The 72089-nt window shown below is 42.6% G+C and overlaps 3 protein-coding genes and 1 pseudogene across 3 annotated transcripts; all 4 read left to right on the top strand.

Moving 5' to 3' along the window:
- The first annotated feature begins 8564 nt into the window (after nucleotides 1-8564).
- LOC117495325 (trace amine-associated receptor 3-like) lies at nucleotides 8565-9835 on the top strand. Its single transcript, XM_034146521.1, has 2 exons — nucleotides 8565-8737; nucleotides 9016-9835. The coding sequence occupies exons 1-2, from the start codon at nucleotides 8565-8567 to the stop codon at nucleotides 9833-9835; spliced, it is 993 nt and encodes a 330-aa protein (XP_034002412.1).
- Nucleotides 9836-24144: 14309 nt separating this feature from the next.
- On the top strand, nucleotides 24145-25412 carry LOC117495332 (trace amine-associated receptor 8a-like). The gene is made up of 2 exons (XM_034146529.1): nucleotides 24145-24317; nucleotides 24593-25412. Exons 1-2 carry the CDS (start codon nucleotides 24145-24147, stop codon nucleotides 25410-25412), a joined length of 993 nt encoding a protein of 330 aa, XP_034002420.1.
- Nucleotides 25413-31303: 5891 nt separating this feature from the next.
- LOC117495519 lies at nucleotides 31304-32267 on the top strand (annotated as a pseudogene).
- Nucleotides 32268-46897: 14630 nt separating this feature from the next.
- On the top strand, nucleotides 46898-48166 carry LOC117495326 (trace amine-associated receptor 8b-like). The gene is made up of 2 exons (XM_034146523.1): nucleotides 46898-47070; nucleotides 47347-48166. The coding sequence occupies exons 1-2, from the start codon at nucleotides 46898-46900 to the stop codon at nucleotides 48164-48166; spliced, it is 993 nt and encodes a 330-aa protein (XP_034002414.1).
- Nucleotides 48167-72089: the final 23923 nt, after the last annotated feature.

Raw genomic sequence — 72089 nt, 5'->3', positions numbered from 1 at the left:
GTAAGTTGAAAACATAGCCAAACACAGATATATATATATATATATACACCTGAACATCAGCAGGAGAGGACTCTTTAAAGTAGAGACACTACATACTGATATACACCTGAACATCAGCAGGAGAGGACTCTTTAAAGTAGAGACACTACATACTGATATTCACCTGAACATCAGCAGGAGAGAACTCTTTAAAGTAGAGACACTACATACTGATATACACCTGAACATCAGCAGGAGAGGACTCTTTAAAGTAGAGACACTACATACTGATATACACCTGAACATCAGCAGGAGAGAACTCTTTAAAGTAGAGACACTACATACTGATATACACCTGAACATCAGCAGGAGAGGACTCTTTAAAGTAGAGACACTACATACTGATATACACCTGAACATCAGCAGGAGAGGACTCTTTAAAGTAGAGACACTACATACTGATATACACCTGAACATCAGCAGGAGAGGACTCTTTAAAGTAGAGACACTACATACTGATATACACCTGAACATCAGCAGGAGAGGACTCTTTAAAGTAGAGACACTACATACTGATATACACCTGAACATTTGCATAATATGTCCTCTTTAAATTAAAAGCAAAAATAACTACTTAAATAATTGAATTTGTTTTTTATTCAAAGTATTTGCTGCTACTTTGGTTATATTGTTCATGTACATTTACAACTACATGTATTTATTTACAATGGATCCAATAAAAGGATTTGCTCATTTGTTTCATATTATAAAATGATGTGTGTCAGGGCTAGTTCTCATACTGATAATCATGAATACTATGTTCTAATCCCACTTTAGGATGTTGAACTTGCAACAACACAAATGGAGCCAATGGTATTGGGACTCTATCTCGTGAAACACGAAGGAGCAGAGCCCGGGGAACCACTTGCGGATGTTGGCGTCATCATCGAGGGTGTTGGAGTGCTGCGAGAGCTGAAATACTTGGCAAATGGATGGGCAGTACTGCTTGGACTGATTTACAGCCTCAATCTGAGCTACCCCAAGGACCTGAAACATACATTTGAATTCATTCAAAAAGTATTGATGGGGTTGGATGGCAACAGACTGTCAACCAAGGTGCAGGTTCTGAAAAACAGACTACAAGAGTAATCCCAAGGACAAAATACTGTGACAGAGATAACGTCCAGTTCATTTCCATCTCGGTACATTCTCTCACACACACACCACACAACCCACACACACACACACACACACACACAGAGACACCACAAACACAGAGACACACCACACACACACACACAGACACACAAACACCACACACACACACAGAGACACACACAATTGTATTTCTGCTTTTGAAAGTTCAAGACATATGTTCATGTGTATAACCGAGGCAAAGATCTACTGTAACACATTATGTGCTTGAGCAATATTATGTGATGCGTTTCATCTAAGTGTTTGGAAAGACATAAAAACACCATATTTCATAGTAAAGTTGCATTTTATAAAATGTTCAGATAATAAGTCATTATTGTAGCTTTTCAGCCCACATGTTAACTTCTTGAGTCACTCGTGTTTCTCATCACTGTCAAATTCAGCAGCTGTCATGGGTTTTTTACGCAAAGAGCTTTAAAATTCTAATATCTGCACCTACCACAAATGGGCTGTTGGAGTTAAGTGTTTTTTTGTTGTTGAATTGTTGTGGCAATTCAGATGGTTGTTTGCAAAATGCAATGTTATAAGTGTAAAATGAACATTTAAAATAAAGTGAGGGGAATACAAATTACTGAGTTGTAGTCATTTGAATTACTTATATTGATAGAGCAATTTGGATTAAATTATGTTAAGTGCAAATAACACAATCCTACAACATAAATGGAACTAATTTGTGTTAAGTAATTACAACCTAACTGTGTTAGGTAAATCAGTGCAAACTTTAAGTAAATACAACATAATTGTGTTAAGCAAATACAACATAACTGTATGATGTAGCATTTAATTAAGATGCTTTGGTAAGATTTACTTAAATGCAAGAAGTAAATATTAGTTTACTAGTCCGTTTCCTATTTACTTAGCCTTGTTACGTGCAGCCGGTTGACATAACTAGATTAAGTAAATCTAACATATCATTTCTTTGAGTGTGGTAATGAGTTTTTCACTCACTGTCTGCAGCAGGAATGAGTCTCATTGAACAGAAACACAGATCACTCTTCTCACGCTCACAGTGAATATGAGACACAAGTAGCCTGACACAAAAAAAAAAGCAGCCGGTGTCTGACGGTCTGTGAACTGCAGGCATTGCAAACATGTCAGTGAGGGTGTGGGAATGCCTGAAAAGAAACAAAAGCATCTCAAGTCATTTGTTTGAACTTTCCATCTGTCAAACTTAAAGTGGACCTATCATGCTATATTTGAATAATATAGTATAGGACCATACCTATATAAGGCATATTTATACTTTTTTTTTTCAAAATACCAAACATCATGCATTTTAGCCATGCCTCATTTTGCTTAATTTGACATTTTTTAGCTCTGTTTTTGCAAGGGCAGATTCTGTGAGAACAGCACCATCTACAGGCCTGGCATATCATACCTGGCGTCTCCAGCGCTTTCGAACGGCAATGGCCTGATTGGTGGAGTTGGCCCAATAGCCGTAGCGCCACTGTCCTGACGTCAGGACAGTGTTCAAATCTGGATCAGTTTTGATCAGATCCGTTGCAGCCCCTTTTTTAGAGATTTGGGTATGGAGGAAAATAGAGAGGGTTGTGTTTTCTGACACTTGGTGAGTTCCCTGGACCACCGGGGACACATATTCATGTATAAAAGACGTACAAAAGTGCATTTTGCATGATTGGTCCCCTTTAAATATACTGATGTAAATATAGCAGGTTCACGAGCATGGCCACTGTTCCTTAGTCTACTTGTGCTCAGTTTTTCTCCGTCTTTTCTTAAGTACTCTATCATCTGAATCTGAAGCACTTTGACATTAACAACTCAAGGTCATACCTACATCCAGAACATACATCTTGATTATCATTTGCATCACTAAAAATGTCATTTTTGTACATGCATGCTAGCTGTGATGCTATAGTGACTCTTGTTTACTTGTAAACTTGTACTTGAAGTTGTAATGAATACTTTAAAAAATAAATGTATACTGTATGTATGCAGTGGCGTTTTTATATGTACAAAAGTGGTGGGGCACAAAAAACTTAGATGTCTATATATAAGCTTCTGCAGTGACGTGCAGTGAGGTTCATGGCTGGTGAGGCACTGGCACTGACTCTTCAGGTTTACAAATATTATATTTTGACCTAAACCAAAATATAATATTATTTTCAAAAGCTTTTTTTGTCTGATGCTTCGATTAATTTTAAACAGACAGTTCAACAAAAGGATACCCAAAAAATGTAATTTGATCATTTAAATATTGAATTGTTCTCTCTAAGTAAGATCCCATTTTCAAAAAATTGCGGTCTTACCTTGACTTGAAGATGAAGTCCATTTGCCTATCCTTCTGGACAAAAAATTCTATAACTTTTTTGTAAAAGTCCTCCTTATCATCTTGTAGTTTCAAAAGTCTATCATAAATCTAATCGATAGATTTATGATTCGAAAATGATAAAAGTAGGGTAGACATGTGGATATTATCCGGCTGAACAAAACGTGCATTTATCTAACAGGTACGTTTCCCACAGATCTTATTTCAAGCTATTTTCTAAAATCCTATAGAGAAACCTCATTGCTTTTTTGCAGCTTACTTCCTGGTTTTAGGACGCGTCACTGCAGCTCTCGTCTCCTCTTATTATACACCCATGCTCTTCACACACCACACTTTTCGCGGCACACGTACTTACAGCCAATCAGCTCTGAATGATGTGAGATGACGTATGGTGGGGATGGCAGCTCTGTGCCCCTATGGTGTTTGTTTTTTTGCCACACACATTACATTGAAAAATACTCTGAGCATGCGCAGTGTAGTTTTTACAGTCACCGTTCACTTTGACAGTGAAAGGGTGGGGCATGATCAGGTTTTGTCCCACATGGCTCAAAACGGCACTGTTGACACTAATTAGAAGAACACAGACTAAAACAGCAATGCACAGACGAATCAGATGATTAAACATGACCTTAAAATATATTTTATATATTTTTTTATTTCTTTTTTTGCATCTCTTTCCATTTTTTGTAATCATTATGTGTAATACTTTCTGCTGACACTAGGTGGGGCTGTGACATATGCATTGGTTTTCAGCATTTGCATTTGTAAGGTAATCCATCATCAGAAGGCCTCTTCTGAGCATCTGCATCTCATAAGGGTTACAGTGTTAAAACACATAATGCATTTATTTTAATTTCTCTGTACAGAATTCAAAACATTGTGATTGGCTCCATGCAGATCTCAACATGGTAAGGGCTAAGCTAATTGTGCTAACAGCCAGAACAGTTAAAAAAAACCAACACATAAAAGTTATAAAGTTGGCTTTTTTCACTATTTAAAAGCAGTACCTTCAAACTGTTGTTAAAAGGAAGCTACTGTTCATTGTATTAAGGTTTATTGAGCAGTCGCTGTAATGTAATGTAATGTAATGATTTGGTACAGCAAATGTTGCTCCCTAGCTAGCTATCTAGCATGAATCCTGTGTAGGGCACAGTGCAATCTTGGCGTGTTGGGTGTCTCACTGATCACCCCTCAGCAGGACATCCCCGCCTCCTCCCTGTATGATGCTACTGTTGTGACACGATCATCTTTTTAAAATAAAAATTATTGCATGTATCCCAGTCTAAGTGTAATTTCTCTCCACAAATCCACACTTCCACATAATGTTAACCGCACCGATTCCCCACTCGCTGCCCCAGTTGTAACTCCAGTAAAGGAAGCAGCTAGTGGGCATGCGCATGTGAGAGTGATAAACCGCGCTGTGCGGGTACAAGGATATTATGGCCGGCGTAGCAGGTTTAGGAGACACACAACGCCGAGAAAAAAATCTCCGCTTGATGCATTTCACTGTTTGGGTGAATGCATCATGGCGGAGCACGCACTTCAAAGACCTCAGTAGAGAATCGGCCCTTTCTGTGTCGACCCTCCATGGGCAGAACTTCCCTTCACGGGCAGTTTTGCGGCGGAACGGGTCACCAGAGAGTACATACAGCTTTATAGCTGGGGCCCCGCAGCTGATTGCACATCCCCTAACGCAATGTTATGGGGAATGGAAGCACAGCTGTGTATTAACAGTGGCGTGAATCAACAGGAAGGGCGGAGTCCGCTCCGCCGCCTTGTTTACCACAGCAGAGAACCTGTGGTTGTGGGCTTCAGAGATTGTGTTATCTCTGAGGGCCCTCCACATCCCGGGACTGGAGAACAGGGGGACCGACCTCATGTCAAGAGGCGGGCCCCTGCCAGGCGAGTGGGTGCTTCACCTGGAGGTGGTGAAGCAAATCTGGGCCCAGTTCGGGAGAGCGGAGGTGGACCTGTTCGCCATCCGGCGCAACAGCCACTGTACCCTGTTGTTTTCCATGGCTCGGCAGGACAATCCGCCCTTGGGGGTGGACGTGTTCGCACAGGAGCCATGGACAAGAAAGCTGCTCTACGCCTTTCCACCGGTACACCACATTCTCCCCCTCCTGGAGAGGGTGAGACGAGAGCGTCTGTCAGTCATCCTAGTAGCCCCAGATCGCCGCTTGGCGCCGTGGTTCGCAGAGGTGACACAGATGATGGTGGGCCAGCCCTGGGCAATTCCTCAGGTCTGGGGGGCAATGTCTCAGGATGCAGGTGCAATAGGGGCGTTACCCACTCTGGGCCAACCTCTCCAGGCTTGGCTCCTGAGAGGGACAGGCTGAGACAGGGGGGACTGTCTGACAAGGTTATTCAGACTATCCAGGCAGCTAGAGCGGGATCCACCACAGCCTGTTACAGGCCAAAGTGGCTGGGATTCCAGCGATGGTGTGAGGAGCAGAGAATAGAGCCCCTATCTTGTACGTTGGGCTCTATTCTGTCCTACTTACAGTTACTGGTGGACAGGGGGCTTGCTCATTCCACAATTGAAGTTTAAGCAGCAGCCATCTCGTCCTGCCATGAGGGATTTGGCGGCAGGTCAGCCTTCAGTCAGCCGCTTATGTTGCAGTTTTTGCAGGGGGTCAGGAGGCAGCGCCCAGAAGTGCACGCCTCCGCCCCGCAGTGGGACCTGCCGTTGGTGCTCGAGGCTCTGGTCACAGAACCATTTGAGCCTCTGGAGCTCTCCTCCCTGAAAGCGCTGTCATGGAAGACAGCGTTGCTACTTGCCTTAACTTCGGCCAAGAGAGTGTCAGAGCTGACCGCTCTGTCGGTGCACCCAAGTTGCTTATTGATCCGGGGTGACCGTAGCGGGGCGACACTCAGGCCGACACTCAGGCCGAACCCCTCCTTTGTTCCCAAGAGTCTAAGGAGCTTGTTCAGGTCAAGGGCTACTCAGTTAGGGGGCTTTATAATCCACCCCATAGTGGGGCCAGGGAGGCTAAATTGCACCTCCTCTGCCCGGTGCGTGCGCTAGCATGTTATGTGGAGCACACGGCCGCCACTAGGCACACTGAACAACTGTTTGTGTGCTTTGGGGGCGGCGTGGCCGATAAAGCTCTGTCCAAGAAACGCCTGGCAGGATGGCTCTGCGAGTGCATCTCACATGCCTACAGACAGGCGGGGAGAGCCTTCCCCACGGGGGTCCGTGCACACTCTACATGGGGTATGGCTGTGTCAACAGCCTTATTTAACGGAGTGAGTGTGAAGGACATATGTACGGCGGCGTCTTGGTCCACGCCAGGCCCCTTCATAAGGTTTTATCTCTTGGACATGTCTGGCTCCTTCTCATCCTCTGTGCTTGCTGAGGCAACACAGGACTGGTGAGGGGGGGAGGGGCTGTGGGTAAGCAGGTATCTGACCCCCCCCCCCCGGACATAGTGCACTTATGTGTTCCCATGCTCCTTAGGGACCCGGGAAACATGGTGCACAGTGAGCCCCATACCGGCTGGGGGACAGGGAGAGCCCTCCTCACTGTTTTCCAGGCACACTATTCACGAGGTAAGCGTGTCTGAGTGTGCTACCAGCCAGGTAAACTGCGGCACCCACTTCTCCCCGGTCACAACCGGAGGAGAGGAGGTTGCGGTGCAGTGGCTCTTAACCAAAAGCCGGTCAAGGGCAGTGTGGTGACTCGATGTTGTTGGACGACAGGGCGTTTACGCATCAGGGCTCCACCCACTGTACCCATAGAGTCCAGTAGAGGGCGGAGCCTGTGTGGGATATAACGGTGGGTTACGTATTGTAACCCTAGTTATATAAGCACAGGTGGAGCCCTCTACTCGGGGCCCTGTCTGTCCTATGCTGCTCGCTGTGTGTGTGTGTGTGTGTGTGTGTGTGTGTGTGTGTGTGTGTGTGTGTGTGTGTGTGTGTGTGTGTGTGTGTGTGTGTGTGTGTGTGTGTGTGTGTGTTTGTGTGTGTGTGTGTGTGTGTTAATGTAAAAGTTATAGGAATGGAGAAAAAACATATTGTAAGATGCACATATTTACCATAATTTGTGAATTCCATGTGAAAAATTAGGAATTCCTTGTCTCACCACACCGAGGCCTCTGACACCCTTTCATTAATCCTTTCAGAAGTAAATGGTTTTACTATGTACAGGAAGTATAAGGATGCTTCTAACAAAGGGGGACAGCTAAGCACGACAGCAAGATGTTCAATACAATTGGTCAGATCTTCCTTTGAGTACCTTGGCATAAGCTTTTCCTGGGTGGTTGAGCAACATGATACCTTGATATGAAGAGGAGTTAGCCCTTGACCATCACTCAAGATTGAAGAGACATGTCTGCCAGAAACCTGAACAATGTCTAGAGCCTTTAATATTGCTGGCCAAATCTCATCCATACCTGGCGCTGTGATATTGGGATATGGGTAAAGCTTCCCTATAATCTTCCAACTTTTCATTATCCTTCGACAACATTTTGGATTGTGTTTGGGAGTCCTTCAAAGCAGCTCTCCTCCTGAGCTGAACACTCTGAAACCCTGTGTCCCTTTCCTGAGTCATCTGGGGGCTGCCAGACCGTTCTTGAGACGAACCAACAGTCAATCTCATTGGCCTTCCCAATCTCTTGCCTTTATGTCGTTTTTGTTTCAAAATAACCCTGGAACAACCAGGCCCAAAAGGCTAAATGACCTAATCCATTGAATCAAGTTGGCTTCATTGACCCTTTGACCATAACTCTGAGGAGCCACTCCCACAATGTAACTTATCAGCATGGCCCACTTGGTTTCAATACTTCACGAAATGTTTTAATCTTTTAAGATTATTTACACTGTAAAACCACTCTTGATGAGAAGGAAAAAGTGGCATCCATAATCAAATAAGATGATGTCAATGCCGGGAATTACGAAGTTGCATGGAAGTGATGAAGACTGAGATGAAGATGACTGCAGAAAACAAAGTAGAGCTTAGGGATTTCAGTCTTAGCTGGAGAGAAAGTAATAGTAGGGGCAAGACAGAAGAGAAGAGATATATCAGCTGTAGAACAGAGAGCTTTGCCAGAACACAGCAGCTTCTCAACACGTCTCTCTGCAGATGGAGACTTCCCAAAGGGATGAACTCTGCTTTCCACAACTCTTCAACAAATCCTGCAGGAAGCCTATGCTAGCTCAGTCAGATGTCCTGCTCGCTTACATCCTGCTGTCCTTCATCGCTCTGATCACTGCAGCTCTCAACCTGCTGGTCATCATCTCTATCTCCCACTTCAGGCACAGACACACTTTCAGATTAAGCTTGTATATGTTCATGATTGAAAAGTAACAGGATTTAGCAACGCATATATTCCTTTTAATGAATGTTTCAGATAATAGTTGTTCTGTTTTAAATGATAACATATTCAAACATGACGTTGTGTGAGAAAATATTTAAAGCAGACACTCAACAACAAATGCATGTCCATAAAAATGCTTTTTTTGTGTTTTAGTGCTGTTGTTTGTTAAGAGATATCATTGATAATCGTATTTATGATGATATTCTTCCTTTCCAGGCAGCTCCACACCCCCACTAACCTCCTCATCCTCTCCCTGGCTGTCTCAGACTTCCTTGTGGGCCTCATTTTTATGCCTGTTGAAATCCTTCTAACAGAGGCTTGCTGGTACTTGGGTGACCTGATGTGTGCTCTGTATTATATTGTTAATTTTATCATTACCTCTTCTACGGTTGGAAACATGGTGCTCATATCCATTGATCGTTATTTTGCTATTTGTGACCCTCTACATTACACCATCAGAGTAACTCTCAACAGAACAAAAATCTGCATCTGTCTGTGTTGGATTTGCTCTGTTATCTATAATTGTCTAATTTTAAAGGACTTTCTGAGACAACCTGATTCACAGAAATCTTGCCATGGAGAGTGTGTAGTTGTCACTGATAATATCACAGGAGCTGTTGACTTAGTTGTTAACTGTATTGCCCCCATTACTGTTATCATAGTTCTGTATATCAGAGTGTTTGTGGTGGCTGTGTCTCAGGCTCGAGCCATGCGATCTCATGTTATCGCTGTCACTATGCAACGTGCAGTTGGTGCAACTGCTAAGAAATCTGAGATGAAAGCAGCCAGGACTCTTGGTGTTGTTGTCCTTGTATTTCTAATATGTTTTTTTCCATATTACACTCCCTCCATTATAGGTGAGGATATTGAAAATAGTAGTTCAACCTCACCCATTGTAGTCTGGTTGCTGTATTTTAACTCCTGTCTGAACCCATTGATTTATGCCTTGTTATACCCCTGGTTTAGAAAATCTATCAAGCTCATTGTTACCCTTAAGATATTTAAGTCTTGCTCCTGTGATTCTAAAATACTGTAATGACGGACTGGGGTTGAGATATATTCTAAAAAACCTCTGTTCAGATGGACATATTTTTGCAATTGTTGCTGAGTCAGAATGCAATGTGTAATGGCTGAAGAAAGAATAGACATTATTTAATGTAGTAAAACATATGTAACTAAAAGATATTAAATAATTGAATACAAAATAAAACTGGAAAATATTACATTGTGTGGAAGAAGTAGTAGTTTTTGACCTGTGTTGACTTCAGTTTGACCAGTATTCTGCTAATGATATGTTCAATTGTTAATTTAGTAGACAATATGCAATACAGACTGATTGAGTATGTCGTTGTATGTCAGTGTGCAACTTCAAACAAAAAGACAGAGCTCTCTCGCGCGTGTGTGTGTGTGTGTATGTGTGTGTGTGTTTGTGTGTGTATGTGTGTGAGAGAGCGAGAGAGAGAAAAAGGAGAAAAGGTTTTACTGACACATAACAGATTTGGTACTCCAACACACTGACGATACAATATAACAAGAACAAAAATAAATCTTGTTGAGTGCTAACACATGTTTATTTTGCCATTGCCCTTAATTATTTACATGTACTGTCTCTTGCAATAATGAGGGATTAAAATGTAGAAAAACATTCATCATATTGAGGCTGACAATAAGAAATAAAGCTTCAATCAGCGATGATCGGGACCTCGCTAGAGCTGCTCGATTAAGGCAAAAATCATAATCACGGTTATTTTGGTCAATATTGATATCACGATTATTAAATATGATTATTCATTGACTTTGAAAACATCAATTTATTGAACTTTTAAAAAAAAAATAATAGTAATTTGAACAGTATCTTTTTAACAGTTGATTACCCTGAACCTTAAGTATAATTCAACATAAAAAACAATATAAAAATAAATAAAATAAATAATAAATGTATATCTACATTTAAATAAATAATATAAAATTAATAAATACCAATAAAGAAGATCAACACATATTTTGGGGCGCACTTCCACATCCTACTGAACATAATAATTATAATAAATGCAAATAAATTAGATTATTGGCAAAGTATTCAGCTGAAGCCACATCTTTTTCAACTTCCCCACGGCCTTTGTCATAAAGGGTAGGCCAGAGTTCAAGTTATGTGGGAGCCAATGGGAGCTGAGCTCCCACAAGGAGGGTCTGAGCTCCCATGAATGCAGTGAAATCATACATCTGTGGGGGTCGCTAATACATTACCAACAACCATTATTTTAATCACAAATAATGCATGTGTCAATGTAACGAGTATTATTTACGTTAACAAGGTAAATAGGCTAAAAGAAAAACATGTTTTCCAAAAGAACTAGGCATCGTATTCTCTCTTGAATGACAATATGCCTGCACTTCACCTCCAAGGTGCGCAATCTATGCCGAGATGATGTGTTATGTGGTGTGCGTAGTTGAACCTTTTCATATTTAAGTTTGTAGCAAGTAGAGGACTGCTGCTGCTGTGTGTGTTTGTGTGTGTGTGTGTGTGTGTGTGTGTGTGTGTTAGTTTTAAAGAGCCCCATGAAGCTCAGATTATAACTCGAACCCTGGGGCAAGCAGTGCAAATCTGGTGAAATGATGCCGAGATGGCATCGCGTAACACTTGTCCATAGTGTTTTTTTTTTTTAACATTTATATTTTATTAGACATTTTCAAAAACAAAAACATACGGACAAGGACTTGGCTCACACACATCACAAACAGAACAGGACAATAACATGAAGGGTGGGGGGTGGGGGGATTACAGTGTCAGTTACATTTTATATATGCATATGGCTTTGTATTTATTAGGGCTGTCAGTCGATTAAAATATTTAATCGCGATTAATCGCATGATTGTCCATAGTTAATCGCGATTAATCGCAAATTAATCGCACATTTTTTATCTGTTCTAAATGTACCTTAGAGGGATATCTTTCAAGTTTTTAATACTCTTATCAACATATGAGTGGACAAATATGCTTTATATGTTTGTTTATTATCATTTGAACAATGACAAATATTCTCATGAATATTAAACACAACAACCTGAACATTACAAATATTCGCTTCAAATCAACCTGGAACCTCTCTCATACAATAATAGTGTGTGTGTGTGTGTGTGTGTGTGTGTGTGTGTGTGTGTGTGTGTGTGTGTGTGTGTGTGTGTGTGTGTGTGTGTGTGTGTGTGTGTGTGTGTGTGTGTGTGTGTGTGTGTGTGTGTGTGTGTGTGTGTGTGTGTGTTGGAGCTATGTGCAGCTCAAGGCATATATGCTCCAACGGGAGCTGCCTGGATGCTGCAATCATGTTGCGTGTGCTGACTTTTCGTACAATGTCCCACTGGCTGGCTACCTGCATAAAGTCAAGTGCTCGGCGCAGTTGTCGGCGAAATGTCATTGAAACAGCTCCTTATATCTGTTAGCGCAGCTAGCTAGCACCAGATGCTAACAACAACACGTAAGGTGTGCCTCGCTCGCGCGAGTCGCGCCACACATACACACTCCCTCCCGGTCCTCCCGATGGCCAGTCCGGGCCTGCCAGTGAGCGTGGAAGTGTGGTCTGCCACAAGCGGGCGGCAGGAGCGAGGCTGTCAGCATCAGCTTGTCGATGGTATTTTAAACTCGATGCGCTCTGAAACTACGGCGGCCGAGGACAAAAAATACACATGCGTTAATCGCGTTAAAATAATTAGTGGCGTTAATTTTTTTTTGCGTTAACGCGTTATTAACGCGTTAACTTGACAGCCCTAGTATTTATACATGATTTGCTTCATAATATAGATATACTTCATTGTTTCCTCATTATTATTATAAAACAAATGGATAAATAGTCAAATAAATAAATATGCACACACATATATATATATATATATATATATACACACACACATACACATCTCTTCCTTTTCTGATTAATTCACCTATTCATTCATTTCCCATTTAATTTCACTTCCTTCATTATTATTACCATTGTTTTTCTGTTTCTTCATAGCTTATTTCTCTTTATTTATATTTATTTATTAACATTATTATAATTATTATATTTATTATTGGCAGCCGAGATGGTTTGAGTCCAGAGGCCTGTACTACGAAGCTGGTTCAACCTAACCTGGATATGTTTGAGTTAGCCGGTTGGCCCAATCCAAAACATACGCACTCTGGCTAAACTGTACTACGACGCTGGTTATCAAGTGGATCGCTCAAGCCAGCCGTGTCCTATCTAGTTAGGTGCTCGTTCACATGAAAGGGGTGGTATTTGGAGCATTCGACCAATCTCAAACACGGACAAGCGTACTGACAGCGCAGCGTCATACTTCCTGAATAAAAAGTGAACTTTAATATTAATCAAATATGAAGAAGTTAAACTTTAAACATCCATGACTTAAACACTTTATCCAGGATAAAAGCCACATAGCTGCACCTGCAAGGTGAATACAGCTGGTAAAAGAAAAAGTGTTTGAATGCGTACATTAACAGGTTTATGAAATCACTGCCCCGTCCAAGACACGAGTGGATCTGACTTTAATTAGGAGAATTTGACTCGAGTGTTTCGTCAACTTAATCTGTTGCTTAAAATAATACTTCTGCATACAGTATGTGACACTGTGAGTGTTGCACGGCCAGATACGGCTCAAGAAGCTGACTCAAATAAGGAAATATATGATACATTATGATGTGATATGATATGAATGATAATGGGACACATCGACGTCTGCACTCACAGTGCCGCGGACTGTACTTAATGTTACTCTGATCCGGTTACTTGTCGTGGCAGATATTTAAGTAAGCTTTCTTAACGCTAATATTATAATAGTCAGATTGCTCTGAAGATGGGAGGGGATATTCTATTAATTTTCACGTTCACACAGTCAGTTGATTTTGGCCGGCCGTCTTTCCTGCAACGGCAGTTTTTCTGTATTTCCTCTATCCTGTAATATGAATTGATCGCTTTAAACTCCGCACACGGAGCTCTGATTGGTCAGCAGGCGGTGCTTTCACTGAGTTGATCTCTTAGCCTGCCACCTAACCTGCTCCGGAGCAGGTTTGCCGCTCAGCATAAGTTACCATGGAAATCTAGCCTGCGAGAGAACCAGCGTCGTAGGACCGGAAAGCCCGAGATTTCCCTGAAGTTAGCCGGCTAAGCGAAAATCCAGCTTCGTAGTACAGGCCTCAGGAAAGCCCTTATCTTATCCCAGAGCCTGTTGTCTGGCTTAACCAAATATAACAGGGAGAAAGCAGCTTCTTCCGTACTTAAAGGGGACCTATCATGCAAAATGCACTTTTGTACGTCTTTTCTACATGAATATGTGTCCCCGGTGTTCCAGGGAACTCACCAAGTGTCAGAAAACACAACCCTCTCTATTTTCCTCCATACCCAAATCTCTAAAAAAGGGGCTGCAACGGATCTGATAAAAACTGATCCAGATTTGAACACTTCTATGTCGTCACAGAAGTGGCGCTACGGCTATTGGGCCAACTCTCCACCTATCAGGGGAATGTGGGGTTGGGCCACGGCCGGCCATTGCCTCTCGAAAGCGCTGGAGACGCTGTAGTACATATGCCAGGCCTGTAAGTGGCGCTGTAGTCTGCCACAAAAGCAGCGAAGAAGACTTCCCGCCGATAGTTACCATGGTTACCCTTCTGTTTATTCTCTGCTGTGGCTTTTTTTCTCCCCCCCCGGGGCAAGCGTTTGCAGTCGAGGCAAGCACTGTAATTCTCTCCGGTTAGTCCACCAGCAGATGACAAACACCCACCTCTCCGCCTCTTCCAAGGAACGAGGGGACCGTGCGGCAGAGTTTCAGTTTCAGTTTGTTTCGCCGGTCAAGATGTCCGTTAAAGTTTAAATCTTCCGGACAAAATGAGAAAAGTGCCGGTCAAAGGTCTTCTTTGTTATTTATTGAGCTTTAAAACAAATGAATAACGACTCTATATAATAAAACACGGAGGACAGAGATCTCTTTTTCTCCCCCTCTTCTGACAGCCCAGCAGCTGATCAGAGCACGTCTCCCCTCTCCTGCAGGGGGGCGTGGTCAGCAGAATCAGACCCGTAGACAGCAAACAGCACATAGAGCGAAATGAGGCATGGCTAAAATGCATGATCTGTTTGGTATTTTGAAAACAGAAACGTATAAATATACCTTATATAGGTATGGCCCTACAATATATCATTTAAATATAGTATGATAGGTCCACTTTAAGATGTTTAGGAAGTCCTCCAGCCATCTATTGAAATTGAAGCAGTTGGGCTTTCTGACTTTCCAGTTGATAAGAACGAGGCGTTAAGTTGAAAGGCATGCTAGGGCTATAAGTTTACTTACAAATGTAGATGTTATGCCATTGAGCGGGGATCCCAGCAAGCATGTAGTTGGAGTTAAGAGCATCTCTATGTTCAGGATCTCAGCGAGTGTATCTCCAACTACGTCCCAAAGAGATTTTACAGCCGGACAGGACCAAAGACAATGTAAAAGGTACCCACTTCCGTACAACCATGCATGCTAGCATAGGCGTGTTTGATCCATCTTTTTTAGTCTACAGGGTGTGATGTATGCTCTGTGAAGGATTTTTAACTGTATTACTCTAAACCGGACACACTTGGAGATTGATGTTGAGTTCGACCAGATTCTGTCCCACTCAACTGGGGTAAGGGTGATGCCTAAATCCTGCTCCCATCTTTTCTGTGTCTGCAGATTAGTATTGGCGGTGGAGGTGAGGAGAAGCTTATATATACCTGAAATCATTCCTTTCTCGTTTGCAAGTCTTTTTAGGTTCATATCAAGGTGTTCATGACAACCTATCTTTATACCTTTTGATGTTAAGTTTTTAATATTTGATTGTAATTGCATAAAGGAGAGGAAGAGGGATTGATTCAGATTAAAATTGTCCAACAACACTGTGAATGGAATTATGATATTGTTTTTTACTATTTGCCAGAGGTGGGACCAAGTCATTGTTTTGCAAGTCCGAGTCAAGTCTCAAGTCTTTGCGCTCAAGTCCGAGTCAAGTCTCAAGTCTTTGTGCTCAAGTCCAAGTCAAGTCTCAAGTCAGGATGGGCAAGTTCAAGTCAAGTCCAAGTCCTAAACTTTGACAAAACGAGTCTTAAACAAGTCATTATGTGCTTTTCACCAAATGTAATGACACCCATCAACAGAATAATACTTAATAATCAAACTGCTCTTTATTAGTCACATTAATACTGTAATAATCCATTTTCTCTCTGCTGGTAAAGTAACGTGTTTTTCTTCTATTGTAAGAGGGATCAGTAAGGTAATGCTACCGTGACGGTTTGATTCAGAAGGAGTTTAATTGATAAGATCCCTGATGTTGAGGTAACCAGAATGTTTATTTCCACTGTGTACAACATGTTATAAGGGACCCACAACCTATCTTTATGCAAGGGATAATGTGCAGCGAGGCGGTCTTTATGGGGAAAAGAACACCTGAATCTAGATCCCTCTGCAGGTGGTACTTTAACTATATTTTGATGCTAATACTTTTGTACTTTTACTTGAGTAACATTTTGAATGCAGGAGTTTTTATTGTAACCGAGTATTCCTACACTCTGGTACTTTTACTCAAGTACAAGATCTGAACTTCTCCCACCTCTGACAATAAATCCTGAGTGGTTACCAAAAAAAAAACCCTGCTCTGAAGGTTATTTTCATTTTACAAATCCTGCACTCAGCTTTGCTTTCTCCAATATCATTGAAATGCAGCCAGAAGCTGCTTCTTTTTTCGGTTTTCGCTAATTTCTTGACTTTTTCCGACGCGCTTGCATTTAAATCTGTCTCCCCGTCGCTCTGTGTAGCTGGCCTGTACCACTACACCTGCTGTCTTTGGAGCGTCTGCCCCCCACCCTTCTTTCACATAATGGTATGATCCTAGTGTGTCCTCACATATGATTGGCCGCATGGTGGCCCAGCTAAATAAAGACCCGCCCCTGCCTGCAAGGATTCTCAGCAAGAGTAGAAGCAGCTGGAGATTCTGCTCTCCCCGACGGGAGTCTGCTCGCGGCATCTCGCGATCGGCATGTTGGAGACCTCTGAATTAAATTATCAAGTCACCTCAAGTCAGAAGGCTCAAGTCCAAGTCAAGTCCCGAGTCATTGGTGTTCAAGTCCAAGTCGAGTCGCAAGTGTTTTGTGATTTTGTCAAGTCGAGTCCAAAGTCATCAAATTGGTGACTCGAGTCTGAATCGAGTCCAAGTCATGTGACTCGAGTCCACACCTCTGCTATTTGCCCAATGAGTTGTATGTCATGTGCTTGCATATGTATATTATTCAATGGGTTACCTTCCCCTGTGAATAGTGGGTTTTTCCATAATGGGCATGAAGGGAGGGAAACACCAGTGATGCCTAGCCTCCTTTGTACAGATTTAACCACACTGATAGAAAATTGAATTAATGGATTATTCAGACTGGATTTGGGGGAGTACCATAATGAATTTAAAGATATTGATTTATTGTTTTCTGTAATTATTTGTCCTTCCAGCCAATCCCAGTTAGCTTTTTTCGGTGTCGCTCCATAACCCCATAGGGAATCTGGCATTATATGAGAGATAATATAAGTATACATTGGGTACCCCAGTCCACCTGTTCTCCTCGGCATAGACAACTTTTTATGGTTGATTCGTGGTTTTTTATCTTTCCATATGAATTGAGAGAATATAGTGTTTATTTCTTTAAACCAATATTGTGGGATTTGTAGGGGAATTGAGGATATTATATAGGTCAATCTTGGTAGGACATTCATTTTTAACACATCCACCCTTCCCCACAGCGATAGGGGTAAAGAAGTCCATCTTCTCAAGTCATCTTTAATAGTTCTAAGTAAGCCTGAACCATTCATTTCGAAATTCTTGTTAATTGGTGATCTGATGTTTATGCCCAAGTATCTCAATGCATCAGCTTTCCAAACATATTAGGTATAGAGTTTAGTGGGTCAACTAATGTTAAAAGGATATTATCAGCGTATACGTTTATTTTGAACTGATGTCCGGATGGCACAAGCCAAGGGCTCAATAGCTAAAATGAATATTAGAAGGGATATTGGACATCCCTGCCGTGTTCCCCGATGCAGGGGGAAAGGATCAGAAAGCATATTGTTGCTTCTCAATGCAGGAGACTGGCTTATTGTAAAGTGATTTAAACCATCTCATACAGACAGGGCCAAATCCAAATTATGATAGAACATTAAATAAATATGGCCATTCTATTCTGTCAAAGGCTTTCTCTGCATCCAGTGATATTGCCATTGCTGGGAGATGGAGGGAGTTAGCGCTAAATATCACCTGGAGCATTCTTCTCATGTTATTAGCTGACTGGCATCCAGCTACAAATCCTACCTGGTCTAGATTCACTCGGGATGGAATAACTTCCTCCAAACGAAGGGCTAGGATTTTTGCAAACACCTTGTAATCATTTTTAAGAAGACTTAGGGGTCGGTAGTTGCTCATGTATTGATGATCTTTCCCAGGTTTTGGAAGTAGACATAATGTGGCGGTACGCATTGTTAGGGGCATTGATTGATTTTCTATCATGTCGTTATACAACATAACCAACAATGGCGACAACACTTCAAGAAAGCATTTATAAAATTCAATACTGAAGCCATGGCACCCAGGGGTCTTACCCGATGTAAGAGATTTTATGGCAGACACTATTTCGTTTGGTGTGACAGAAGATTCCAACTCGTGTTTCTGAGTAAGGCAAGGCAAGGCAAGGCAAGTTTATTTATATAGCACCTTTCAACACAAGGTAATTCAAAGTGCTTTACAAAAATGGAAGACATTTTAAAAATGGCATTTAAAATCAGTCATTAAAAAGGAAAGATAATAAAATAAACATTAAAAGAAAAAATACATGGATAAAAGTTAAAAGTTACAGTGCAGTTTAAGATGTGAATAGTTCAATTAAAAGCAGCGGCAAAAAGAAAAGTCTTCAGCCTGGATTTAAAAGTAGTAAGAGTAGGATTTAGTACAGGAAGTGTAACATTCTTAAAAAAATGATCCAAGCTATGGTCTTGTGCTGTGCACTCAGTTTGATATAAATTGGAGTAAAATGTTTGGAATTCACGGTTTATTAGCTTGGGATAATTTATAATAATACCTCCAGATTCTCTGAATTGATAGTTTACCCTCTAACTCAGTGATTCTCAAATGGGGGTACGCGGACCCCTATGGGTACGTTGGGGTACTGCAGGGGGTACTTGAGATAAAACAAAAAAAAGGATAATTAAAAAAACGCCATGCATGATTACAAAAATAATCATAATACAATAAGTTAAAGTGGACCTATCATGCTATATTTGAATAATATAGTGTAGGACCATATAAGGCATATTTATACTTTTTTTTTTTCAAAATACCAAACAGATCATGCATTTTAGCCATGCCTCATTTTGCTCAATTTGACATTTTTTTGCTCTGGATTTGCAAGGGCAGATTCAGTGAAAACAGCACCATCTACTGGCCTGGCATATGTACTACAGCGTCTCCAGCGCTTTCGAACGGCAATGGCCGTGGCTGTCTCCTCCTGATTGGTGGAGTTGGCCCAATAGCCGTAGCGCCACCGTCCTGACGTCAGGACAGTGTTCAAATCTGGATCAGTTTTTATCAGATCCGTTGCAGCCCCTTTTTTAGAGATTTGGGTATGGAGGAAAATAGAGAGGGTTGTGTTTTCTGACACTTGTTGAGTTCCCTGGAACACCGGGGACACATATTCATGTATAAAAGACGTACAAAAGTGCATTTTGCAAGATAGGTCCCCTTTAAATAGAAAACACAATTGTATATAAAATATTCCTGGAACCACCAAGGGTTCAAGATCCGTTCTTGTGCTTTTCTGGTGGTTAACTGGTTTTTCTGTTTTTACAAGTGTGTGGTTGCGTTCACTTTGCTCTGCGCTACTGCTTGTTACAATTTGCCGTACTCGCCATTAACTGTTATTGCTCAGGTTAATCTTGCCCCCCTCCGATGTAAGCGTGAAGTATTGGTACTTCCCGGGCAGCCGAGAGGGGCCAGCTAAGAACCGGGTTTCGGTACTGAGAGCCGGCTCCGCTGTGGTGGAAACAGGAAGAACCAGAGCTAAATCAGGCTCTAGCCCGGAACCACGCTGAGCGGGAAGCCAGTTGCAATATGAGATTATAACAAATAGACATTGAAATGGAATCGTAGTTAGAACGTAGCAGCACTACAGCAGGGCACGTGGACAACGGAGACATTTTTTTAGCCGTCAATATCAGGAGGGGTATGCTTTGATGGGATTCAAGTCAACAAACGGCAACCCCAGGCATTGTGTTTTTTTCTGTGGGGAGAAACTAGCCAACAGCTCGATGAAACCAGCGCACCTCCAGAGACATCTCAGCACCTGAGACATCTCAGCACCTGCCAGCACCCAGCCAACCTCCCTGCTCCTCCACCTGTTACATCACTGCCCCTCCACCTGCCATACAGTATAGGTTACTAATATACACTAACAAGATTACTTATATAATACAGTGATAGAATACATGTTTAGTATGCTTACTTATATACAACAGTAGTATTACATTTACCTTGTGTTTTCACTCTCATTTTTCCGAAATGGGATTTTCATAGGTGGCGCTAGCGAGCAGGTTGAATAATTTGAACCCATTGACTCTAGAATATTGAATTTTTCACCGGTCCTGTTGGTGGGGGGAAAAAACGCTGACGGGATGCTGAATGTGATTGGACCAATGCGTTGACAGACACACACAGACGGACATGCAGAGCGCTGTTTGCAGTGGACATAGTGGAGAATTTTGACTCGTTGCGTTGTGGCGATGTCTCGCAGATAACACAGATAATACAGATAATACAGATAATACATATGAAAAGCATAATTTCAGTCCAGAGACAGTTGTGGTTCGGTCCGGATCCGGACCAGAGTCCGGACTTTGAGGATGCCTGAACTATATGAATACTTGGCACTGTAACGGAGGGGGAGGGGGAGACATACAACGACACAACGTAAACGATAAACACAACAAACATTACTACGCCAAGTGGCATAGACAAGAGAGAGAGCTGTGGTCTGTGGGGCTCGGCCTCCGCCTCCTGTTCTCACAACTTTTATTAATCCCGGTTAATTGTTATTTGTTCTTACTCGGAACCAGTGGCGGCTGGTGCATTTTTCTCCAGGGGGGGCTCTACTAAAATGTAAGCAAACTTATACACAAACAAAACATATGTCATATTACAACGCAGGGCGTATTTTATCGTAGATTATACATATAACTGACACCAACTATATAATATGTACCTTGAAAAAAAATGTATAAAAAATATATGAATATAATAAAATAATTTTTTGAGAATCTAGAATGTGGGAAGAGGTGGGGCGGCGCCCCTAGCGCCCCTATGGGCCGGCCGCCACTGCTCGGAACCGAGTTTTGCTTCCCAGCCCTGCCACTGCCCGTCTAACGGTACAGAAAGCGGCCTCATTGTGAAAGGGAATGCAGCAAAATAATCATTTTATTTTGATTAAGTTGTTTTCGTAATCGTTGCAAGACAAAATCGTAATCAAAGATTAAAATACGATGAATTGCACAACCCAAGCCCTCGCACATCCATTCAAGTTTGGGTAGTGCCATGACTGCTAGAGACAGGCTCCAAGGATAAACATTACGTTCTGCATGGAGGGTGATGTGCTGAAAATGCTGTGTTGCAAATAATAATAAGAATGCATTTTATTTGTATAATTGCCTTTCAACGCTTTCAAGGTCGCTGTACAAGATGCAAAAACACAAAAACAAAACAACAGCAGAAAAACAAGACAATGCAGTATATAATCAATCACAACAGAGGACGTGTGATGAGTAGTGATCAGGGTGGATATACCAGTGTGAAGAGACATGTTTGGTGACGTAATTTGAGTGTGGTGGCGAGGTTGAGGAAAAAAGTCCCAGACTGTGCAGAGTTTTAACCGTCGGTTGTCCAAGACAGGATCCTGGTCAAACGTGCATCCTGTTCGTTACGTCAACATTTGTGGAAATTCTTGAAATTAATAGTCAAAGATGTCTTTCTGAGTATTTTTTATCTTTTGCAAACGAGGCACACAACATGAAGAGCAATGTCTCCACAGCCGAGTGCAACCACTCAAACTGAAGAGAGAGCTTTTATACAGTTACAATGAATACATGCTTAGTCATGAGATAACTGACCTATGACCCTATCAGAGTACAAATAGACCCATGATCAGATCACTGGTCACCCACTTTGTGGTCACATGGCGCCTTGTGACTGATCACCTTCTTGAGTGCTAAGATCTACTGTCTATTGACATGTAAGGCTTACATAATATTATGTGTATCTGTTAAATGACATCATAGCATTCCTTTCTCTGATAATCATAATTTCCATTGCAGGATAGAGAGTCAATCATTTGGATGTCCAGTGGGAGGGAGTTCAAGAAGCGGGGTGCAGAGCAGCTGAAGGCTCTTGACCCCATGGTGTTTCAGTGGAAGGGTGGTGCAGGGAGATGGAGGGAAGCAGAAGAACTAGGAGTGATGGTGGGTGTGTTGATGTGCAGGAGGTCGGAGAGGTATAGAGGAGTGACGTCGTGGATAGCCTTAAAGGTGTCAGGAATGGGGGGAAATCAGGACACAAATGCAGAAGAGGAGAATATTCTCATCGCTCTAATCGCTCGAGTTTCACCGCGGCTGTCAGCGCGTCATTCAAACAGGACGCGCTGGCAAGGGGGCGGGGCTTATCTCCATGTAAATACTATGGTAGATACCAACTACTAAATGAACATATTTTACCGTGATGTAATTGTAATACACGTTTCAAAATGATGCCTGAATGACTACATACTGATACTGGTTAGTAAAAACCATGAATTAATGCTTTGACAATTGTGCAGACAAGACAGCAGGCGAAAAACCTTTTAAAATGCTTGTTTCTCACCAGCTGATTGGCTACCGTGCGAACTTGTCATGCGAATTTGACGCTCGAGTTGAAAAAAATTGAACTCGAGCGGCCCCCTTCAATCGACTCAAACGCACCACGTCATGCGCGTCAACCGCGTCAACCGCACCGTCGGAGCGAATTCGCGTCTGTCCGCGTCTCTGCATTGACTTTACATGTAATCGCGCCGCTCCCAAAAATCGCATCGCGTCCGTTGTGAACGCAGCTTTAGAAACCCCCCTGCCATTTATTACACAATGAATCCAGAGTAAATTGCTTTAGTATGGTTAAACATGAATGTAATAACTAACACCAGGGTGATTTTTGTGAGATGCATGGAAGCAAGACCTTTTGGATTTTTTTCTAAATGAAATCTAGGGACATTTTTGGTTTTGCGGTCCATATCTCATTAAAATATCTAATGTTACTAACTATTAAAGAAAAAATTGGGACAATTCTGTTTTAATGTAGGCCAGTTTGACCATTGTAACTTCTGTGCAGACATACAGATCAAATTGGGCTTTTAAGTAAGAAGCCATGCAGGCATTTGGTATGATCACCATAGCCATATGAGGCCGGAGGGCTGTCCTTTGCTTTCAGCTGTCAGATTGTAAACAAAGTCACGTGACTGGGGGCAGATAACAGCACTGACAAATTGTGGGCTTATCATGTTTATTCGGCCACAACAGAAAAAAAAGAAACCTCTTGCTCTCTCCAGAGGGGCAGGTCAGCCAAAAAGGGCAAAAGGGCCGTTGCCCGGGCAACATTAGCCCGTACCTGTGCACGTCCCTGCCTGACAGTATCAGGATATCAGCAGCTCTCCTCCTGAGCTGAACACTCTGAAACCATGTGTCCCTTTCCTGAGTCATCTGGGGGCTGCCAGAACTTTCTTGGGGCGGACAAACAGTCAATCCAATTGGTCTTCCCAATCTCTTGGCTTTATGTAGTTTTTGTTCAAAAAATAACCCTGGAACAACCAGGCCCATGAGGCTAAATGGCCTAAACCATTGAATCAATTGGCTTCATTGACCCTTTGACCATAACTCTGAGGAGCCACTCCCATAATGTAAGTTATCAGCATGGCCCACTTGGTTTCAATACTTCACGAAAAATGTTAATCTTTTAAGATTCTTTACACTGTAAAACCACTCTTGATGACTAGGAAAAAGTGGCCACCATAATCAAATAAGATGATCTCAATGTCGGGAATTATGAAAAAAATAAGTTGCATGGAAGTGATGAAGACTGAGATGAAGATGACTGCAGAAAACAAAGTAGAGCTTAGGGATTTCAGTCTTAGCTAGAGAGAAAGTAATAGTAGGGGCAAGACAGAAGAGAAGAGATATATCAGCTGCATAACAGAGAGCTTTGCCAGAACACAGCAGCTTCTCAACACGTCTCTCTGGATGGAGACTTCCCAAATGGATGAACTCTGCTTTCCACAACTCTTCAACAAATCCTGCAGAAAGCCTACACCAGCTCAGTCAGATGTCCTGCTCGCTTACATCCTGCAGTCCTTCATCGCTCTCATCACTGCAGCTCTCAACCTGCTGGTCATCATCTCTATCTCCCACTTCAGGCACAGACAAACTTCCAGCTTAAGCTTGTATATGTTCATGATTGAAAAGTAACAGGATTTAGCAATGCATATATTCCTTTTAATGAATGTCTCAGATAATAGTGCTGTTTTAAATGATAACATATTCAAACCTGACGTTGTGTGACAAAATAGTTAAAGCAGGCACTCCACAACAAATGCATGTCCATTCAATTGCTTTTTTTGTGTTTTACTGCTGTTTGTTGTTACAAGCTATTGTTGATAATTTTATTTATGATGATGTTCTTCCTTTCCAGGCAGCTCCACACCCCCACTAACCTCCTCATCCTCTCCCTGGCTGTCTCAGACTTCCTTGTGGGCATACTTTTGATGCCTGTTAAAATCATTTCAACAGAGGCTTGCTGGGACTTGGGTGACCTATTGTGTGCTCTGTGTTATATTGTTGATTTTATCATTACCTCTTCTACAGTTGGAAACATGGTGCTCATATCCATTGATCGTTATTTTGCTATTTGTGACCCTCTACATTACACCACCAGAGTAACTCTGAACAGAACAAAAATCTGCATCTGTCTGTGTTGGATTTGCTCTGTTATCTATAATTGTCTCATTTTAAAGGACTTTCTGAGTCAACCTGATTCACATAATTCTTGCCATGGAGAGTGTGTAATTGTCACTGACAATATCACAGGAGCTGTTGACTTAGTTGTTAACTTCATTGCCCCCATTACTGTTATCATAGTTCTGTATATGAGAGTGTTTGTGGTGGCTGTGTCTCAGGCTCGAGCCATGCGATCTCATGTTATCGCTGTCACTATGCAACGTTCAGTTGGTGCAACTGCTAAGAAATCTGAGAAGAAAGCAGCCAGGACTCTTGGTGTTGTTGTCCTTGTGTTTCTAATATGTTTTTTTCCATATTACACTCCATCCCTTATAGGTGAGGATATTGAAAATAGGAGTTCAACCTCACCCATTGTAGTCTGGTTGATGGATTTTAACTCTTGTCTGAACCCAGTGATTTATGCCTTGTTATACCCCTGGTTTAGAAATTCTATCAAGCTCATTGTTACCCTTAAGATATTTAAGTCCTACTCGTGTGATTCTAAAATACTGTAATGACGGACTGTGGTTGAGATATATTGTAAAAAACCTCTGTTAAAATGGACATATTTTTGCTATTGTTGCTGAGTCAGAATGCAATGTGTAATGGCTGAAGAAAGAATAGACATTATTTAATGTAGTAACACATATGTAACTAAAAGATATCAAATAATTGAATACAAAATAAAACTTGTAAAGATTATATTGTGTGGAAGAAGTAGTAGTTTTTGACCTGTGTTGACTTCAGTTTGACCAGTATTCTGGTAATGATATGTTCAATTGTTAATTTTGTAGACAATATGCAGTACAGACTTATTGAGTATGTCGTTGGCAGAAGGTCAGTCTGCAACTTCAAACAAAAAGACAGAGCTGTCGGGTGTGTGTGTGTGTGTGTGTGTGTGTGTGTGTGTGTGTGTGTGTGTGTGTGTGTGTGTGTGTGTGTGTGTGTATGTGTGTGTGTGTGTGTGTGTGTGTGTGTGTGTGTGTGTGTGTGTGTGTGTGTGTGTGTGTGTGTGTGTGTGTGTGTGTGTGTGTGTGTGTGTGTGTGTGTGTGAGAGAGAGAGTGAGAGAGAGAGAAAAAGGAGAGAAGGTTTTACTGACACATAACAGATTTGGTTCTCCAACACACTGACGATACAATATAACAAGAACAAAAATAAATCTTGTTGAGTGCTAACACATGTTTATTTTACCATTGCCCATGATAATTTACATGTACTGTCTCTTGCAATATTGAGGGATTAAAATGTAGAAAATCATTCATAATATTTAGGCTGACAATAACAATTAAAGCTTCAAGCAGCGATGATCGGGACCTCGCTAGGGCTGCTCGATTAAGGCAAAAATCATAATCACGATTATTTTGGTCAATATTGATATCACGATTATTAAATACGATTATTCATTGACTTTGAAAACATCAATTTATTGAACTTTAAAAAAATAATAATAATTTGAACAGTATCTTTTTAACAGTTGATTACCCTGAACCTTAAGCATAATTCAACTGAAAAACCAATACAAATATAAATAAAATAAATTATAAATTTATATCTACATTTAAATAAATAATATCAAATTAATAAATACCAATAAAGAAGATCAACAAATATTTTGGGGCGCACTTCCACAACCTACTGAACATAATAAATATAATAAATACAAATTAATTAGATTATAGGCAAAGTATTCAGCTGAAGCCACATCTTTTTCAACTTCCCCAAGGCCTTTGTCATAAAGGGCAGGCAAGGGTTCAAGTTATGTGGGAGCCAATGGGAGCTGAGCTCCCATAAGGAGGGGCCTGAGCTCCCATGAACGCAGTGAAATCATACATCTGTGGGGGTCGCTAATACATTACCAACTGCCATTATTTTAATCACAAATAATGCATGTGTCAATGTAACGAGTATTATTTACGTTAACGAGGTAAATAGGCTAAAAGAAAACAAGTTGTCCAAAAAAAACTACGCATCGTATTCTCTCTTGAATGACAATATGCCTGCACTTCACCTCCAAGGTGCGCAATCAATTATTGCGCAATCTATGCCGAGATGATGTGTTATGTGGTGTGCGTAGTTGAACCTTTCCATATTTAAGTTTGTAGCAAGTCGAGGGCTGCTGCTGTGTGTGTGTGTGTGTGTGTGTGTGTGTGTGTGTGTGTGTGTGTGTGTGTGTGTGTGTGTGTGTGTGTGAACACACATTAGTTTTAAAGACCCCCATGAAGCTCAGATTATAACTCGAACCCTGGGGCAAGCATGTCATCTGTGGAAGCCGTAATACTGTAAAAAGTACGACCAATCATTTTAGCCGGCCCGGCTAAAATAACTTGATGGCCTACTGCCTGTCAGCCTTCCATCTGTGCACAAACTTATCTCGTGCCCTCATTGGTCATGTGCGCGTTTGTGTGTGTTGGAGGAGGGGCTCTATAAGGAAGTGACAGATTTTCTCCGGTTGTGTATTTTCAAATTCTAGCGATCTCGAGCCGGTTTCTCAGACTTACCTACCCTACCTTTAATACACATGTTAATTTGACTCAGATATATAAATCTTTAAACGTCTTATTACCTTTAAAAGTCCATCACGAACGCTGCAACTCTACTGCGCTGCTAGCCGCAGATCGTGGAGCCTCTCAATAGTTCCCCCGGAAGTCAGCGGCAAGCAAACTTCCGGGGAACTATTGTGGGCTCCACGATCCGCCATTGCTGTAAAAAAACTGGTCCATTGGAGTGAACGGAGATGTCGTAACTCTTCTATTATATGTTCATGATTGGAAAGTAACATGATTTAGCAACGCATATATTACTTTTAATGAATGTTTCAGATAATAGGTGTTCTGTTTTCAATGATAACATATTCAAACCTGACGTTCAAATCAAATCAAATCAAGGTTTATTTATAAAGCACATTTAAAAGCGATTTTTGGTCGGGCCAAAGTGCTGTACATGTAATAACTACAATCACATAAAAACACATTTCTATAATCACAATAAAAGACAATAAGTTACAACAGATATTTAAAAAAAAACACAGGGAAAAGTCAGGAGTCGTGCTCCGCTCTGACTAAAAGGCCAGAGAGAAGAAGTGTGTCTTAAGAGTAGATTTAAAAACCCCTAGGGTCTGGGCCGACCTCACATGGAGGGGCAGAGCGTTCCAGAGCCTCGGGCCAGCTGCTGCAAAGGCTCGGTGCCCTCGGGTTTTGAGCCTGGTCTTGGGCACTATCAGCAACAGCTGGTCAGCAGAGCTTAAAGCTCTGGCTGGGGTGTAGCGCTGGAGGAGTTCAGCTATATAGGCCGGAGCCAGCCCATTAAGTGCTTTAAAAACAAATAAAAGGAGTTTAAAATCAATTCGGAACCGAATTGGAAGCCAGTGCAGTGAGGCCAGAATTGGGGTGATGTGGTCACGCTTTTTGTGGCCAGTGAGTAGACGTGCAGCTGCGTTCTGGACTAGCTGCAGGCGTTTAATTGACGCCTGGTCCATACCCACATACAGAGCGTTGCAGTAGTCCAACCTCGAGGTAACAAAGGCGTTAATAACCCTTTCCAGGTCCTCAAACGATAAAAACCACTTGGTCTTGGCCAATAGTCGTATTTTAAAAAAGCAGGTTTTGACTACGCTGCTGACCTGCTTATCGAATTTAAATGCGCTATTGAAGGTCACTCCAAGGTTCGTGACAGAGGGGAGGATATTATTTTTGAGGGAGCCCAGAATATCAACCTGGGAGGCTAGAGGTTGGGGTCCAAAAAAGATAACCTCAGTCTTGCTCTCATTGAGGTTGAGGACATTTTGGCTCAGCCAGGATTTGATCTCTGCTAAGCAGTCCATCAATAGCTGTAATGAGTTTACATTTGAATTGAGTGGCAGATAGATCTGTACATCGTCGGCGTAGCAGTGGAAGGGGATGTTGTGTTTTGTGAGAATTGAACCTAGGGGCAGTATGTACAGTAGAAAAAGGATGGGGCCCAAAATCGAGCCTTGGGGAACCCCATAGGTAAGAGGGGCTATGGCTGAGGAGAAGGCACCTAGCTGCACTGAGAAGCTACGATCTGTCAGGTAGGACCTGAACCATGCAAGGGCAGAGCCTGTGATGCCAGCGGACTGTGCAAGCCGTGACAACAGGATGCTATGGTCCACAGTGTTGAAGGCAGCTGTCAGGTCTAACAGCACCAAGACAGCTGGGCTACCTGAGTCGGCGGCTAGGAGCAGATCATTAAAAACTCTTAAAAGGGCTGTTTCAGTACTGTGCATGGGTTTGAAGCCAGACTGAACATTTTCATGGATGCCATGCATGGTTAAAAAAGACTGCAGCTGGGCGTAGACTACTCGCTCCAGGGCTTTTGATAAAAAAGGTAGCTGGGAGATGGGCCTAAAATTTGCGAGAATGAAAGGGTCGAGATTTTTCTTTTTAAGTAGTGGCTTAACCACGGCATGTTTGAAGGCAGCTGGGACACATCCTGAGCTAAGAGAGGTATTTATAAGTAATAAAATACTTGCTCCAACTGATCCTAAAACATCTCTGAGAAGGCAAGAGGGAATGCTGTCTGAGGTGCAGTTTGTCGGCCGCAGGTGCTTGACTACATCCGAGAGAGAAGAGAGGGATACAGGCTCAAAGTGGTCGAGGACAGCAGGGCACAGAAAAGGAGCAGGATCTGGGGTAGCACTAGTGTGGGCTAGCCTAAGAGCAGATACTTTTTCCATAAAAAATGTAAGAAACTTATCACAGAGAGTAGTCGATGGCACAATTGGAGGAACATCACATGGATTAATGATCGAGTTGATGACATTAAAAAGAACTTGAGGTTTATGGCTGTTTTTGGAGTTTAGCAGAGAAATGTGCTCTGTTTTGGTTGCTTTGACTGCCGTCTGGTAGTCGGAAAGGCAAGCACGAAGGATTTCTAAGGAGACATGGAGTTTATCCTTTTTCCATTTTCTCTCTGCACGCCTGCAGGTGCTTCTAAGAGCGCGAGTACAGTCATTGAGCCACGGCTCTGAGAGAACTTTGGTGCGTCTAAGCGTAAAAGGAGCAACAGAATCCAGTATTAGTGTACATGTCGAGTCAAACATGGAGATAAGCTCATCAGCACTAAAAACACAGTTCACCTCTAATTTACAGATAGGAGCAGCATTAAAAACATCAGAAAACTGTGAGGCAGTCAAGGGGTTAATCGAACGCAGACGACGCGCAGGGGCACGTGATTCGACTCCTGCGGAAGGGATCGAGGTTGTAAACAGAACCGGTAAATGGTCTGAGATACGCGTTGCTGCACATATTTCATCCACAGATACAGACAGTCCAAACGATAATACTAAGTCCAAGGTGTGTCCTTTTTCGTGTGTTGGGCCAGCCACGGACTGAACGAGACCAAAAGAATCAAGGAGATTTAAAAAGTCCCTAATCAGAGGTTTGGACTCGCAACACACATGGACATTGAAGTCTCCGGAGATCAAAACACGATCATATTTCACCATGATCCCGGACAGAAAGTCAGAAAAGTCATTTATAAAATCCTTATTGCACTTTGGCGGACGATACACGACTGCGCAGAGTATAGGCGAGGCCGGGTTCAGTTCAAAAAGCTGCAACTCAAAGCTAGCATAGCTAGTTACAGGGTGAAGCAATCGGCATTGGAGGCTAGCTCTAAACACTGATGCTATGCCCCCATCATGGCCGGTGGCACGGGGGGAGCTGAAGAATGTACAGTCAGGAGGAAGAAGTTCAGAGAACGGTGTATACTCGCCAGCGTGGACCCAGGTCTCAGTCAGAAACATAAAATCCAGTTCACGAGAGGTGAAGAAGTCGTTTAGCAGGAACGTTTTGTTTGCTATCGACCTAGCATTTAGCAAAGCCATGCAAAGTTTTCGTTCCGGGCTTGCCGAAGGTAAAGTGCGTCTCAGCTGACGAAGATGTGCGTGTTGAACTCCGCGCGGGCTGGGAGCAGTCAGTCGGGCAGGAGGAGCTGCCAGCGGGCCCAGCAGAGGCCGCAGCTCCGGAAAAACAGGGCGAATCCACCGATCCCTCACATGGCGTGCAGCAGGAGGGCCATGACATCCGAGGCGTGGATAAGTCCCAGAAGAAGCCGTCAGGTATGCCTTAAGATGGACCAGTGCACCACCACGCTTTCCCCGTCGCCTAAAGCGCTTTCGGCGAGGCAGGATGTAGGGCAACCTGCGCAGGTAGGTGGGAATATTCGACATTAGAGGGGGGGGGGACGATTTATGGTTGCCAGATGTAGGTTTGGGCAGCAATATCAACTCCAGTGAGGGTCTGAGGTGGAGGAGAGCTTGGCGATCGTAAACGAGCAGAGGAGAGACATTCTGACAAACAAAAAACAAAAAAAGGATAGCTAAAGGTAGAGAGCTGAGGGAGCGGCGAGCCGACACAGGCGCCATCTTGAATCACGTGATTCAAGATGACGTTGTGTGACAAAATAGTTAAAGCAGACACTCAACAACAAATGCATATCCATTCAATTGCCTTTTTTGTGTTTTACTGCTGTTTGTTGTTACAAGCTATTGTTGATAATCTTATTTATGATGACATTCTTCCTTTCCAGGCAGCTCCACACCCCGACTAACCTCCTCATCCTCTCCCTGGCTGTCTCAGACTTCCTTGTGGGCCTCATTTTGATGCCTGTTGAAATCCTTTTAACAGAGGCTTGCTGGTACTTGGGTGACCTGATGTGTGCTCTGTATAATATTGTTACTTTTACCATTATATCTGCAACTGTCGGAAACATGGTGCTCATATCCATTGATCGTTATTTTGATATTTGTGACCCTCTACATTACACCATCAGAGTAACTCTCAACAGAACAAAAATCTGCATCTGTCTGTGTTGGATTTGCTCTGTTATCTATAATTGTCTAATTTTAAAGGAATTTCTGAGACAACCTGATTCACAGAATTCTTGCCATGGAGAGTGTGTAGCTGTCATTGACAATATCACAGGAGCTGTTGACTTTGTCGTAACCTTTATTGCCCCAATTACTGTTATCATAGTTCTGTATATGAGAGTGTTTGTGGTGGCTGTGTCTCAGGCTTGAGCCATGAGATCTCATGTTATCGCTGTCACTATGCAACTTTCAGTTGGTGCAACTGCTAAGAAATCTGAGATGAAAGCAGCCAGGACTCTTGGTGTTGTTGTCCTTGTGTTTCTAATATGTTTTTTTCCATATTACACTCCATCCCTTATAGGTGAGGATATTGAAAATAGTAGTTCAACCTCACCCATTGTAATCTGGTTGCTGTATTTTAACTCTTGTCTGAACCCATTGATGTATGCCTTGTTATACCCCTGGTTTAGAAAATCTATCAAGCTCATTGTTTCCCTTAAGATACTTAAGTCCTACTCGTGGGATTCTAAAATACTGTAATGACGGGCTGGGGTTGAGATATATTCTAAAAAACCTCTGTTCAGATGGACATATTTTTGCTATTGTTGCTAAGTCACTCAATTAAAGTCAGAATGCAATGTGTAATGATTACACATTACGTACTGTAGTAAGACATTATGTAACAATAACATATTTAATAATTTTTGTTTGCCTTGAAAATAAAACTGGAAAATATTACATTGCGTGGAAGAAGTAGTCGTTTTTTACTTATGCTGACTTCAGTGTGAACAGTATTCTGGTTAATTTAGTAGACAGTATGCATTACAGACTGATTGATTATGTCAATGAGGGATTAAAATCCCTCATTATCCCTCAAAATGTAGACATAAACAATCATCATATTGAGGCTGACGATGATTGGGACCTCACTTGGGCTGCTCGATTAAGGCAAAAATCATAATCAAGATTATTTTGGTCAATATTGATATCACGATTATTAAATACGATTATTCATTGACTTTGAAAATATCAATTTATTGAACTTTAAAAAATAAAAAAACTATAATTTGAACAGTATCTTGTTAACAGTTGATTACCCTGAACTTTAAGTATAATTCAACTGAAAAACCAATACAAATATAAATAAAATAAATTATACATTTATATCTACATTTAAATAAATAATATCAAATTAATAAATACCAATAAAGAAGATCAACACATATTTTGGTGCGCACTTCCACAACCTACTGAACATAATAATTATAATAAATACAAATGTATTAGATTATTGGCAAAGTATTCAGCTGAAGCCACATATTTTTCAACTTCCCCAAGGCCTTTGTCATAAAGGGCAGGCCAGGGTTCAAGTTATGTGGGAGCCAATGGGAGCTGAGCTCCCACAAGGAGGGTCTGAGCTCCCATGAACGCAGGGAAATCATACATCTGTGGGGGTTTATTTTTTGAATACAACTGTTTTCATTGTGGCGTGATGTTTACAGTGAGAACAGCTGCTGAGGTCAGTGCAGAAAGCAGAACAGTGTGTATAATATATATCGCTCAATAATATATGTAACAGGCCTACATTACACACTTTATTTGTAGGCTTTAGGAGATATCTACAAATAGACAGTAGATATTTTTCATGAAACCATATAGTGCTTCACATAATAAAATATACAAGGGCTGTAGCCTGATATTTATTATATGCTTTAGGAGCGGTTTGTGTTTGTTGTACAATGTGTAGGTGTGTTTTGTAGAGAGTATGTGTGTGTTGTACATTGCAGCGACGTGCAGTCAGTGGAGGCAGGGGAGGCAGAGCCTCACCTGTCATACTCCAATGTAACGGAAAAACAATTAAAGAAAAACTAAATAGTAATAATAATAAAATGTCTCCACTGATCTGTGTTGTAAATGTGATTTCTGTATGATTCCAATCGCATTTTATAGTCAAAATCAGCAAATTGGCCGAGCTCCGCTACGGGAGCGATGAGAAGTGAGGCAGGCACGAGCACTGCCTCTCGTAAGCCCACAGTAACTTGCTGGAGCGCGGGCACTAATTTAGCGCGGCCACTTATTTTGTGAGCGCGCTCAAGCCATTTACTGTGGGGTGACGCATTCTGAGGTGAGGCACAGATGAGCTCTGCCTCAATTCAGAATGCGTCACCCCACAGAAACTGGCTGGAAAGCGGGCCCTAAGCGCATGCCTGTTCCCATCTCACTGTAGGTCACCAATGTAATGTTTGTAGATCCCTTTATTACATTTATCCTCGCCATCCATAGTCTCTAAATAACTTATTTCACGTATATATGATATTTAGGCTCGCTACACATATACAACGGCAATGAAAATGCACCAGGGGAGGCAGCCATAACCCCTGCCGCACTGAAGGGGGCGCACGTGAGCCCACAGGTTCTTGTTGCTACTGTTATTCTACCGCAAACAACAAACTCGACTTTTGAAACTACAGGAAGATAAGGACGACTTTTACAAAACAGTAATAGAGATTGTTGTCCAGAAGGATAGCATGGACTTCTATTCATCTTCAAGTCAAGGTAAGACCACAACTGTAATGAAAATGGGATCTTACTTAGAAAGAACAATCCAATATTTAGATTTTGGGTATCCTTTTGTTGATCGGTCTGTTTAAAATTAATCATAGCATCAGACTAAAAAAGCTTTTGAAAATAACAGAATATTTCGATTAAGGTCAAAATAGGCTATAATATTTGTAAATCTGACTCTGAAAGAGTCAGTGCCTCACCAGCCATGAACCTCACCGCACGTCACTGGTACATTGTGTAGGTGTGGGTGTGTGTGTGTAGGTGTGAGAGTTGATGCGCCGGGCAGACAGGCGGGTCTCAGTAGCTTAAGGTAGTATCTGACACATAAATGGTCAAAAATGGTACATTCTCCGTTAGCCTACGAGCTCCACGTTCAAGCGATCCACTATTCCTTCGCAATGTATTATCACATTGGATATGCGCTTAACTCTTCCAGGATTGGAATTTTTCCGATCATTTCCCTAGGAGGAGTTTGCAAAAATGTGCTTAAAATGCATGAAAAACGCACATTTTCCAAAATGGTCGACTTCCTGGGGGGTGGGGCTAATGGAAGGCAATTTGAAATATGTACGCAATCATAAGATAAATGTGTATACAGCGTTTTGTTAATATCGGAAAAAGTGTATGCGAGTAGTTTGGAGTAATTTGGAGTAATTTGTGACATGTAAATCGTCAAAAATGGAAAATTCTCCGTTAGCTTACGAGCTCCTCGTTTGAGCGATCGACTATTCCTTCGCAATTTAGCATCACATTGGATATGGGCTGAACGTGTCCTGGATTGGAATTTTTCCGATCATTTCCCTCGGAAGAGTTTGCAAGAATGTGCTTAAAATGCATGAAAACGCACGTTGTTGAATATGGCCAATTTCCTGGGGGGCGGGGCTAATAAAAGCACATTTGAAATATGTCCGCAATCATAAGAGCAATGTGTATACAGCGTTTTGTGAATATTGGAAAAACTGTATGCGAGTAGTTTGGAGTAATTTGGAGTAATTTGTGACATGTAAATCGTCAAAAATTGTGTATTCGCTGTTAGCTTACAACCTCCCCGATTGAGCTATCAAACATTTTCCTCACAATTTAGCATCACATTGGATATGGGCTGAACTTGTCCTGGATTGGAATTTTTTCGATCACTCCCCTTGGAGGAGTAAATGCATGAAAAACACACATTTTTCAAAATGGGCGAATTTCCTCGGGGGCGGGGCCAATGGAAGCTAATTAGAAATATGTCCGCAATTCCATGAGGAATGTCTTTGCCAAAATTCGTGAACACAATAGGGGGCGCTACTGAGCAGTTTTAAAAAAAAATTACCTTTTTTTTTACATTCTCGTGGGCTGTGACGTGTGTCCCAAGTTTTGCGTCCGAAGCTCATTTTATGCTATCGCAATTTAAAAAAAATGTATAGGCCACGCCCAAATTCTGCATTTGTTGCGACACTTTAAATCTCAGTTCGTAGTCACCCCCAGAGTATGTCTAAAAATATAAATAAAAAATTCGTCCATCCGTTCTTGAGTTATAAATTGGTGGTGTTTTTGGCGCCCCCTATAATCCAAAATGAAAATGCTTTTGAGTACCTATTCCCAAAGACAGATTGAACCTATCCAACAAAACCTGTGATATTTGGATACATTGTTGATGAGTTATGAGCATTTATTTCTAAGCCCCGCCTCTTTGCAAACACGTTTTGATTAATCGTGGCCATATTTATCGACTGAACATGCTCATCTCCTAGGGTAATGTGTCTGACCCTCCATACTAAGTTTGGTGTCAAAAAAGAAAGAATTGAAATAAGTGAATATTTCACTGTTTTGAACATTATGCTAATTTAAATGTTTAAAAAAGTAGGCGGAGCTTAAAGGTCCGAGTGGATAATTTGTAGAACAGGTCGAGACGGATAAGTGTGCACAATTTCAGGTTATTCGGAGTTACAGTGCGACTTTGTACATTTTTCATAGGTGGCGCTAGCGAGCAGGTTGAATAATTTGAACCCATTGACTCCAGAATATTGAATTTTTCACCGGTCCTGTTGGTGGGGGGAAAAAACGCTGACGGGATGCTGAATGTGATTGGACCAATGCGTTGACAGACACACACAGACGGACATGCAGAGCGCTGTTTGCAGTGGACATAGTGGAGAATTTTGACTCGTTGCGTTGTGGCGATGTCTCGCAGATAACACAGATAATACAGATAATACAGATAATACATATGAAAAGCATAATTTCAGTCCAGAGACAGTTGTGGTTCGGTCCGGATCCGGACCAGAGTCCGGACTTTGAGGATGCCTGAACTATATGAATACTTGGCACTGTAACGGAGGGGGAGGGGGAGACATACAACGACACAACGTAAACGATAAACACAACAAACATTACTACGCCAAGTGGCATAGACAAGAGAGAGAGCTGTGGTCCGCGGGGCTCTTACTTATTTGTTCTTACTCGGAACCAGTGGCGGCTGGTGCATTTTTCTCCAGGGGGGGCTCTACTAAAATGTAAGCAAACTTATACACAAACAAAACATATGTCATATTACAACGCAGGGCGTATTTTATCGTAGATTATACATATAACTGACACCAACTATATAATATGTACCTTGAAAAAAAATGTATAAAAAATATATGAATATAATAAAATAATTTTTTGAGAATCTAGAATGTGGGAAGAGGTGGGGCGGCGCCCCTAGCGCCCCTATGGGCCGGCCGCCACTGCTCGGAACCGAGTTTTGCTTCCCAGCCCTGCCACTGCCCGTCTAACAGTACAGAAAGCGGCCTCATTGTGAAAGGGAATGCAGCAAAATAATCATTTTATTTTGATTAAGTTGTTTTCGTAATCGTTGGAAGACAAAATCGTAATCAAAGATTAAAATACAATGAATTGCACAACCCAAGCCCTCGCACATCCATTCAAGTTTGGGTAGTGCCATGACTGCTGGAGACAGGCTCCAAGGATAAACATTACGTTCTGCATGGAGGGTGATGCGCTGAAAATGCTGTGTTGCAAATAATAATAAGAATGCATTTTATTTGTATAATTGCCTTTCAACGCTTTCAAGGTCGCTGTACAAGATGCAAAAACACAAAAACAAAACAACAGCAGAAAAACAAGACAATGCAGTATATAATCAATCACAACAGAGGACGTGTGATGAGTAGTGATCAGGGTGGATATACCAGTGTGAAGAGACATGTTTGGTGACGTGATTTGAGTGTGGTGGCGAGGTTGAGGAAAAAAGTCCCAGACTGTGCAGAGTTTTAACCGTCGGTTGTCCAAGACAGGATCCTGGTCAAACGTGCATCCTGTTCGTTACGTCAACATTTGTGGAAATTCTTGAAATTAATAGTCAAAGATGTCTTTCTGAGTATTTTTTATCTTTTGCAAAAGAGGCTCACAACATGAAGAGCAATGTCTCCACAGCCGAGTGCAACCACTCAAACTGAAGAGAGAGCTTTTATACAGTTACGTACAATGAATACATGCTTATGAGATAACTGACCTATGACCCTATCAGAATACAAATAGACCCATGATCAGATCACTGGTCACCCACTTTGTGGTCACATGGCACCTTGTGACTGATCACCTTCTTGAGTGCTAAGATCTACTGTCTATTGACATGTAAGGCTTACATAATATTATGTGTATCTGTTAAATGACATCATAGCATTCCTTTCTCTGATAATCATAATTTCCATTGCAGGATAGAGAGTCAATCATTTGGATGTCCAGTGGGAGGGAGTTCAAGAAGCGGGGTGCAGAGCAGCTGAATGCTCTTGACCCCATGGTGTTTCAGTGGAAGGGTGGTGCAGGGAGATGGAGGGAAACAGAAGAACTAAGAGTGATGGTGGGTGTGTTGATGTGCAGGAGGTCGGAGAGGTATAGAGGAGTGACGTCGTGGATAGCCTTAAAGGTGTCAGGAATGGGGGGCAATCAGGACCCAAATGCAGAAGAGGAGAATATTCTCATCGCTCTCATCGCTCGAGTTTCACCGCGGCTGTCAGCGTGTCATTCAAACAGGACGCGCTGGCAAGGGGGCGGGGCTTATCTCCATGTAAATACTATGGTAGATACCAACTACTAAATGAACATATTTTACCGTGATGTAATTGTAATACACGTTTCAAAATGATGCCTGAATGACTACATACTGATACTGGTTAGTAAAAACCATGAATTAATGCTTTGACAATTGTGCAGACAAGACAGCAGGCGAAAAACCTTTTAAAATGCCTGTTTTCTGAATGGAGATCGGATCGATCAGGCTAAACTAACCTGTATATGCTCCGTCCAAACTCACAACGTCCTAAAGACAGAAATAAAGCAGCGACTGTATTCGCCATGACACAGACAGTCTGTGGTTTGTACATGTTTAACATGTCTAGTTTCTGAAGAGATATGAGGAGCTGTGAGCTCTGTGTGCTAACAGCTAACGGCTGATGTTTTGGTTTTGTTTCAACGTCAGTGACGGCAGGCGGAGAGCCTCACCGCTGATTGGCTACCGTGCGAACGCGTCATGCGAATTTGACGCTCGAGTTGAAAAAAATTGAACTCGAGCAGCCCCCTTCAATCGCCTCAATCGCACCACGTCATGCGCGTCAACCGCGTCATGCGCGCCGTCGGAGCGAATTTTTTTCTAAATGAAATCCAGGGACATTTTTGGTTTTGCGGTCCATATCTCATTAAAATATCTAATGTTACTAACTATTAAAGAAAAAATTGGGACAATTCTGTTTTAATGTAGGCTAGTTTGACCATTGTAACTTCTGTGCAGACATACAGATAAAATTGGGCTTTTAAGTAAGAAGCCAGGCAGGCATTTGGTATGATCACCATAGCCATAAGAGGCCGGAGGGCTGTCCTTTGCTTTCAGCTGTCAGATTGTAAACAAAGTCACGTGACTGGGGGTAGATAACAGCACTGACAAATTGTGGGCTTATCTTTATACGGCCACAACAGAAAAAAAAGAAACCTCTTGCTCTCTCCAGAGGGGCAGGTCAGCCAAAAAGGGAAAAAGGGCCGTTGCCCGGGCAACATTAGCCCGTACCTGTGCACGTCCCTGCCTGACAGTATCAGGATATCAGCAGCTCTCCTCCTGAGCTGAACACTCTGAATCCCTGTGTCCCTTTCCTGAGTCATCTGGGGGCTGCCAGAACTTTCTCGATGCGAACCAACAGTCAATCTCATTGGCCTTCCCAATCTCTTGGCTTTATGTTGTTTTTGTTTCAAAATAACCCTGGAACAACCAGGCCCAAAAGGCTAAATAACCTAATCCATATAAGTTGCATGGAAGTGATGAAGATGACTGCAGAAAACAAAGTAGAGCTTAGGGATTTCAGTCTTAGCTAGAGAGAAAGTAATAGTAGGGGCAAGACAGAAGAGAAGAGATATATCAGCTGCATAACGGAGAGCTTTGTCAGAACACAGCAGCTTCTCAACACGTCTCTCTGCAGATGGAGACTTCCCAAAGGGAAGAACTGTTAGGGTTGAGTGAAGCAGGCAGGACCCAAATGCAGATAACAAAGAAAATACCTTTATTAAGGTTTTAGCGGTGACAAAAAGAACACTAACCCGTGAACACAGTCACAGACTAACAAGGATCTAACAAAGACAGACAGAAAAACCAGAACTTAAATACACACAAGACATAACACATAACTAGGACCAAAAGGGTGGGTGGAGGGGGTCTGGAGGATGGGTTTGGGCTGACAGCCCAGGGGCACAGCAGAGGACCCGGAAGGGGTCTCGGGCGGACGACCCGGGGGCAAGGCAGAGATCAAGAAAGGGCGAAGACCACAGCGGGCGAACTCAGGGGGCCGGGCATGAGAGCAAAGGCAGCGGCTGAAAGAGTCAGGAGGCCGGCCTCGAGGGCGAAGGCCACGGCTGGGGAAATCAGGGGGCCGGGCTCGAGGGCGAAGGCCGCGGCACTCAGGAGGCCGGGCTCGAGGGCGAACAAGAAGGCGGCGACGGGTCAACCCCGGAGGACGAGCAGGAAGGCGCCGACGTGACAGCTCCGGAGGCCGGGCAGGAAGGCGCCGTCGGGACAGCTCCGGAGGCCAGGCAGGAAGGTGCCGACGGGACAGCTCCGGAGGCCGGGCAGGAAGGCGCCGTCGGGACAGCTCCGGAGGCCGGGCAGGAAGGCGCCAACGGGACAGCTCCGGAGGCCGGGCAGGAAAGCGCCGACGGGACAGCTCCGGAATCATCCAAATCAAGACTCGAACGTGTCCTACCCTCTATCAATATGTGTGTACCTCCACCATTAAACTGTCATATTCTGCACATTTCTTATTCTATCTACATACATCTTATAAGAGTATAATAAATATGTATAATATCGGTTAAAATAAGTGCTTCAACATAGTTAACTTTGCAGGAAAGTTGATTGTCAAGTCCCAAAACAAACCATGCAATATATTAAATGTTAAGTACTTTGTCAGGCTTAATATAGATACCCCCAAAGCTTTTTGCTTACATGTATTTAAAAGAAGACCTTAACCTAAAGTATTATTTAATGTTTAAATAAAGCCTAATTAGTTTGTCTGTTTTGCACATCCTCCTATTAATATCTTTGTACATCCGGCACTAAACTGTTTTATTCTAGATACCATTTACAGTATCTTCTTGATATTTTCTATTCTATATTTCTATCATTGACCTTATACTTTCCTCCTATTTTGTATATACTCTTAATATTTAAATGTTTTCATAAAATATAACACATTCAAAAGTGCTTTACAAAAATGAAATACATTAAGAAAAAGGCATTTTAAACAGTCATTAAAAAGCAACACAATCTACCTGCATTGCATTACTCTAAACGTGTAATAACGTGCTTTAACCAGTAGGTGGTTTGGGTTAAAAAGCTGTCAAGTTTACAGTGTTAACAAAATAAAATATACTGCTGTTTCTGGTTTAGTTTACGACGGATATATTTAGTTATTGTTTTGATATTTGTAACACAAAAGCGATGGAAAAAACCCACAGCAACACAGAAAAGATGGTCTTAACATGACCCAGCGGTCTAGTAGTTAATAAAAAACAATAATATCAAAACAAAATATTACTACTAACTTTATTGTGAAATTAAAACCGAACGGTAAAAGAATAGTTTCCGGTCTATTCTGAGCCCGATCTCTGTAGATAAATAAAGAACTACGACAGATGTGTAATATTTAATTCAGCCGAACCATTTATTACAATGCATTCATGTGATGACTTTCAAAGAGTAAAGCAAGCACTGCTGAATAAAGTATGATTTTATCTTTTACGAAACGTTTTTTTTCATATGGAATGCAGTTGGAGGTCAACCAATCACAGAGCTTGAGAACTAATCACGGGGTTTGTCAAACAGAGCACATGGTGTAGTCATAAATGATAGCTGGGGATTCTGGGTAGTGTAGTGTCTTCTGCCATCCTAAACTCCGAAAATATATTTGTTTCTCCGAATCGAAGGGAAAAAATACAAAAGCATTGAACACAATTTAAACCAATCGATGTTGTGTAATTAACAAGGATAATCTGGTGGTTTTTAGTTGATGAGTAGTGCAGATATCACTGTCAAATCAATCGACAGTAAGGGGAATACTTACTTCCGGGTGTACAATTCTCCGTTATCCAATGGGAATGGACGCTCACATTGCCTTTAAATGCCGCCGACAAAAACGAATGCCGTGCTTCCATGAGCGTCAAATCCCGCCACAGATGGGAATACATTGCAATCAGTTGAAAGCTATTTGCGTCCCTTTATTAAGCTGAAGGAGCCTAGGAGCGTCCCAACTGCACGCCTCGGGACCCTGACAAAGCGTCGCTCCTGGACGTTTATGGAGTGAGAGTGTGTTGGTCATGGCGACGCAGGAAGGTTTGGATGTCTTGTACATTTTCAGTTCCCAGATCTGTCCGGATGATCATAGGACAACCACCAGTCTGCTCCACAGCCTCTACAAAGTAGCCTCCTATGACATGTGGGTCACTGCTTGTGTATGTCTGCAGCAGGAATGAGTCTCATTGAACAGAAACACAGATCACTCTTCTCACGCTCACAGTGAATATGAGAGACAAGTAGGCTGACAAAAAAAACAAAGCAGCCGGTGTCTGACGGTCTGTGAACTGCAGGCATTGCAAACATGTCAGTGAGGGTGTGGGAATGCCTGAAAAGAAACAAAAGCATCTCAAGTCATTTGTTTGAACGTTCCAGCTGTCAAACTTGAATATACTGATGTAAATATAGCAGGTTCACGAGCATGACTGTTCCTTAGTATACTTGTTTGTGCTCAGTTTTCTCCGTCTTTTCTAAAGTACTCTATCATCTGAAGCACTTTGACATAAACAACTCAAGGTCATACAGTACCTACATCCATAACCTACATCTTGACTATCATGTGCATCTCTAAAATGTATTTTGCATTTATGCCAACTGTGATGCTAGAGTGACTCGTGACTCCAAACTTGATAGAGCATTAATCACAGAAGTTGTGATGAATGCTTGTTTAAATATATATATATATATATATATTTGTATGTATAAAGTATGACATAAGCTCATAAGGGTGTAAACAATGTTGTCTGTTGGAAGTTTGGATATGTTACAGTGTTCAAACACATTACATTATGCATTGATTCCGATGTACAGAATTGAAAATATTGTGATTGACATGCATATCACAGGTTTTTTCACTATTTACTACCTTTAAACTGTTGTCAAAAATAAGCCCATTGTATTGGGTTTATTGAGCAGTCAATATAATGTAATGACTTGGTACCACAAATGTTGCTCCTAGCTAGCTATCTAGCATCAATCCTGTGTAGGGCACAGCATCCATGTGCGATTTGAGACAACGCTACCTTGTTGAAATCCACACAATGCACAAGTGTTTACATTATTCACCAAGACAGCGTTCAAAAGGGAAGTATTTGAATTGAGACACAGCAAGGGACTCGCACCAACATGCAAGAGTGGCCGGCGCAGGTACAAAACAAATTAGAGAATGCAATTCCTGAAGAAATTGCTAATGGGAATGCTTTATGCTGAAAAGCTGACGCTAAACTGCTATGCTGAAATGTAATGTGTAAGAAGAAAGTGAAGAATTTAGATTGAAATGATACATGAACACTGGGGGCTTGAATGTGTGATGAGAGAAGAAAAGAAAGTAAAAAGGCTTGGAAAAGCAGCAGAATATTTGAACTGCAAACTTTTGAACTAACTTGATGGTGAATGATCTGTCACCATGCCAACGGCATTTGATGAAATCCATAATACGCTTAGATGCGTTGATGGCTGCATCGTTACCAAACCTGTGAAGTTTTGGGTCATTTGGAGCATTTTCACTGAAGTTATCAGAAAACCGTGTTTCATGGTGGGCATTGTGTTGCCATGACAACGGCATGTCTCGTAGATGTCTTCACGGCTGGACTGTTAGCACACATGTGAAGTTTGAGCACTTTTTGAACATTTTCATAGGTGTTATAGCGACATCGTCTTTTATGGCGAGGGATGCGTTTCCATGGAAACGACATATGATAACACCCCATAATTGACGTAGAGCTGTTGAGGGCAGGACCATTAAGCATTATCTGAAGTCTGCTACTCTGAGCATGTCAGTTGGAGTAATGACATCATCGTGTTCCATGACACAGGTGTTTATATTTGAGCTAACGAGGTGTCCAGAGATCAAAGGTTTCCATTGTTCTGAATGAGAGATAAACCTCTTACATGTGAACGTTTTGTTGAAGAACCATAACAGATGTCGGTGAAATTTCAAAGCGTGAAGCATTTCAAGGAACTTGAGCATCTGAAGTGTAATTTGTGTGTACTTTTGGGTCAATAATGTGGCCTTTTTGGCAGTTTAACTAAAGGTTTGCGGCTGCTGCTGTGAGGAAATATCAGCCTGAAATTACAATGGGCTTTAATGGAGACATGTTGAAAGTTTTTGTCACTTCATGCCCTCAAGAGGCATTTTGTTTAATTATTTTTGCTTAATTATTTGCCATTTTTCAAGCTACGAGATGTTTTCCTACGTTTGTCATGAGAAATGATGTCTCAGGAATGTAGGGTTTGGGAATTAAATTTAAAAAAAAAATATGAAGGCAAATTTCAATTTTTAGAGATGTTTAATATCTCTAAAAGTAAGAATCAGATTTAAAAGTTGTGTTACTCGAATAATGTCAGAAAGATGTGTAACATTTTAAAGTTGGAATGAGGTTTCTGAGTGAAAGTATGAATGAACAGTTAGCAGTTGAAGTCGCATGAAGATTTGTTGAAGTCTGAAGAATTTCTCCATTGACTTCAATGGTTAGAAATGTGATGAATTATGGGATGTATCTCGGGAAATATGAAAGTTATGAATGATAAAAGTAATAGCAATCGATTCCCGACCAAGCTGAACGTTTTGATGTTTGAACTGAGTTTCTGCGATGTGGAATGTGGGAGAAGAAGATCGGCAAAATAACGGGCGGAATAAAGATTTTGAAGAACAGATAGTTGGAATGCTGTATCAGCATTCCCACTAAAGAAATAATTACTAGGTCCATAACTAGGAGGGTAACTGTGTGGAATGTGGTTACCATTTCACAATGAACCCTCTTTTTCGTATTCAGTAGATTTTCTAAAAACTGTTCGGAAACTATTGAACCATTATGTAAACACTCAAATGTTTAGTTTTTTATTTGAAACAATGCACTTAAAGTTAATATAACTAATAGATCTAAGTTGAAATAAAAGTATTATCACAATCTTCTTAACTTGAAATGATGAGTTATATAAATGTAGAACTTGAAAGTGTGAGTTATAATAATACTGAAATGTGAGTTTATTTGATAGGTAAATAACGTTTTCTTGCACTGATAATGTAAGATTGGTATTTGTTTCAACTCTGAGTATAAAGATAAATCAACTCAGACAACTTAAAAAACAATGTTAACACGATTACAACCTTTAAGTCATATCAACAATATTTACTTGCATTAATGAGTTGAAACAAAGATTGTCTTCAAGTTTACTTATTTGCTTTTTCAATGCAGCAGGTGGACTTTCATTTGCAATTTAAACTGACATGAAATGTTTTACAGTGTAGTCTCACCACACCGAGGCCTCTGACACCCTTTCATTAATCCCTTCAGAAGTAAATGGTTTTAATATGTACATGAAGTCAGTGGCGGCTGGTGGAAAATATTTTAGGTGGGGCTGTGGAAATGGTGATCAAACAATACTAGAGGGTTCCGGGGGGATGCTCCCCCGGTAATTTATTTTGAGAAAAGACCCCTTAAATCATGACTTCTGGTGATGTTAGAGGGGGGGAGAAGGACAATTTGAGGCTTAAAAATATGAGAAGACTGATCAATACCTCCATAACTTCAGTGTGGTTAGCTATGAATCTTCCAAAACTTCCAAACACCTTGTCCTGGACATAGTTTCTACAGCATAAACTGTGCAACAGTACAGTAGGCCCACACAAACTGCAGAACACCGGGGCTTTGGGAACACTGATTTAATTCCCATTTAACCTGTTAAGGGGCTTTTTTCCCCCGTTTTTTTTCTCACGAAACTGTGTCTCAGGCTTCTTAAAATGTAATAAACTATTCATGTGTCCTACTCAGAGGAAACGCATCTAACTGATGATATGAACCATGTTTACCGAAACAAAACACAAGTCTCACAAGAAGCATCTAAATGAGCCCTGAGCGAAAAAATGCTAACGCACTCTAGGTATAAATCAATCGATATACTTATCGGATATGAACAAACAAGCTTACAAGCTGAGATTCCACATATTCTAGAAATATAAGTATCATCACTGAGCGATCAGAACTTGCGACAGGCGAAGCAAATACAGACATCACACGACGTAGCTTTAGGTAGCAAAACATGGAGATATGCTCACCTTTTGCAGAATAACAATTCTGATCAAAAACGAGAAAAACGCAGCTGAAGGTTAATCCATAGATTAATCCAATGTGTCTGTCACTTTGAAAAATGATTGATGATCCATAATTCCATTTTTATGTCAAAAACGGAGTTTTCATTAGCTGCTAAATGGTAGCTTCCAGAGTGTATGACAGCTTCCTGTTTTGTCTCCTTGCCAGAACTTTCTTGAGATGAACCAACAGTCAATCTCATTGGCCTTCCCAATCTCTTGCCTTTATGTCGTTTTTGTTTCAAAATAACCCTGGAACCACAAGGCCCAAAAGGCTAAATGACCTAATCCATTGTCTAGAAGCAAGTTGGCTTCTTTGATCCTTTGACCATAACTCTGAGGAGCCACTCCCACAATGTAACTTATCAGCATGGCCCACTTGGTTTCAATACTTCAAGAAAAATGTTAATCTTTTAAGATTATTTACACTGTAAAACCACTCTTGATGAGAAGGAACAAGTGGCATCCATAATCAAATAAGATGATGTCAATGCCGGGAATTACGAAAAAAATAAGTTGCATGAAAGTGATGAAGACTGAGATGAAGATGACTGCAGAAAACAAAGTAGAGCTTAGGGATTTCAGTCTTAGCTAGAGAGAAAGTAATAGTAGGGGCAAGACAGAAGAGAAGAGATATATCAGCTGCATAACAGAGAGCTTTGTCAGAACACAGCAGCTTCTCAACACGTAAAGATGGAGACTTCCCAAATGGATGAACTCTGCTTTCCACAACTCTTCAACAAATCCTGCAGGAAGACTACGCCAGCTCAGTCAGATGTCCTGCTCGCTTACATCCTGCTGTCCTTCATCGCTCTGATCACTGCAGCTCTCAACCTGCTGGTCATCATCTCTATCTCCCACTTCAGGCACAGACAAACTTCCAGCTTAAGCTTGTATATGTTCATGATTGAAAATCAACATGATTTAGCAACGCATATATTCCTTTTAATGAATGTTTCAGATAATAGTGCTGTTTTAAATGATAACATCTTCAAACCTGACATTGTGTGACAAAATAGTTAAAGCAGAGACTCAACAACAAATGCATATCCATTCAAATGCCTTTTTTTGTGTTTTACTGCTGTTTGTTGTTACAAGCTATCATTGATAATCTTATTTATGGTGATATTCTTCCTTTCCAGGCAGCTCCACACCCCCACTAACCTCCTCATCCTCTCCCTGGCTGTCTCAGACTTCCTTGTGGGCCTAATTTTGATGCCTGTTACAATCCTTTTAACAGAGGCTTGCTGGTACTTGGGTGACCTGATGTGCGCTCTGTATAATATTGTTAATTTTATCATTACCTCTTCTACGGTTGGAAACATGGTGCTCATATCCATTGATCGTTATTTTGCTATATGTGACCCTCTACATTACACCATCAGAGTTACTGTGAACAGAACAAAAATCTGCATCTGTCTTTGTTGGATTTGCTCTGTTATCTATAATTGTCTAATTTTAAAGTACTTTCTAAGACAACCTGTTTCACATAATTCTTGCCATGGAGAGTGTGTAATTGTCATTGACAATATCACAGGAGCTGTTGACTTAGTTGTTACCTTTATTGCCCCCATTACTGTTATCATAGTTCTGTATATCAGAGTCTTTGTGGTGGCTGTGTCTCAGGCTCGAGCCATGCGATCTCATGTTATCGCTGTCACTATGCAACGTTCAGTTGCTGCAACTGCTAAGAAATCTGAGATGAAAGCAGCCAGGACTCTTGGTGTTGTTGTCCTTGTGTTTCTAATATGTTTTTTTCCATATTACACTCCATCCCTTATAGGTGAGGATATTGAAAATAGTAGTTCAACCTCACTCATTGTAATATGGTTGCTGTATTTTAACTCCTGTCTGAACCCATTAATTTATGCCTCGTTATACCCCTGGTTTAGAAAATCTATCAAGCTCATTGTTTCCCTTAAGATACTTAAGTCCTACTCGTGTGATTCTAAAATACTGTAATGATGGGTTGGGGTTGAGATATATTCTAACAAACCTCTGTTAAGATGGACATATTTTTGCTATTGTTGCTGAGTCAGAATGTAATGTGTAAGGGCTGAAGAAAGATTAGACATTATTTAATGTAGTAAAACATATGTAAAATATATTAAATAATTGAATACAAAATAAAACTTGAAAATATTACATTGTGTGGAAGAAGTAGTAGTTTTTGACCTGTGTTGATTTCAGTTTGACCAGTATTCAGGTAATGATATGTTCAATTGTTAATGTGTGTGTGTGTGTGTGTGTGTGTGTGTGTGTGTGTGTGTGTGTGTGTGTGTGTGTGTGTGTGTGTGTGTGTGTGTGTGTGTGTGTGTGTGTGTGTGTGTGTGTGTGTGTGTGTGTGTGTGTGTGTGTGTGTGTGTGTGAGAGAGAGAGAGAGAGAGAGAGAGCGAGAGAGAGAAAAAGGAGAGAACGTTTTACTGACACATAACAGATTTGGTTCTCCAACACTCTGACGATACAATATAACAAGAACAAAAATAAATCTTGTTGAGTGCTAACACATGTTTATTTTACCATTGCCCTTAATTATTTACATGTTGATTACATCATAATCATGATTATTTTTGGTTAATATAGATATCACCATTATTAAATACGATTATTCATTGACTTTGAAAACATCCATTTATTGAACTTTAAAAAAAAAAATAATAATATTTTGAACAGTTGATTACCCTGAACCTTAAAGTGGACTTATCATGCTATATTTTAATAATATAGTGTAGGACCATACCTATATAAGGCATATTTATACTTTTTTTTGTTCAAAATACCAAACAGATCATGCATTTTAGCCATGCCTCATTTCGCTCCAGCGCTTTCGAACGGCAATGGCCGTGGCTGTCTCCTCCTGATTGGTGGAGTTGGCCCAATAGCCGTAGCGCCACTGTCCTGACGTCAGGACAGTGTTCAAATCTGGATCAGTTTTTATCAGATCCGTTGCAGCCCCTTTTTTAGAGATTTGGGTATGGAGGAAAATAGAGAGGGTTGTGTTTTCTGACACTTGGTGAGTTCCCTGGAACACCGGGGACACATATTCATGTATAAAAGACGTAAAAAAGTGCATTTTGCATGATAGGTCCCCTTTAAGTATAATTCAACTGAAAAACCAATACAAATATAAATAAAATAAATTATACATTTATATCTACATTTAAAGATGGGGTAGGTGAGTTTGAGAAACCGGCTCGAGATACACTTTTTGTTATATTCCATGGAATGCTCTTAACATCCCGATAGCAATGAATATCTTAAGTGCTTTGACAAAAAATCCATACAAAAATGTCATCTGTGGAAGCCGTAGTACTGTAAAAAGCACGACCAATCATTTTAGCCGGCCCGGCTAAAATAACTGGATGGCCTACCTGCCTGTCAGCCTTCCATCTGTGCACAAACTTATCTCGTGCCCTCATTGGTCATGTGCGCGTTCGTATGTGTTGGAGGAGGGGCTCTGTAAGGAAGTGGCAGATTTTTTCCGGCTGTGTATTTTCAAATTCTAGCGAACTCGAGCTGGTTTCTCCAAAATTACCTCCCCCACCTTTAAATAAATAATATCAAATTAATAAATACCAATAAAGAAGATCAACACATATTTTGGGGCGCACTTCCACAACCTACTGAACATAATAAATATAATAAATAAAAATAAATTAGATTATTGTCAAAGTATTCAGCTGAAGCCACATCTTTTTCAACTTCCCCACGGCCTTTGTCATAAAGGGCAGGCCAGGGTTCAAGTGATGTGGGAGCCAATGGGAGCTGAGCTCCCACAAGGAGGGGTCTGAGCTCCCATGAATGCAGTGAAATCATACATCTGTGGGGGTTGCTAATACATTACCAACTACCATTATTTTAATCACAAATAATGCATGTGTCAATGTAATGAGTACTATTCGTTAACGAGTTAAATAGGCTAAAAGAAAAACATGTTTTCCAAAAGAACTACAAATCGTATTCTCTCTTGAATGACAATATGCCTGCACTTCATCTCCAAGGTGCGCAATACATTATTGGAAATCTATGCCTGTGAGCGTGCTGCGCGAGCCATGATGATGTGTTATGGGATGTGCATAGTTGAACCTTTCCATATTTAAGTTTGCAGCAAGTAGAGGACTGTTGCTGCTGTGTGTGTGTGTGTGTGTGTGTGTGTGTGTGTGTGTGTGTGTGTGTGTGTGTGTGTGTGTGTGTGTGTGTGTGTGCGTGTTCGTGTGTGTGTGTGTGTTCGTTTAAAGACCCCCATGAAGCTCAGATTATAACTCAAACCCTGGGGCAAGCAGTGCAGATCTGGTGAAATGATGCCAAGATGGCATCGCGTAACGCTTGTCCATAGTGTTAACCAGTTGCTTAAACCCCTGGTTGCTAACCATGCTAACTGGGCACATGTCTTTAGCTATGTAGAATGTGATGGCATCTGTTATATATTTGTGTCTTTGCGAGCTGGTTGAATAGACAGAGAGAGAGAGAGAGAGAGAGAGAGAGAGAGTGAGAGAGAGAGAGTTGCGGTCCGCGGGGCTCCGCCTCCGCCTCCTGTCCTCACACCTTTTATTAATCCCGGTACCGGACAATTGTTGTTGTTGTTCTTACTCGGAACCAGTGGTGGCTGGTGCATTTTTTTCCATGGGGGGCTCTACCAAAATGTAAGCAAACTTATACACAAACTCAAAACATACGTCATATTACAATGCAGGGCTAGCTCGAAGGCACACAGCACTTGATACAGTGCAGGGGTCGGCAACCTTTTTGATATGAAGTGCCATTACAAAAAAATATTGTTAACACACTTTCCCGACGATCGTGAATTGTCAACGGGGGGGGGGGGGGGGGCGTTGTGAGGAGCTCGACGTTTGTGAACTGTCAACAGGAGGGCGGGGGAGCCTTAAAACTTACAGGATGCCAAATTTAACAATCAAATTTAAATAATTGGTTTAAACGGCATAATAAAAAGGACGATCGAACACACATGTTATGATATTAGGGTCATGCAGAGTGAGATGAGATCGCTGTCCCTTTAAGAGAGAGAGAGAGAGAGGGGTGTGGCGTGTGCATGTGTGTGTGTGGATGGTAGAGCGAGAGTGAGCGAGCGTGTGTATGTTTCTGGAAGTGAAACGAGGCAGCAGAAAAACAGAGGCCTGTGATGTATTTTGTGAAACAGAAGAATAACTAAATAAATGCAACGGCCTCCCAACAAGAGCTCGCCACTCTCCAGTCATTTAAGCTAAAGTGGGTTATTGAACCTGAAGCGTGTTGCTTCTGCCCTGGGAGACGACAGAGAGTCATCCCCCCTGTTTCCTCGACTACGGTCTAGGAGCTGACAGGAAAGTTCAACACACAGATGGCCAGTCCGCCCCTTTGTAGCATATTATTTAGATGAGAGATGAGCAGATCGCCACTGGGCTTTCAACTAAAGACACAGCCACGCAAAAACTGCTGCATTTGTACAGCTCCTTATGGGTACTGCAATTTGTGAAATGCACAAATCGTTCTCTGTGGTGAAACGATCCACCACGATTCCACCACGATTTCACCGCGGAGGAATGCGGCAGAAAGTCGCCTGGAGTTAAAGAGAGCAGGGCTGCGTTGCGTGCATGGCCTTCTGCAGGTAACGGGGAGACGCGCCCTGGAGGCGGTCTCGTTCAGGATCCGAAAATAAAATGTAAATATTTTTGCACACTTATTCCACTTATTCCTAGTGTGCCACTGGTTACGGTGCCGCATGCCAATGGTGGCACGCGTGCCAGGGGTTGCCGACCCCTGATACAGTGTATTATTTTAGTACCTGTTTTTGTCAACCTCCTTATTATGCTTACTGATCCCATCCTGTAGCCCTCATTGGACAGCTGTGTTTACTTTCCTAAAGATGGCTAGTCGCATAGCATCATCCATATGGACCCCAAGAAAGGGTCCGAGGCTGGAGGCTGGCACTCGGGGCTGCCCGAAAACAGTCCTAGCCATTCAGGCAACAAGCTCCTCAACCATGGCTTGTTGGCCACCTCCATTTGTGCCTTTTTGAGGGCAGCCTCTTTGGCCCCTCTAGCCGAGGCTCTCCTCCACTCACAATGAATACACTGAAGAGTGTACTTTAGCTCGTACAGCTCTAGGTCAAAAGAAAAAACAGCTGGGTCCCAGCGACGTGCAGTCAGTGGAGGCAGGGGAGGCAGAGCCTCACCTGTCATACTCCAATGTAACGGAAAAACAATTAAAGAAAAACTAAATAATAATAATAATAAAATGTCTCCACTGATCTTGTGTAAATGTGATTTATGTATGATTCCAATCGCATTTTATAGTCAAAATCAGCAAATTTGCCGAGCTCCGCTACGGGAGCGATGAGAAGTGAGGCAGGCATGAGCACTGCCTCTCGTAAGCCCACAGTAACTTGCTGGAGCGCGGGCACTAATTTAGCGCGGCCACTTATTTTGTGAGCGCGCTCAAGCCATTTACTGTGGGGTGACGCATTCTGAGGTGAGGCACAGATGAGCTCTGCCTCAATTCAGAATGCGTCACCCCACAGAAACTGGCTGGAAAGCGGGCCCTAAGCGCATGCCTGTTCCCATCTCACTGTAGGTCACCAATGTAATGTTTGTAGATCCCTTTATTACATTTATCCTCGCCATCCATAGTCTCTAAATAACTTATTTCACGTATATATGATATTTAGGCTCGTTGGTCTCATCATACAACGGCAATGAAAAAATCACCAGGAGAGGCAGCCATAACCTCTGCCGCACTGAAGGGGGCGCACGTGAGCCCACAGGTTCTTGTTGCTACTGTTATTCTACCGCAAACAACAAAGAAACTAGACTTTTGAAACTAGAGGGAGATAAGGAGGACTTTTACAAAACAGTAATAGAGATTGTTGTCCAGAAGGATAGCATGGACTTCATCTTCAAGTCAAGGTAAGACCACAACTGTAATGAAAATGGGATCTTACTTAGAAAGAACAATCCAATATTTAGATTTTGGGTATCCTTTTGTTGATCGGTCTGTTTAAAATTAATCATAGCATCAGACTAAAAAAGCTTTTGAAAATAACAGAATATTTCGATTAAGGTCAAAATAGGCTATAATATTTGTAAATCTGACTCTGAAAGAGTCAGTGCCTCACCAGCCATGAACCTCACCGCACGTCACTGCTGGGTCCATATTTGGTTCGGTCGACCTTATGAATCTAATAAGGGCTATAAAAGTGTTCATACTGGGCAGTTTATTTTGATTATTTAGTTTCCCAAGCAGGAAACACGTGACTGATCAGTAACTTTAGACATCTTAAAATCATTTTTATCAATATTTTATCGTAGATTATACATTTAACTGACACCAACTATATGATATGTACCTTGTTCATTAAAAAATAAATGTTTACAATTAAAATATTTTTTTATGACAATCTAGAATGTGTGAAGAACAAAACACTCCCTGTATTTCGTTCTTCTTTAATAAGTTGATACGTTCTTCGTTAATACCAAGCCTCTGAATTAGCACTAAGCGGAAAAATGCACTTAGCACAGAACTCACGGTAGAGATATTTTATACTTCATGCTATCTGCCCAAAAAAAATATGAAAAGCTTCCACAGATTCCATGGGTTTAAGTTTCATCACTGAGCGACCAAAACTCACGGCAGCGAAGCCAGGAGAGACAACACACAACTTCACTTTACGGGGCCAAAACGGCAAATACGTCTTACCGTTGCTGTTTTCTGATCAAAAGTTGTATTCAAGGGCATTAAAACGCATATAAACGCTGCTGAAGGTTAATCCAATGTCTCTCTAAAAAAGGGGCTGCAACGGATCTGATAAAAACTGATCCAGATTTGAACACGTTACTGACGTCACACTCAGGACGGTGGCGCTACGGCTATTGGGCCAACTCTCCACCTATCAGGGGAATGTGGGGTTGGGCCACGGCCGGCCATTGCCTCTCGAAAGTGCTGGAGATGCTGTAGTACATATGCCAGGCCTGTAAGTGGCGCTGTAGTCTGCCACAAAAGCAGCGAAGAAGACTTCCCGCCGATAGTTACCATGGTTACCCTTCTGTTTATTCTCTGCTGTGGCTTTTTTTCTCCCCCCCCGGGGCAAGCGTTTGCAGTCGAGGCAAGCACTGTAATTCTCTCCGGTTAGTCCACCAGCAGATGACAAACACCCACCTCTCCGCCTCTTCCAAGGAACGAGGGGACCGTGCGGCAGAGTTTCAGTTTCAGTTTGTTTCGCCGGTCAAGATGTCCGTTAAAGTTTAAATCTTCCGGACAAAATGAGAAAAGTGCCGGTCAAAGGTCTTCTTTGTTATTTATTGAGCTTTAAAACAAATGAATAACGACTCTATATATTAAAACACGGAGGACGGAGATCTCTTTTTCTCCCCCTCTTCTGACAGCCCAGCAGCTGATCAGAGCACGGCTCACCTCTCCTGCAGGGGGGCGTGGTCAGCAGAATCAGCCCCGTAGACAGCAAACAGCACATAGAGCGAAATGAGGCATGGCTAAAATGCATGATCTGTTTGGTATTTTGAAAACAGAAACGTATAAATATACCTTATATAGGTATGGCCCTACAATATATCATTTAAATATAGCATAATAGGTCCACTTTAAGTTACACAATAAATTAAAACTATTTGATTCAAATTAAATGAATAATTACACATTTCTGCCAATTTACCCCCTTTCTTACTCTTAATAACTACATTTATTTACATATAACATGGACCTCCATTAGCTTACTCACTACTTAACTCTTCAACTGTATTTTTAAGTTTTATTTTGATGGAGGTCATGAACCTTTCTTGGCCTGGTTTGGCTTTCTCATCATTCAATTGTGGTGGAAAAGGGATAAAATCTCGTAAAATGTATCACAAAAATATTCCTTTAACCTCTCTCAGAACAGGCACAAGCACAATGCTCTGCCAGAAGGGAATGCAAGACTGTAAAGACATAATCATGCTTCAAAAGGATCCCAACAAGTGGCTTTTCATCCTACTCAACATTGAGCCAGAGGCCATGAAGATGAAATACGAGTGTGAGTTCACGGTGGAAGAAGGCGGGTTGGATAAAACCGAGTTAGGAGATGTAACCATACTCCTTTCAGGTATGTAAATACAAGGCAATGAGGAAATACAACACAATACAATGTTTATGTGAAATGCATAGTGAGTCTACTAAAATACAAAACTAAGAAACTTGTAATTTACTTTTCCTTTATGTTTTTATAGCTCAGGGATCTTTTTACTTACTTGTAATATGAGTTATTTTACATATTATTTAAAGGGGACTTTAGGGGTTTTCCTTTTCCTGTGTGTTAAATAGGATTTAGTGCATGTAAATGGTCTGCAAAGGCTAAAATCCCTGTGTTCCCTCCAGTGGAAGTTTCTCTCCCACACACTCCCCCCCCTTATTATAGTAATCTTTCGTTGAAAATTCGTCATGGCTTCTTAAATATGAGGATTTGAAGCTTTATTCGTTTTGATTGATTGCACTTTTCATTATACATACAGGAATTTCTTTTACAATGTGGTAATTTTCTGTGACATGTCTGAATACTTTCTTTAACATATAATTTTATATTCTATAAAGTAACTGTCTTTAATAAACGAAAAACAAAGCAGTAGTATTCAAATGTTGATTGAATAAAATATGTGTCAGACTCAAAAATACTCAAATTTGAAAGCAACCTTTATTGGGTTTATTTAAAATATTCCTTTTCTAAATACATCTCTGTTGATTCGGGATGTTGTTAACTTGAAGCTGTATTTGAGTTTGTGCTACTGATCCAACACCTCAACACTGAATCGATGTTTAAACCAGTAATATACAAACAGGAAATTGCATTTACATTTTTTTGTAAGGTCAAAAGGAAGTGACCTGCGCGCCTCAGCCTCCGCCTTCACCTCCAACTTCACCTCCATCTTCACCTCCATCTTCACCTGCATCTCATTTGCTCAGCTGGATTCTGATTGGTCTGCTGGCTCTGATGTTCCTGTACAGCTGTCTCATCACCACTTTCTACATCAGACTGACGGTACCTGTCTCTCTGACCGTCTTTCTGTCATAATCCTGGGGTTGATTGGGTTTCCTGTTTTATTTTTAAATGTATTTTCTCCTATCTTGTTTCACTTCCTGTCTCTGTGTTTTCCCGCCTTGCCAAGCTGTGACAGACACAAATTGAGATGATTTTGTCATCATTTGATTGACAGGCTAGAGAGGGCTTTCACCTTGATATGTTAATCAATCAATCTGTCATCATTGTCGTTGCCTGCATTACGCCTTACTGGCACAAAAATGCACAAGCTACCAGCAGAGTATGATGCAAACTTTGACAAAGAAAAGGAGGTACAGCTACAAAAAGTCTGGGAAACTTTTGACTCATGTGTGAAGCCGGTGGAGTGTAATTCCCAGAGAGCTTTTTGTGACATTTGCTAGAGTTTCTAGCATCGAGATGAATATGACTTGAAGTGTAAAAACTAAATGCAAGACCTAATGCATACGCTCATGGTTTATTTCTTAAGATATATGAAGATTATATTGAATAGTAGGGAATCAGGCAGGTACAAAACAACAGCACACATCCGGAACCAGACAGAAACAAAGACAACGAACACAAGACAGACTTATATACACACAGGACAAATCACAAAGACAAGACACAGCTGGGGAGGACAGGCAGAAACACATGAGTAGCAGGTGAAAAGAATCAGACCATCAAACAGGCGGGAAAACACAGAGACAGGGCAATAAATAATTTACTAGGATCCACATTATCAATACTAATGCCTCCCAAATGTTGGCAAAATAAGGAATGGTCTATAAAACTATAAGTTATATCTCTCACAGGCTCCGCCCTCTACTGGACTCTATGGGTACTACCTTATCCCGCGTGCATTCTCCCACTGAGACTTCTATAGACGTAGCCGGCCCAGGGCGGGCCTACCTGAATGCGCGCGCATCACACCGTATAAAAGGAGGCCTCGCCTCCTGACTGCTATCCTTTCTCTCTTCAGCTAAGCGGAAGTGATTCCACAGAAGACGTAAGACGTATTGAAGTGAAAGTAATAGAGAGAGAGTATGGTGGACCATAGGACCTGCCCGAATTGTCCGAACCTGATTTCAGGAGTCGATCCGCACCCCCTCTGCTTCACGTGTTTGGGGCCCGACCACGCGATGAACGGTATGGGCTCGACGCCGGCGTGCTCGGCCTGCCAGGCGATCCCGCGGCGCACGAGGGAGCATCGTGGGCAGCACTTCCTGGAGAAGATTGCCCCGCAGGAGGAGTCGGAGGAGCTGGATCTCGACGTCGTGGACATGGGCGATTCGGGAAGCGAGGGGACATCGTTCCGGTTCTCCCTGCCGTGGGGCCAGACGGCCCCGGTTCCGGAGGTCCAACTCTCAGCTCTGCGCGGATGGATTTCCCAGCGGTGATGACTCTGGCGACGGAGCGTGTAGGTTTACCGCTCCCCCCACCGCTGCCACCGAGGCCTGTAAACCGCCTGAGATCGGGGGTTTATGGCCCGGTGCATCCGGCGCAGCCGACCTTCGTTTCGCCCCAGCTGCCAGAGGTATGGCGGTGTGTGGAGGCGACATGGCAGCAGCCATTTAAAACGAAGGCCTCGATAATCTTGGCGTGTTGGCGTCTTCCTGATCACCCTCAGGCAGACGCCCCCGCCCTCCCGTCTCAGGACGAGAGCGATTATGCGGACCACGCTGTTAGTCAGATGAGTCATCTGATTTATGGCATGGCCACCACAGCAGGGCGGATGATTTCCCTGGCCACAGTGGCGTCTCGTCACGTGTGGCCAGGGCTCACGGCCCTATCTAAAAAAGGACAGAGAAGATCTCCTCGGAGCCCCCGTGTCCACGGAGGGGCTCTTTGGGTCGGTCTCCTCGGTCACCCAGTCAGCCGCCTAGAGGAGGAGAGAGTCCAGCTTAGCCGTATGCTATCGCTGGCTCCTCCTCAGGCTCCGTTACGTGCCCGCCTCGCATGCCATGCAGAGGAGGGAGCGTAGTACGACAGTGAAGCGGAGGGAGAGGCGCCGGCACGGGGGTCCCGTAGCTGCAGCGCCCTCCACCTCTACGGCCCACCCCGTGGCACCGGCATACCGGCAATCACGGGGAGGGGCTGCCCAACCGAGGCAGGCTCCGCAACAGCAGAGCACCCGGGTGGGGAACTCCATCCTCGCGGAGTTATCTGTCTATTTAATGCCCAGATCTCTGTCAAAACTTTTAAAGGGCCCATGTCATGGCCATTTCCACTGATCATAATTCCATTGTTGAGGTATACTAAAATAAATGTATACTGTGCAATTTTCCAAACTCACATTGGTTTCGCATACAGCATCTCTGTCAAGCATGTGTATTCAGCAGTATTCACTTTCTCCACTAAACGACTCGTTGGAGCTCTTGCCCCCCCCCTCCCTGTGAGCCTAGTGTGCTCCGATTGGTCAGCTCGGCCACTCTGTTCTGATTAGTCAACCACCAGAGAGGCTCCGCCCGCTTTTTTCGGGGAACATCAGTGTAATAATGGCGTCGGTACAGCTGATATTTTATACTAACTAACCGAACTGAACCAACAACTGTTGTTATAGAAGAGTGTGATGGCCCCAGGGCCTTTGTGCAGGTGTGTTGCAGGGCTTACGGTGGGGTGGAGCTTAAGAGGGTAATCAGCGCGATCACGGACACCTCCGTAGCCGGTGCTATTAATCCCAGCGGCCCGGAGTCTCTCTCCAAACCGGCTGCAGAAGGGCGAACTCAGCGACCCTCTCCCCTCGACCACCTATCTCTGCATTTACCACAATAAATGTGCCGTGGTTTTGTAAACTTGTGTATGTCTCCTTGCCTTTCCGTTGTGGCCTACGAGCCGGTCATAACAAAGAGTAAGTTATTTTTACTTGTAATAAACTACTACTGTTTGATGAGAAATCAAATCATGGTTTGCTATATATGAATTCAGGGAAGAAAGGATAGGCCTACTAAGTATTTCCATTAAACTTTATTTTTAGAAATGTACAAAATGAACATAAATATACATATATACACACGGTATATCATCCATTCCTCCTCGCATCTTGCCTGCGCACAGCCGGTGCGGTGCCTTTTAGCACGAGGCCTCAGTAGTAGTAGAAGTCCCGTCCCCGTCATGGATTGTCCGCCAGGATCTGGCTGGACGAAATCAAATGCAAATCACAAAATATTAGAGAAACTTAGTTGTTTTAGATTTGTTAGTAGTAGTTGTGGTAGGAGTGTAATGAACAGCTTGCCTGCTAATATGCTAACCTAGCTTTGTTTACCTTGGTAGCTAACACGATATGAACGTTGTTAAGGAATAATTCTTCTAGATATCTAACCTTTTACTCTGACATGTGTTATCTCCTTTAAGGAAAGGCCTTGGTGCCATATGTGTTGTTGTCACCAGTGTGAGACCGGTCAACTTGACCGGCACGAAGGGTAATTGTTGTGAGAACACTGAGGCACTTCTTTATCGGTGTTTGTGGGCTCTAGGATGTGAAATCCTTGAGGCCATGAGCGTCGGACGCAGATGATTCAGTGTTTAGTCTACTCCTTCAGAGATGTTGATTTCTCTCTGTGAACCTGTTAAAAGGTCTAGCATAGAGAGAGGTTCTTCAGAATTGACGTGGCAACTCTACCGTGTGGTCAGAACCTCTGACTCTTTGATTTGTGATGTGAATCCTCCGGCCGAATACTCTGAATAAACCCATCAGTGTTTGACATCAAAGCTCCAACTCTCACCGTGTCTCCTTCCTGAGTCGGTGACTCCATGCATTACTACACAGAAGTTTCCTCCACAAATTGGCGTTGTCGGCAGGATACCAACATATCTTCAGAGACTGGTAAGTGTGATTTCAAATCTACATTTGGACATTGCCTTACCAGAATCTGTGATTGACGGTATCCTAAAATTATCTGTGAAGCTAAGCGGCTGCGTTTCGTTTTGGTTAATGAACATTTGGGGCTAGTAACCCCAGGGGATCATCCAGGGACTCTGTCTTGGCTGGTTCCCTCTGTGTGTGTGCTGCTCGGGACGTATGTGCCGTGCAGGCATACACGGAGATGTTTAAAAAAACCTTAATGAGGGCAGCAGTAAAGTGGAACTTCTGTGTGAAATCAAAATAGAGATTTGTAATGAACAAATCGCCGAGATTCCGGGGGTTTCAGCGGCCAACACTAGCAGTTAACTAAAGCAGCCAGAGATATTACCCCCAGCGCCTCTAAAAAAAACACGGCTCCAGCTGCTGCAGCTCCGGGGAATGTGTGTCAAATACCTCCCCGTATCTGCATGAGCTGGTGAAGTGAACTCAGAGGGAGAAAATCACAGCTTTTGTCTATAACTTTAACTCACACCACCGCCGTCTCTATTAAAAACGAGACTGTTTAAAAGCACTCTCGTGGCTTGTGGCCATTTACATTCAGAGGTGTGCTGGCAGGTGCGAGGTGCGTGCATTACCTGATGCGACAGGCTCCCTACATTGCTGAGGAGCTGATGTCGGTCCGGGGTGCATACATAAAATTATAGGCTAATTGATCATGGGTGGGCAGTGGTATGCAAGTGTAGAGCAAAACTGTGTTTCATCGTTGGGATGAGCATGATGGGAGGTGTATAGGCTGGTCGAGTAGGACTACAGTTAACTGTGTGGTTTCGGATAGAAAGGGTAGAGGAAAAAAAGTCTATGTGCTCCTGATCGGGGGGGCATAGCACCACTAGAGCAGGGATAGTGGAGTCGCAAGAGGATAAGCTAGTTATTGCTCTTGGACGGTCTTCAGGCACCGATCTAAGGACTTGTATACAAGGGTGGAGGTACGAGTCAAGGTACCCCACTGGGTTCCCATTGGGAGAGATCAAATAGTCCCTACCCCCTCTGAAACCTCTTTAATCCGGACTAAATTGAGCTGGATGAACTTTGCTGTCGCATTGGTGTTTATTATGAGTTCATCATGTTTGTTTGTCTGATTGTTTGTATCAGGGGTCTATATTGGTTTGTCTTACCGCCGTCTTGTGCATGTTTTGTAACAACTAATAATGAATCAGTCCATAGCCAGGGTAAAATAAACTAAGCATTAGTTAACTCACCAAAAGTAAATGACTTGAGAAAGATAAATAATATATAGTGTTTTGCAAAATTCTGGTAGTATAGATGTGCTGCAAAATGAAAATAAATAGCAAAAGAGTGTTTTATGTCCTGCATCTGAGTGTGCAGAGGAAATGTAAACAAGAAGCACACTGTTCAGGGTGTGCGCTGTAGGTGTAAGAAGAAAATAAGATTATATTACTTTTAAGAATACATTCTTAAATTGTATTGCTGGTATGTTAAGATATGTTTGTGACCTTTTATAAACCCTATGCCCCGTCCTGCACCCTGAGACCCTCAGAGGCATCACTGCTGGTCGTAAAAACCCTGCCTGAGGAGGTCAGGGTGGCAAAATCTGTCTGCTGTTTTAGGTCAATATTGTATTATTTGTTTCATTTATTCTTAAATCTATGTATTGTATGGTAATAATGAAAAAAAAAACGTAATGTATTGAACACATTCCGAAACAAAGCTGATAAGACAGAACTTGACTCAGACATAATACAAATTATTGTTGAAACCTTTTGCGCTGTTGCTGCAAAATGGAAACTTTGTTGATTATCTGTTCCAACTGGCCACTGGATTCAGATAATTAATATAAGTTGAAGTTTAATTACAGTTTTAAATATAGTTTAACATTCTTTATTAAACTGCTTCAAATGATTTCTCGTATCAACCAATTGGTCTCCATAGACATTACTAAAATTATAATAGTTGTTAAACTACTGACAAGTTTTCTGAAACCGAGTTTATGAACAAAAGAGTAAAGGTCGCTGGTTAAGCCAGGATCAATATATTTGTTGACGTTTTCATTACAGTGTGCATAATAAATGTGTTAAATGAATTGAGCAATTCTTTAAAAAGTATAATCTTGCAATCTCTTTACAATAAGTAATTACAGTTAACAAAGAAGTAGATGTTGTTTTCCAAGGGCCTCTCCTTCACAGCCCTACACTTTAAATCATGAGACTTTCAGATCATAACAGACAGAGATCGGTATCACTTTGTGTTGCAAGCCAAATCCATGTAAAGGTTCTACTTGAGCCCAATTTAAATACCATAAAGAAAGTATTGAACCCAGCTCAAGCTAAATGTCAAATGTATTTAATTAAGGTGCAAGTGTTTTGATTTATTTAAAATGTTCCAGTCTAGCTTCTTTCGAGTTCAGTATAAGCAACAAATTGTTTCTCATAACATTCTCACTGCTGTCCCAAATGTTTTAACCTTGGGCAGACAAGCTGTTCACACACCCACACACACCCACACACACTTTGGATAAGTAGTCACCTTATCCACATTGTAAATTGTTGCCTTCTTTAAAGTTATTAGTAATTTAAGATTAATTATTAAATTAAATGTGGTACATAAGATAAAATAAATAAAATAACTTTGACTTGATCATTTTGTTCACAACATTAGACCTGTCCTCTAATCTCTACTAGAATAAGATAAGTGTGCATGTTTGGATGTTTTAACACTCCTGTAAAGTACCTAATCTTGATATCCTTTTCATTACAGAGCTGGGAAAATGGTGTATTGATTAGATTCTGATCCGTGCAAGTCCAATTTGACTGACTTTAGTTCTAATGTTAATGTTAATTTGACTTCAACCCATAAGTAATTATTTAAATTAACTCTAAATGTCACATGATGATGGATTAGTGTTCCACATTTCTTCCACTAATTTGTTTTACAATTAGGCCAAAGGTAAAGAGAGACATTGATGACCTTGTGTCCCTTTTGTTAGTACGTGGTTCCATTTTGTCTATGGCCTTGGACGGCTTCACTAAAAGTCACCCAGTTCTGCCCTGCTGCAGTCCGGCTGAGTGCAGTCACAGAGATGCTATGGCTGCTCTACATGACATTAATGGTCTGGTCTGAATGGACACCATTTCCTGCTCCCAGAGAGAATGACACTCCTCAAACTGAACATTACAGCCGTTGATACTGTCTCACATGGGTCTGCTCCCCCCCACTGAGCCATGAACTGAAAGCATGACATCTGCTATAAACACTTGGAAGCCTCCCTGTCACACCAGCACCAACCCTTGGGTCAGTCAGATGAGACTAACGGCTTCACTTAGGGCATTTGGTTCAGATACATGACTCTCGTTACCGCAGAGTGGGTTGTTTTTAAGGCTATTCATACTGCTATGCAGAGGATGCCTGTAAGTTGGCAAGCTGGTAAAAGCCCCTACTATTGTTTCAAATAGGCCTGGTGTCAGGGGTCTCTTAATGTCTAGTTCTACATGTATTCACATTATATAGACAATGTTTCCACCTGGTAAAACTAAAGGCTGCACAAAACTCAGGCTACAATACAACCATTCTGTTCTGCTCTAACGATTCAATTTATAGATTCTACATCAAAACAATTAGCTTTTATTGTTTCCAATGATAACGTCACCTTCAGTGGAGGAATGCAAACCTGTTTTCAAATGTAAGGTTTTTATGTTGTTTGACATTTCTCAGTAATGACACCCTCAGACACCCAATATCATTCATGCTATGCCATCAGTAATAACTCAGATGTTAAAGGGACGAAGCTTTTCCTCCCAAATCAGATATGCTTTGTTTTTCAACAAATGTATCAATTTCCTGCATAATATATGTTTATCACAATGGTTTTTGTAAGCTGCACACAGGTGATACTGAGTCTTCTCGATTAATAGATTATAAACTATACCATGCTTAAATAGACTCCTAAGTTATTATTTCATATGTACCATATGCAAGAAAAGGGAGGGAAGAGTCAATTATATTGAGTAATGTATTATATTTCTGATAAACTAATATGTTATCAAAAGGTAAAGGGTGAATTAATATACATTTAGAATCATTGAGAAGGGGTTATATCCACAGGGACAAGTTCACCTTTAACTTACAATAACATTTCTCTGCTATGGACTGATGAGTATATGATTCTTGCATGTTAAATGACTAACCCAAACCTTCAAAATGATAATGTGCATGTGTCAGGAAGGCTCCCAAATAATTCTGAGGGGCCTATCCTATTTTTGTAATTAAATGATAATGTGCTAATCCATTACTTTGAGTTGTCTTCACTCAGAAAAACATCCCTATCAAGTGTTAACCCAATAACTAGGACAGCTCTCAAGGCCAAGGGTCAGAGAGAGAGGGTCACACTCTCCGGGTGCAGAGAGCACCCCCAGCCACGTGCAAGGAAGCACAAGGTCGTTCGAGATGGGATGCTTCTCTTCACCTTTCTGCTGAGAGGGGGTTCTTCTCTTCATCTTTCTGCTCGGTGGGCTCTAGCAGACAACCCTGCAGGACGAGCGAGGGTTTCAGAGGCTTCTATAATACAATGTTCCATGTTTCTTGGAGGAGTTTGATGTCTTCCTAACCTCTCCCATCACGGGGGGGACACCTGGATGCATCAGGAATACGCAGTTGTACTCAAGCAGATAGCAGAAGGAATACCGGCAGATGAGCCTCCGTCTCACTGGGGGATTAACTACAGTGCTCACTGAATGAGCCACACAAAAGCAGAGCAATTGGGGGGTTGAATTATGGCGCTCTGATGAAGAAGAGTTTGAGCCAATCAGCACCTCAGTGCTAATCTACAGTATCAGGATGCCTTTACACACCAGACACTCTGTGTCATAAAGGGAGGAGGAGAACGAGTCAGGAAGCCTGACGGACATGTTCTTCCAGCTCTTGTACAAAGATGAACTTTGAATTGAATGACCAGATGTTTAAAGATGTACAATTAATGATTGTTTTTTATATTTCCAATGACCAGACATGTGTTAAATAGTGGTGATAAATATATTTAGTCAGATCAGATTACATTTTCACACTAAACAAAATTAATAAATAAATATTCTCAGATTATAAGGTATTGAATAATAAGGTATTTCTAATATTATAACAGATAATGTTAATATCCTTAATCATCCAGCAATCAGGCTTAACAACACAACTCTTTAATGTATTACCCATGCACAGACAGACCTAACATGATGTTTCAAGTACTGGATTAATTTCAGTTTTGGCCCAAAACAAATATTTATAATAATTGATATAACAATTATGTAGCATATTTGATCCTCAAATTAGAGAATTATAATTTAAAGAAATTGATATTCTATATTCAACATTAGATAAACACAGAAGAACCCTTTCCAAGTACCATAAGTAGATGTTCAGGTAAGTATGGCTAATAAGAATAATTGATAGACTTAATTTGGTACAGATCAGTTGTAGCATTTACAAATGTATGAATTAAAGTTTTAAGAATGTTTAATTTTTCCCTTTCAGGTTGTTACACTACACGACAAATATCTGACTTTTCCTTTTCAGATTTTGAACAATGTATTTGATTAAAATGAATGTATTGATTTTACTAAGACTAAGTGCCTTACTCTTGACTAAAGCGTAATGAAGTAAACGTAAAGTAATCCTAAAATTGAGGACACTGCAACTTTGTGGATTACAGATTGATCAAATCACCACTGTGAATGTTATGCCTTAGCTGGATCTCTTATGATCCTAAGTTTTAAATGCTTTTGACTAGTGATTGCCTTAAAGCAAATCTTTAAGCTGCAAGCTGGTTTTGATTTTATAGTTTGATAAATGACATTAACTAATGGTTTAAATGATAAAAGATATTAGTTTAAAACAAATATTTTGCTATTATGTATCTGTGTTTTTATGTGTGTTCATTATTGTGTTTATTCACAAAAGATGCTCCAAACACTGATGAGAGATAATTGTTCCTATTATGATTGCCTGTATCAATCATTGTGATTGAATGTTTCAATCTTACTCTACTTTGTGATGTAATTGAATGTAAGGTGAGACCACACTCAAATCTGAAGACGCCTATTGATTTAAGTATTGACCAGAATTATTAGACTAATGTTTTAAGGTTATCAAAAATGATAAAAAGAGAGGAACTGTTAAGGAATAATTCTTCTAGATATCTAACCTTTTACTCTGACATGTGTTATCTCCTTTAAGGAAAGGCCTTGGTGCCATATGTGTTGTTGTCACCAGTGTGAGACCGGTCAACTTGACCGGCACGAAGGGTAATTGTTGTGAGAACACTGAGGCACTTCTTTATCGGTGTTTGTGGGCTCTAGGATGTGAAATCCTTGAGGCCATGAGCGTCGGACGCAGATGATTCAGTGTTTAGTCTACTCCTTCAGAGATGTTGATTTCTCCCTGTGAACCTGTTAAAAGGTCTAGCATAGAGAGAGGTTCTTCAGAATTGACGTGGCAACTCTACCGTGTGGTCAGAACCTCTGACTCTTTGATTTGTGATGTGAATCCTCCGGCCGAATACTCTGAATAAACCCATCAGTGTTTGACATCAAAGCTCCAACTCTCACCGTGTCTCCTTCCTGAGTCGGTGACTCTATGCATTACTACACAGAAGTTTCCTCCACAAACGTTAGCTTGGAGGAAAGGCAACTATAATGCAGTGTAATAAAACTACTATGAACAAAAGCTAGTGGTTCATATTAGGCTAGCAATAACGTGTTTATAATTGCAATCGTATACGGGTATTCTGCTACCATACAATGTAACTTGCATGAATACATTGTTTTGCGCTAGCATACAGCTAGCCTCGTTAGCTATACATGCAGTATATGTACTGTCACAATGTACGGTAAATCACCCGGAGTATACTGTATGAGTATTCCGTGTGTGTGACTGCAGACATTCTCCTGCCATGACAAACATAAGACCATCTGCTGACATTGTAGTTGATATATTTAAACGCTAGCAACGTAGCATCACAAAAATGTTTTTCCGACCAAACCTAGCTCTAGCTCCGTGTGTTAGATCGGTTGCATACACGCTACGCCAGCTATAATGTAATTACGTTTCGCGACTGACCGCACGGCAAATCACCCGGAGTATACTGTCAATAGGTATTTTGTGTGTGAATGCAGACATTCTCCTGCTATGAGATACATGTATGCAAGGCCATCGACCATCTGCTGACATTGTAGTTGATATATTTAAACGCTAGCAACGTAGCATCACAAAAATGTTTTTCCGACCAAACCTAGCTCTAGCTCCGTGTGTTAGATCGGTTGCATACACGCTACGCCAGCTATAATGTAATTACGTTTCGCGACTGACCGCACGGCAAATCACCCGGAGTATACTGTCAATAGGTATTTTGTGTGTGAATGCAGACATTCTCCTGCTATGAGATACATGTATGCAAGGCCATCTGCTGATATTAGAGTTGATATATGGAAACTCTAGCAACTTAGTTAGCACAGTTAGCACTGTGTCAATGGCTTAGCAGTCCAACACAGTTTACACATTTAAACAGTCTTGTTTGATAAATACACAAATAACAATGCAAACTTACAGGTTGTGTACCCGGATCTTCCCCTGCTCCAAACGGTCCAAACAAGCTGTGCATATCCAGCCTCAAACTGGGCAATGTTTTGGAAGCTTTCGTCTGTGAAATGCCGGTTCTTCGAACCTCTGGAGGAGGAACACGCCGCTGCTGGTGTGGCCATAGCTCTTCGGGATTGGTCCATTTCGTTCCGGGTACCGCATGACATCAGGCGGTACCCGGAAGAATCAAATGGGCAGTGACGTATCTCCAACGAGGCGTTTTGGGGAGGTATTTTCTGTGTTAGAGTTTTACTCGCTACAGGGTGTACTTTGAGGGTTTTGACTCTGCACACCGTTTACATGCATAAAAACCTTCATAACACACAAGGGGACGGGTAATAACCGGAAAAGCATGACATGGGAGCTTTAAAATAAAGATGGTGTTGATCTGTATCCAAGTCTGAGTGTCCTTTGTTTCCACAATACACTTGCACATGTTGATGACTGTACAAATTCCCCATTCGCCGCCCCAGCTATAGCTCCCGTTAGGGAGGAGGCTAGTGGGAGTGCGCAGGTGAGAGTGATAAACCGCAGACAGCACTGTTATAGTGCGGTGCGGGTACAGGGACATTATGACCGACGTTTTTCTGTTAGAAAACATTATATGCCTGAAGCTAAGACTCCAAATAATGCTGTTCACTATAGTGATAGGGGCTGCATTATAGCAACGCCCGCACTCGTAAAGAGGCGCGTGGCGGTGCGTTCAGGGGCCTTAGTAAAACACACTACACCTGTAAGAACTCCGGTTAAATGCTGTTTTCCATAGTGAGGGAAATAGCATTATGACGGCCCCCCCTCGAGAGCGGGCCACGGTGCGTTCATGGACAGAAGAAGCTCCGATTAAATGCCTCTTTCTCTCTAAGAGGAAGCAGCATTATGGCGGAGCGCGCGCTCTCACGGGAGCGTGCCGTGGTGCGTTCAGGTACCTCAGTGGAAAATCTGCCGTTTTTTTCTCTGAGTGGAAACTGCATGATAGCAACGCCCGCACTTGTAAAGAGGCGCGTGGCGGTGCGTTCAGTGGCCTTCGTAAAACACACTACGCCTGTAAAAGCTCCGGTTAATACTGTTTTCCATAGTGAGGAAAAATAGCATTATGAGGGAGCGTGCGGCGGTGCGTTCAGGGTCCTCAATAAATAATCGGCCCTTTCTGCTTCGACCCCCCACGGGCGAATCTCCCCTTTACGGGGAGTTTTCCGGCGGAGTGGGTCATCAGAGAGTATCACAGCTTTATAGCTGCGGCCCCACAGCTGAGGGCTTGCCCATTAACACAATGTTATGGGGAATGGAAACTCAGCTGTGTACTGACAAGGTGGAGGGACAGGATGCTGAAACGGGGCTATTCACTCCAGTTTTGCAGCATCCCACCTCCTTTTATGGGCATGCGAGAGGTAAATCTGTCTTCCCAGGAGGAGATGGGTTTCCTCTCAGCAGAGATTCAGGCTCTGGTGCAGAAACAGGCTGTGTCTGTTGTGCAGCCTCAGCACAGAGAGAAGGGTCTTTATTCCGTGTATTTCCTGGTTCTCAGGAAAACAGGGGAATTCAGACCTATTCTAGATCTCCGATGCCTGAATCGTCATATTTCCAGCAGGAAATTCCGCATGTTAACTGTGAAACAGTTACTAGGGCTTGTGCAGCCAGGCGATTGGTTCACCACCATCGACCTGAAAGACGCGTACTTTCATGTGGAAATTGTTCCAGAGCACAGAAAGTATCTGCGTTTTGCCTTCCAGGGAACAGCCTACGAGTACAACAGGCTGCCGTTCGGTTATTCCCTATCCCCACGCACATTCAGCAAATGTGTGGCCACAGCGCTTCAACCGCTGCGCGCACACGGCATGAGAGTTTTCTTTTACATAGACGACCTCATAGTCATGGCTGGGTCCCGGGAACAGGCAATGTTTTGCACAGCACAGTTGATCACACACCTAACCAAATTAGGTTTTGCGATCAATGGGAAAAAGAGCACCCCCATACCTCGCCAACAGGCGTTGTATTTGGGTGTGGTGCTCGATACAGACGCGCTGCGTGCCACCCTGTCAGAGAGCAGACGTGCGTCCCTTCTCAGGGCGGCGCACAGGCTGCGACAGGGGGCGACAGTGACAGCTTTAACTGTCATGCAGACTCTGGGTCTCATGGCGGCTGCTCACATGGTGGTCCCGCTGGGGTTACTACATATGCGCCGCCTGCAGAGGTGGTTCCCCAGCCTGCGTTTGGAGGCACAAACGACGGCTGGTGACCATTCCTCCCCCCCCTCAGTGGGGGCAACCTCCGGTTTTGGGGGTCTCCGGACCACCTCCGGAGGGGGTCTCCACTGGGGCGGGTGACCTCCAACATCACAGTGTTCACGGACGCGTCCGGAACAGGATGGGGAGTGACCTGCCTGAAGAGAGCTATAGGTGGGCGCTGGGCTCTGACAGAGTTTCGATACAGCAACCTCCTAGAGCTACGGGCAGTAGTGTTAGTCCTCCGACATTTCATGCCCCTAATTCAGGGGAGACATGTAATGGTCAGGTGCGACAACAGCACCACAGTGGCTTATATCAACAGGCAGGGCGGGGTCCGCTCCGCCTCCTTGTTGACCACAGCGGAGGAGCTGTGGTTATGGGCCTCAGAGGTGGTGTTATCTCTGAGAGCCCTCCATGTCCCGGGACTGGAGAACAGAGGGGCCGACCTCAGGTCGAGGGGCGGCCCCCTGCCAGGCGAGTGCTTCACCCGGAGGTGGTGAAGCAGATCTGGGCCCAGTTCGGGAGAGCAGAAGTGGACATGTTCGCCAGCCGGCGCAACAGCCACTGTGCCCTGTGGTTCTCCATGGCCCTGAGCGACTACCCGCCCTTGGGGGTGGACGCGTTTGCACACGAGCCATGGCCAAGGAAGCTGCTATACGCCTTTCCACCGCTGCGTCTCATTCTCCCTCTCCTGGGGAGAGTGAGGCGAGAACGTCTGGCAGTCATTCTGGTAGCACCGAATCGCGTCAGGGCTCCGTGGTACTCAGAAATGACACAGATGAAGGTGGGCCAGCCCTGGGCGATCCCCCAGTTCTGGGGGGCGATGTCTCAAGGGGCAGGTGCAATCGGGGCGTTACCCACTCTGGGCCGTCCTCTTCAGGCTTGGCTCCTGAGAGGGACAGGCTGAGACAGGGTGGATTGTCTGACAGCGTTGTTCAGTCTATCCAGGCAGCTAGAGCAGAATCCACCACAGCCTGTTACAGGCCAAAGTGGCTGAGATTCCAGCATTGGTGTCAGGAGCGGGGAATAGAGCCCCTATCTTGTGAGTTGGGCTCTATATTATCCTTCTTACACTTACTGGTGGACAGAGGGCTGGCGCATTTCACAGTGAAAGTGTATGCAGCAGCCATCTCGTCCTGTCGTGAGGGTCTTTGGTGGCAGGTCAGCCTTTAATCAACCACTGATGTTGCGGTTTTTACAGGGGGTTAGGAGACTGCGCCCTGTAGTGCACGTCTCCACCCCGCAGTGGGACCTGCCCCTAGTGCTCGAGGCTCTGGCCTCAGGACCATTGAGCCTCTGGAGCTCTCCCCTCTGAAAGCATTCTCGTGGAAAACAGCTTTGCTTCTTGCCTTAACGTCAGCCAAAAGAGTGTCCGAGTTAACTGCTCTGTCGGTGCACCCGAGTTGTTTACTAGTTCGGGGTGGCCGGAGCGGCGCGACACTTAGACCGAACCCCTCCTTTGTGTCTAAAGACCTAAGGAGTGCGTTCAGGTCGAGGGCTATTCAGTTAGGGGGTTTTAGTCTCCCCCTCCATGGGGGGCCAGGGAGGCTAAACTGCACCTCCTCTGCCCGGTGCGTGCGCTAGCATGTTATGTGGAGCTCACGGCTGCCCTTAGACGCACCGAACAGCTGTTCGTGTGCTTCGGGGGCGGGGTGATCGGGAAAGCTCTGTCCAAGAAACGCCTGGCAGGCTGGCTCTGCGAGTGCATTGCACATGCCTACGGTCAGGCAGGGAGAGCCTGCCCCACGGGGATTTGTGCGCACCCCACACGGGCTGTAGCTGTGTCAACAGCCTTATTCAACAGTGTGGAGGATTTATGCACAGCGGCGTCTTGGTCGACGCCAGGCCCCTTTATAAGGTTTTATCTCTTGGACATGTCTGGCTCTTTCTCCTCGTCTGTGCTTGCTGGGGCAACACAGAATTTGTAGGGGAGGGGGGGGGTTGTGGGTCAGTTGGCATCTGACCCCCTCCCCGGACGTGATGCGCCTTCACCTTTCCTGGGCCCTCTGAGGGTCCCGGGATAGGCAAGAGGCGCGCTGGCCCATTACGGGCGGAGGGGCTGCCCCCCTCCTGCCGAGAGGCAGGAGGAGGATAGCCCCCCCACATTTTTAGTCCTCTCACATTCTGCATGGGGTCAGTGCTTGAGTGTGAGGCATGGGCGCTGGCACTCTCCCTGTTATCCTTAGGGATTCAGGAAGG

This window comes from Trematomus bernacchii, unplaced genomic scaffold (genome assembly GCF_902827165.1).
Source record: "Trematomus bernacchii unplaced genomic scaffold, fTreBer1.1, whole genome shotgun sequence".
NCBI lineage: Eukaryota > Metazoa > Chordata > Actinopteri > Perciformes > Nototheniidae > Trematomus > Trematomus bernacchii.
This window is presented reverse-complemented; position numbering and strand designations above follow the sequence as displayed.

Coding starts and splice junctions, on each gene's coding strand:
- LOC117495325 (XM_034146521.1), top strand. CDS start 8,565: ATGGAGACTTCCCAAAGGGATGAACTCTGCTTTCCACAACTCTTCAAC. Junction 8,738..9,015: donor ATCTCTATCTCCCACTTCAG/GCACAGACACAC, acceptor CTTCCTTTCCAG/GCAGCTCCACACCCCCACTA.
- LOC117495332 (XM_034146529.1), top strand. CDS start 24,145: ATGGAGACTTCCCAAATGGATGAACTCTGCTTTCCACAACTCTTCAAC. Junction 24,318..24,592: donor ATCTCTATCTCCCACTTCAG/GCACAGACAAAC, acceptor CTTCCTTTCCAG/GCAGCTCCACACCCCCACTA.
- LOC117495326 (XM_034146523.1), top strand. CDS start 46,898: ATGGAGACTTCCCAAATGGATGAACTCTGCTTTCCACAACTCTTCAAC. Junction 47,071..47,346: donor ATCTCTATCTCCCACTTCAG/GCACAGACAAAC, acceptor CTTCCTTTCCAG/GCAGCTCCACACCCCCACTA.